The sequence below is a fragment of the Trachemys scripta genome, chromosome 3 (assembly GCF_013100865.1).
Source record: "Trachemys scripta elegans isolate TJP31775 chromosome 3, CAS_Tse_1.0, whole genome shotgun sequence".
Taxonomy (NCBI): Eukaryota; Metazoa; Chordata; order Testudines; family Emydidae; genus Trachemys; species Trachemys scripta.
Genome location: NC_048300.1, coordinates 177,614,319 through 177,686,407, shown reverse-complemented (window position 1 = coordinate 177,686,407; position 72,089 = coordinate 177,614,319). Strand labels below are relative to the sequence as shown.

The 72,089-nt window shown below is 41.1% G+C and overlaps 1 long non-coding RNA gene across 1 annotated transcript; it reads left to right on the top strand.

Moving 5' to 3' along the window:
- Nucleotides 1-45,598: 45,598 nt before the first annotated feature.
- LOC117874047 lies at nucleotides 45,599-69,937 on the top strand. The gene is made up of 3 exons (XR_004644881.1): nucleotides 45,599-45,761; nucleotides 68,813-68,886; nucleotides 69,847-69,937. It is a non-coding gene; the product is annotated as an uncharacterized LOC117874047 (long non-coding RNA).
- Nucleotides 69,938-72,089: the final 2,152 nt, after the last annotated feature.

Here is a 72,089-nt window from a genome sequence, read left to right as displayed (position 1 = left end):
TATCCACTAGTGTTGTTTTCGAAGCCGCAATGAAACCCAGAGGAGCAGCATTTTCAGACAATGTCAGACATTCTTTGTCAGACAATGTCTAACTTTTTATCTGGATGGAACTGAATCTTTCCGTTCCTTCCCGCCTCTGTTTGTTTCATATGTGGACCCAGTGCTCTTCACAGACAGTCTTCAGAATATGAAATAGCCCAGGTTACACCACCTCAAGGGGTATTAACTTATTGTACAAAACCTTAGGTGACATCAATGGCATTTCTAAATGAAATTCCTATATTGGATTTTTTCAGGGCAGCCATGTGGTCCTCTGTGCATACTTTTGCAAACCACTGTGCCACTATGGCTGCATCCAGATCAGAGGCAAACTGAAGTCCACCAATCTTTATCTCCTGTAAGTACTGCTTGTGAATCACCCACATGGAATATGTGTCTGCATCTACTTGAAGAAGAAAAAACGGTTACCTATCTATAACTGTTGTTCTTTGAATGAGATGCAGATGTGTATTCTATGATCTGCACTCTGTCCTTTCTGCATCGGAGCCTGTACTTCTGATGTTCAGTACCAACAAACTGATGAGTTGGTGTGGTGCCGTCCTTATATGGGCAAGAAGGGGCTGTGGTCACAGGGCATGAATGCCACTGCTACAGATACTGCTAAGCAAAGTTTTTTCCAGCTCTGGTGACTGAGGCACATCCTCCCATATGGAATACATGTCTACATTACATCTTGAAGAACAACAATTACAGGTAAGTATGCACTTTTAAGAAGTTATTTCTAGCAAGAAGGGCTTCCTAATTTTTGAACTTTCAGTTTGCTGAGCAAAATGTATGTTTGTTAAAGGAAAAATGGAGATTTATGTGGTGGTTGGAACTGACAGAACTACTCAAATACAATAATTTTCATTGAATAGTTGCTCTGGTTGAGCTTTTTGGATAAAACTGACTATCCTACATAAAATTAGTCATGTTTAATGTTTGTGCATATAAGAGAGTACTAGTCCATTCCTAACTGACAGCAATGTAGCCTGAAATCTTAGTTATCCCCAAAGCAACCTGGTTACCCATGCTGTCCCCACCAATGTGCCTTAATACTGACTAGAAGGAGCCAATTTTTAGGTGTGAGAGAGTAGTGCTATTTTCAGGCTCATCCAACTATGACTTTTGCAAAGATTAAGCAGTAATTAGTGCTGGGGGAGGTGTTTGCCATATGGACATCTGTCCAACTGAGACCACTACACTTATTTCATATAGACCTCTGAATACAGTGGGGTGGAAGCATCCTGTCAAAATTTATATCAAAGTGTTTAAGATACTGAAAGAGTCTGAAGGCTTTAGGAATTAATGGTAAAAATAAACATATCAATCACGAGACTTACTGCTAGTAAGGGTCTTCCATTGGATCTTTGATTACCTCCTGTCCATCAGGGTGAGTGTCCTGTCCCTGTTTCCATTCCCCTCCGTCCCCTCTCCACTGTTAACTGATTTATTGATTCCCTCCACCCCACCTCCCACTGAACTCAGACTCACCTCCCCCATAGAAACTGAGAAGTTAGAAAAGGAGTGGTGTTAGTGAGGACAAGAGAGTGAAACAAGTTATCATTTTGGTGAGTGGGAGAGTTGATTGCAGTGATCAAACTAGGAGTTGAGGGCAAGGAGACGGGCAGCCAATCGGACAGATCACACATTCATTTGAAAGTTGAAGTTGCTGAAGATGAGGCTGGGAGTTTGTGAGGGGAGGAAAAGGTACAATTATGAGTCAAAGTCTGAAAGGAAGGAAGTTGGGGAAGAGATGGGGTATATTAATAACTCCATAACAATTTATAGCATCAGGAATTGGACACTGCCAACAGTGGAATACTCTATAGGGGATGCAGTTTCACCTGTTATGGCAAATCCTAAATCCATAAATATTAGAAGCACAGGAGGAAATGGGTAAGTAATCTTAAAAGAAACAAGACCAGAAAGAATAGTGAAACCATTTATTCTGCTTAAGTGTGTGACTTTGATTTTCTGATTCCACCAAAGCAGAGAAATAAAGATCACCATTGTGTAGACATGCCCATAATATTCCAAATGTTTGGAATAAGACAGGATGTTCCTTCCTTAAAGTGATGTAAAGAAAATATTAGACTGAAAGTGGGAAGACAGTCCTACTTTGAATTCCTTCTGAAGCAGCATCTGCTGAAATTCAGTTTTCAATATGCCTGTGATGTGATGTGTGGTGGTTCTGTGCTTAGTAAATTCAACAAGGCAGTTTGAAACCAGGACTGCTCAGCTAAAGGATGTTCAAAGAGGATAATTTATAAAACCTAACATGCAGGCACATTAAAGGGTTTAATTGAAGTTTAAATAATTAAGCATCTCTGGGTACATTAAAAGAGAAATAAAAGCTAGAGATGCTTTGCATGACAATGGATTTAGCATTCACCCAAAGGTGCCAAAATGGAAGATAATCTGGGAAAAAGAGTCCCAAAATAATGGTGCAAAAACAAGCAAATGTCATGGAAAAACCTACAAATGATGTCTTTTATTGCTTTTATTACAGTGCTTCCCATAACTTCAATTTCATTATTTTTTCTTTTATTTACAGTAATAAAAAGTGTGATAGCAGTAGGATTGTGAGGCAAGGATAAATAGGGCTATATTTGGGCCTAAAATGAGGGACAACCTAATAATGAAGGAAAAATGAGAGAGAAATCTAATATGAATATCATTTCTCAGACCAAATACCATAAACCTGTTTCCCAGCTATGCTTCTGTGGCTTCCAGATCAGTTTCTTGGATTTATTGCAGGCCATTAACTGCTGTGTGGCAGAACAGTAAGAAAGTGACAAGATTAAAGTACCAGCTTAGGCAGTTGAAAAATAATTTAGGTTCCATATAACTGAGAGTCCATTGTTAAACTGTTCTCACCTGTTTATTCTCATAGTAAACTTAGTTAGTGAATTTATAATTGGAGGCCTGGTGATCATTCAACTGAGTGCTTACCAACTGTCAGCAAGAGGTTAAAAATTTGAAAAATATTTGTTTCTTAATTGGTGCACAATACACTCTTTTTTAAAAATTTAAACATTATTTTGTGTCATTTCCCTTATGCAATTGTAGAAAATCTAGATGAATAGATAGTACAGAAGGAGGTGAGATATCTAGTGCTGCTTAAGTTGGCTATTTTGTATTTTTATATCATCTTTGTGTACTTTTATATATTTGGGCGTTCATACAAATTGGTTTCTCCACTAAAAATTCAGTCAAAGTTCTTAGTCTTACAACAAATGACTCCATATTCCCTCTTCTACAACAATTATTTCCCTAGAATTTCCATTATATATAACTTTTAGGCAGGATAATAATTTGCTGAGGTTTTTTAAAAAAATTAAATTTGGGTTCTTAAGCATAGAGACATATCTTCCATTACCTCCTGTAAAGTCATTAAACAGATTAGATTTAAAAGCCCCACACTACAGTCTCAGAGCTCTAGATTGAATAAATGGTGGGGTAGCTTTCTTCTGTGATGAATCATCATCATCCTAGCTTACTTCAAATAATTGATTATTGATTTAATTATGGTTTTATAAACTTAAAGCAGTAATAAGTTTTCTTCTAGCCTTGCATTTAGAGTCTAAAATGTCTTGAAATAAATCCAGTTTTTATCAAACATTGTTCCATAGAAATTTATTAACAGCTTTAAAATTTAATACAAATTTCAAATTGTGTACAAGAGTTTATATTTCTGATCTTTTGCACTAAGGTGTACAAAATGAAGTTTATGTAACCCATTACTTGGAGGGCTCAATCACAGAGTTATTGTTCCGTCATGACGCAAGTAAGCCCACGTTCAACTTGTATATTAAAATTGTCCCAGTTCAACTTTAATTTAAGTTGTTCTATTTTCTTTTCTTAAAGGAAATTGGCTACACATGAAATTTCCCTGATTTGCAGTTGGAGACAAAAGCCTTGCATTTATTTATCCATGGAATAGGTACAACACTATACCATCTCTAGGCCAAGAGGGTAATGTAGTCCTTAGCATTTTTTTAGATTTCCATTGAAGGCCTTTGTTGTAAGAATATCAGAGTTGGATATTTAACCATTAGGGACTGTTAACCTCTTTCATATAAAATGCCAACCAGCCACAATATACTGATGTGACCTAGGAGTTGGAGCTAGCAAGAGATGTTAAGAGTAACAAGGAGAGTTTCTTCAGGTATGTTAGCAACAAGAAGAAAGTCAAGGAAAGTGTGGGCCCCTTACTGAATGAGGGAGGCAACCTAGTGACAGGGGATGTGGAAAAAGCTAATGTACTCAATGCTTTTTTTTGCTTCTGTCTTCACGAGCAAGGTTGGCTCCCAGACTGCTGCACTGTGCAGCACAGCATGGGGAGGAAGTGACCAGCCCTCTGTGGAGAAAGAAGTGGTTTGGGACTATTTAGAAAAACTGGATGAGCACAAGTCCATGGAACCGGATGCACTGCATCCGAGGGTGCTAAAGGAGTTGGTGGATGTGATTGCAGGGCCATTGGCCATTATCTTTGAAAACTCATGGCGATCAGGGGAGGTCCCAGATGACTGGAAAAAGGCTAATGTAGTGCCCATCTTTAAAAAAGGGAACAAGGAGGATCTGGGGAACTACAGACCAGTCAGCCTCACCTCAATCCCTGGAAAAATCATGGAGCAGGTCCTCAAGGAATCAATTCTGAAGCACTTAGAGGAGAGGAAAGTGATCAGGAATAGTCAGCATAGATTCACCAAGGGCAAGTCATACCTGACTAACCTAATTGCCTTCTATGAGGAGATAACTGGGTGTGTGGATGAGGGGAAAACAGTGGACGTGTTATTCCTTGACTTTAGCAAAGCTTTTGATATGGTCTCCCACAGTATTCTTGCCAGCAAGTTAAAGAAGCATGGACTGTATGAATGAACTATAAGTTGGATAGAAAGCTGGCTAGATAGTTGGGCTCAATGGGTAGTGATCAATGGCTTCCTGTCTAGTTGACAGCCAGTCTCAAGTGGAGTGCCGCAAGGCTCAGTCCTGGGGTCAGTTTTGTTCAATATCTTTGTGAATGATGTGGACGAGGCGTGGATTGCACCCTCATCAAGTTTGCAGATGACACTAAACTGGAAGGAGTGGTAGATATGCTGGAGGGTAGGGATAGGATACAGGGAGACCTAGACAAATTTGTATAGACAAGCCCTGAGAAGACAGGGCATTCTCTGCATTACTTTAGCAGGGACAAACAAACATAGACTTGTCTCTTAGAAAGCTAAGACATTTTCTAGGAAAGTCAGGATAGGACCAAAGTCTACTGTTCATTTATTTCATATCAAACTGTAGGGGTAGAATCTAAAAGCTTTATACATATATATGTTTGTTTGTCCCTGCTAAAGTAATGCAGAAAATGCCCTGTCTTCTCAGGGCTTGTCTATACAAATTTGGTGCAAGCTGGGGTGTAGTCATGTACTGAGTGTCTATGCTGACGCACACTAAAAATTCTGTCATGATGCTTTAATCTACTCCACTTTCTAAGTTGTTATGAAGGTGTTATCAAATACACGCAGGAGTTTTGTTCAGTCTAGTATAATTGCCAAATATAGAAAAGCATTATAATATATATTATTTATTTCATTGTTTTTAAAAGTATAATTTCTTTTCTTTCTTTGTATTTGTAAACAACTTGTCCTGACTATTTTTCACTAGCTGGTCTGCAGAGTAAACCAACTTTTCACATACTTATCCACTATCTTGTTATACCTGCAGGTGCCTTCTGTTCAAAGGTAAATTGCAATTTCACACTAGTGCCCTCTTTGAGGTCTGCGGGAAAAGGGATGAATACAGGTTTTGGATTAAAAGATGAAAAATATCAGCCCTGCAGCCCAGCTGGTTCCATGCTCAAAGGAGTTGGTACTGCTAAGGATGGTGGAGAGAAGAGTCCATGCTCCAGTCAGTGGAGGCAGAGACCGCCAAAGCAGGGACTGTGACACTGGAATGAGGGAGTAAAATGGGGCCCAACTAGTGCCACCAATGGACCCAGAACTGTGCAGGGGAGACTCCCTTACTCTCTGGGCACTCAGATCCAGGTGATGCTTCCCTCCACATGTGGGCTGCCGAGAGGGGCCAACCAGAGACTCCAGCCAGTAGGAGCAGAAGCAGCCAAAGCAGGGACCTTAGGACCCGTTCAGAGAAATTTCTGCAGTTTTGACTGGACTTTCTCTGCCCTTTGCTGACTAGCTGTTTGCTTTAGCCCTCCTGCTCCTCCTCCCTCAGATTCTTCACCTGAGCTTCACTCCACATTTCTCTTGGTATCCTTTTCTCCCTTGCCCTGTCCCCCTCACTCCCTTCCATTTTCTTTCCATTTAGCTGATCCTCTCTAATTAAAGCCTCACTACAGCTCTGTACACTGCCCCCACCCCGACCTGAGCGCTAGCTTTGTAGCTTCCATTGGCTGGGAACCGCGACCAATGGGAGCTGCAGGGGTGGTGCCTGGGGGTGGGGGCAGCACTGAGAGCTACTTCTGTGCCTCCACCTAGGAGCAGTCGGGACAAGTCGCCGCTTGTGGGGAGCTGCCTGAGGTGAGCGCCCCCTGGATCTGGCACCCCCCACCTCCTCCCATGCCCCAACCCACTGCCCTGAGCCCTCTCCCACACCCAAAATCCCTCCCAGAGCCCATGCTCCACATCGCCTCCCACACCCCAACCCCCTGCCGGCCCCATGCCAACCAGACTATAAACCAGAATTTCAATGAAAATCAGAAATGCCAGTTTATAAAGCTTTCTGGTTGGTGAAGTGCCAGATAAAACAGCTTTTACTGTATAATTATATAATGGAACTAACTTGACATTTGCTGTGATCCCATTGTTTCTGCTTGTGTGTTATACCTCTTTCCTCAGCCTGCATCTGTCTGGTCTGTTTAGATTGTAAGCTCTTTGGGACAGGAACATAAGAACAGCCATATTGGGTCAGACCAAAGGTCCATCTAGACCAGTATCCTTCTTCTGACAGTGGCCAATACCAGGTGCTCCAGAGGGAATGAACAGAACAGGTAATCATCAAGTGATCCATCCCCTGTCACCCATTCCCAGCTTCTGGCAAACAGAGGTTAGTGACACTATCCCTGCCCATCCTGGCTAATAGCCATTGATGGACTGATCCTCCATGAACTTATCTAGGTCTTTTTTTAACTGTCTTCTGCTCTGTGTTTGTACAGTGCCTAGCACTATGGGGCCCCACTCTTGGTTGGCCCTTAGGCCCTAACATTATACACATTAAATAATTATTATGAAATATTTCTCTTACCCTTTAACATTTGCAGTATATCCCAGTATGGAATATATATGGACACTCTGTGAGTGTATTAAAGCAGCTGCATTGCAAGGAAGTCGATAACTAGGCCTATGTGTATGCAATGTAGCTTACATATAATCTCACTTTGGGATCCTCCAGTATGCCAAGTGCCCAATAAGCATAAGATACCATTTTTTATTATGTCTCCATGCGCATGCCATCCTCATTTACAGCTAGAAAGGATAAACTGAAAGGGAGAAAATTAAAGAAAAAACATCTTTGGCTTTAATATTACTTGCTACACGTCACACACATCTTGATGCTTAAATATTAATAAAGCCAATTCTCCATGTATAAATTATTAAAGCCTTAAAACCCAGTCAGAACCACGAAATGTCAGTTTTGGACACAAGGCGAGCTCTGAATTTCAAGTTCTGTCAGGCTTGGAGCATTGGAGCTTTGGTGTATTTCATCTCAGTCAATTTTAGCTTCAGTGTTTCTTGAAAAATTCATTGGTGTTACCTGCCTACTGTAAAACATAGTATTTGTCTTGCTCCCAACTGGGTAGGATAAAGCTGAAAGGTACCTGTCTTCTTGTAACGGCATCAGTACCCACCTCTTGCAGGCGCCCCCTTTCTGGTCAGGTGTGAGCCTGCTTTTCTTTCAGTTCTTACTATGGGGTGGCATCCACCTCTTGTGAGTGCTCCCCTAGTCAATGGTTGTTCGGCAGGTCTTCAGCAACTCAGCCCTCTGGCTGAGTCATATGCATTGTCTCTCCTTCTGGGGTATACAGTTTCTAGTTCTTGCTCACAACCCTGGTATGGGGCTGTAGCACTAAGGCTTCCTCTTCGGAGGCACTGCTTTCTTTAACAGCTCAACAGAGGTCCATCTTGGTACTCTCAATTGGTATCCTTTCAGCAGCCTTCCCTAGGCTCAGTCTTCAACCAGATCAGCAGGGCCCATCACGGTATCCTTGCCTGGCTAGGTTCTGGGCTCAGTCCCCTGGGCTCAGCCTGCCTGCTGTGAGCTGTCCACGGTCCTGCTGCTGTTCCAGTCAGCCAGGCACCAGGCAGCAATTGACTGATCTTCCTCTGCTGTTCCCTTTTATGTGGTCCTTCTGGCCCCTGATTGGCTGCCCCAGCAGCCTTTCTGATTGGTTGATTCTCTGCAGGCACTCTAGGTTGCCTGGAAGGCTCCTCCTCTGCTCTTTTCTGGGGTGGGATGAGGCAGGGCTGCGAGGCCTCCAGCAGGGGGCCTCTGGACCTAGTCCACTCTGTCACACTGCTAAATACAAAAAGGCTATTTTTATGAGCAGCTGAGGTTTTCATTTAAGTAGAACCATCACACTGGATCACTAGCTTCCAAAATAATAATCCAGAATAATTCTGACTGTTGTGGCTTTGATATAGAACAAATCTTGCAGTTCCCAATTCGCCTGAGATTTCCCTCTGTGCCTCTGAGCCTCAGAAAATGGTGGAATCAGCCATAGTCTATGCATTCTGATTACTCACTTAGCTCCTTGCAGCATTTTGTGTGCCCTTTATATATTCTGGGATAGCCAAGCAGGGAATCTATTTCCCAATAACACACATCTGAGCCTCCCCCAATCCTTTTTGTATATAATACCAAGTAACCACTTGTAAGCTCCTTTCTGATTTTCTAGCCCTTTGTATTGCTTTGCAAAAGCTTGCTCTCCAAAAACAATTTTTTTTGGACATCTTGTCTTACTATGTTTTCTCACAGCTGTGTTCTTCAAGCGTTACCTCTGTCTGCAAAACTTTGTTCTTTGTATTTCCCACAGTCTATATTATTAACTCACAGGGGGAGCTGATCAAATTTGGTTTGAAGATTCTGAGCTGAGGAGTCATCTGGAGTCTGTGTCTTTCTTTCTCTCTCTCTTTCCTGCTGCTGGAGGTGAAAGCTAGGGCAGGGAAAAAATACTTCCCAGGATGCATTATTTTTACTTTTCAGCCTTATTTGCTTTTGTGTCAGCAAGACTAATTCTCTGGAATTGCTCATGAAGACCATGAAAGGAAAACCAAGAATGCCTCTGAACAATAGAAAACTACCTTGTCTCAAAGAAAACATGTTCAAGCTGTTACGGTACCATTCTGTTCTTTGTCATTAGTAGTTAGGGCTTGTCTACACAAGGAAGTTATACTGCGAATTAGGATATATCACAACCCCTAATATGTAACATGGTAGGAAAGTTGCACACCTTGTCCCGATAAGGTGAATTCTCAGTTGGACCTTGGAAATCCTAAACCAGAATTATGCAGCCACTCCCGTGGGAGGAGTTTCTCTTCGGAAGAGGTTGCAGTCTTGGTGGCAGTATTGCCACTGATGGTTACATCACTTTTGTAATTCTTTGCGCCTGGGTGCATTGTTGGCAGATGATCCCAGGGCCTCAGGATTAAAAAGGTAAAAGTGCTACTATGCTAACTCAGAGCCTATAGCAGATTCTTAAGCCTCTAGGTACTGCAGCCACGAGAGGGGAACATAGAAACACTGTATATTGAATATGTCTTCACTAGTCAACAATTCCAGCCAAAGTTTAGGGTGAATCAAACCCATGAATAGAGCTGATTAAAAATGAAACAGTATTTCTGTGAACAGTTCCTTTAGTTCTTATAATCAAAAATCATTTTTATTTTTTGCCATCTTTCGCCTAGGAAATAGTCACCAGAATTTGTATGTGGAGCCAGCTAGCTGTATCTGGATCGATAGCTAAAAGTGATCTGCAGTCTTGTCATGAAATCAGTGATCTTTCAGCTAGACTGATGGAGCTCTCTCAACCAGCATGTAAATCCCTGAATGAATAATGTCAAAGGCCTGCATGAGGCTTATGCACCACTTACCTATCCTGAGGACTTACATGGCATGTAAATGGTTATTAGGACCCTGTGCTGGCCTCCTGCATAGGAATGAACTTCATTCCAAGGGCTGATTCTGTCACACTTTCTCAAGTTGAGTAGCAGTGTACTCATGCAAGGAGTTCCATTGACTTCAAAGGGACTGCTCATGTCAGTCAGGCCATACTCAGCATGTGTAAGGGTGGCAAAATCAGACTCTTAGAGATAAATAATAGTGTGCATAGGTGAAATTTTCGATGGGAATCATAACTTTTGCATTTGTTGAGTTTATTTCAACTATGGAGCCATAAGTTTGCATGAATGTAGCTTTTTGTGTGTGTTTTCCTTTGCCGGGTGTTCCCTTGCACTTTTATGGGCAGAACGACCCTATATACAGAAGAGACTGGTTTGCAATAGGTCCAATGTATTTCCCCTCCAAGCATGTTTAAGCTGTTTCACGGGAACTTTGTGTGCATGAGGATTTAGACACTGGGAAGAAGCCTATTGTGTGACAGTTTGGTGAAGGTTACACAGCTCACTCCCATTGCCCTGCTACTGCAGACTGTACAGTCAAATCCTTGGGATTGGATCTTCAGCTGGTCCAAATCAGTGATTTATGTTGATTGAGGATCTGGCCCTGTGTTTCTGTTGCATGCTGATTAGCAGGGAGTTGAATACTAATAGCCTTTTCTTTGTTCATATTGTAGTGTCATTGCCTATCAAACACTATAGTCCACAATAGAGCCTTTTTATCATTTCTTTGTAGACTGGAAATAACTGTGTCTTAATATTGTCTGTAGAGACCAAGAATAAATTTTCATATTACTTACAGTGCACATGAATTTAATAGTGCCATTTTAATCTCTTGACTTAAAGTTTTTACTGCTTCACTGGAGCAAGGAGAGAATAAAATGAAGAAATAAAGAATGAAGAAAGGAAGAAATACAATGTAAAAGTAAGACAATAAAGAGGACAGAGCAGAGGTTACATGGAATGAGACAGATCTGCTTATTCAAAGAATTATAACTTATTTGTTGGCATGCCTGTTAGTGTTCACTGGCTTATCATGGCACCCTCATTGCCATTTCCACTTGCATTTCTCAGAACGTTTTGTGCAGCCTGACAAAATAACTAAACACACAAATGTTCTCAGGCTGATGACACACGACAGCCAAAGCAGTAGACTCCTGCACTGGAAATACCTGGGAGTTCTAAAAGCGGTAAGTATAAAGTGATAGTGTAATGGAAAAAACACGAATTTATAACTGCCATCATATGCTTTTAAATACAAATTCCACTAAGGTATAGCCCAAACTATAATACATTTGCTTGCCATTGAACCTCTTAAATAAATAAGTCATGGTATACAATAAGGAATGGAGGTAAAATGATAGTAGAGTGTTATGCTAAAATGAAAATGTCTTTTTCCTCTAACATGATTATTGTCTTGAAGGACAATTTTCAAGATATGAAAAAGGAATAGTATAGATTAGTCCTGAGAAACTCACATGCACTGTAAATGATAATGTTTGTCATTTTAAGAGCATAACGGAATCCTTACGTATAACCAAAATATCCTTGAGGCGCATAATGCTGTATTCTACTTTCTCTACATAGCACAGAGGCAATTGCCTGTAGCAGATTATATGTTAGTAAGCAGTAATTATCCATGAACTGGACCCGTTAGTGAAGTTATGGCATCATTTGACATTGGAACACAATAAACTAGCTTTGTAGAAAGCATAACTAATATTGTGAAAATATGAATTTTTAAACTTCATAGCAGTACAGCCAGGACAAAACCAAAGAATTGTAATATATTTGTTGAACACAATGAAAAGCATAGCTTTTTTGAGTCATTTATTAATTACAAATTTCTGCCTTGAATCATACAAATCCTCCTGTCTTTGTTCTAGGTCCAGCATTTCTGACATTTCTTACACCTAATTAATTGCAACATGCATTTTCCTCCTTAACCAATGATGCATAATTTATTATGTCATGCTTATAAAACCACTTTAGGTGTGTTTATTGAAATATATTCAAAGTACCTTGCTATAAGATATATTATTCAGGCTTCAACGATACACACTTACATGGACTTCAGATAGAAATGTTTGAAAGCTGAATTGCCCTGTTAATTGTCTTTGTAATTGGTATTTGTAGGCCTCAAATGCAAATCATAAAGAGAAAAGGTTTTTAAAGAACACAATATTAATGAAAAGAGTCTGTGTAAAAGTGGCATCACTTACTCACCGATCTGTTCCTTGGGGTGCATTCAGAGACACAGATCTTCTGACTTTGTGACAAAAAATACATTTTTGTACCGTTCTTCACTCATTAGTACTGTTGACCCAACACAGCTAAGAAAGGGTGGGTTGGGTTCTATTCTGGCCTCACACATAAACAGAATTATTAGCTACATACTAATGCCAGGGCCACTCTCTCGTATTATAGCTGTTCCACTTTGCATGAACTACTTCAATGTTCATTGGAGCAGGGCCTGGAACCTGGGTCTCCCAGGTCATTGCCTGAACCACTGGGCTATAGAATCATTCTCACTCTCTCTGGCCCAGTGAATATGTAAGTATTTCATATAAAGTGGAATGGCTTCTGTCATTCTGTCTGGAGTGGCTCACAACTTTGAATGCCTACCTCAGGACAGACTGTCAGAAAACGGGCAGACACGTCAACCTGGTGGTATGTTCTATAATTAGATTTCACCAAGCCAGTTAACAAATGTGAACTCCTGGTTCACTATACCAGTCTTACCATGGAGTCACAGACAGTCCCCTTAGGCTCTCCAGCCTATTTTGCCATCCAGACAAACTGGACTTTGTGATGAAAGGTCACTTAAACCCAAAATCACACCACATCAGGTTTCTCCCAGTCTCAAGAGACCAGTCATTTACCCCAGATCAATTGGTACTCCAGCTTTTACACCAAAGACAACTTTGGCAGACAATTCTATAGTGAACTAACTAAAAGTTTATTAGCTAAGAAAAAAGAATGAGCGTTATTGAGAGGTTAAAACAGGTAAAATATATGTACAGGTGAATCACCGCTTGTAACTCCCAAAGGTGGCAGTGATGTAATAAACTGCTAGTTTCCCCAAAATCTTTCAGGGAACCCAGATTGTCTTTGGGGATTTCCACTTTGCATTTGGCACACTTCCCTGTATGAGTCCAAACCAGAGGTGGGCAAACTACGGCCCGGGGCCCACATCCAGTCCGCGGCCCTTGAGCTCCCGGCCGGGGAGGCTAGCCTCTGGCCCCTCCCCTGCCTGTCCCCCCTCCTGCGCAGCCTCAGCTCGCCATGCTGCCAGCGCTCTGGGCAGCGGGACTGCGAGTTCCTGCCAGGCAGCACGGCTGTGAGAGCTGCTGGGCGTAGTGTATTTAATCGCTCCCTGTAGGAATGTGCTACTTATGGAGCACCAGGACTCGCAAGCGCATTGCCCACGTTCTGGATGAGACTTTCGAAGAGATTACTGAGGCCACATAAATGCGCTATTCCGCATCTAGGCATGTATGCAGCCCTAACCCTCCTCTCCCAAAGAGTCCGCACCGAAAAAATTCCTTCCTGAAAAAAAAGCTGCTTACTGGGAACCTGCTCTTCTGTTTGTCCAAGTTCCGGCCGCTGCGACTGGCTACCTTCCTCCTGGCTCGAGAAGAGCTCCTGGCTGCATGGCTCCAGGGATTCCGGGGTGTCTCCCCCCGCCCCAGCACCCTCACTCCCGCTTTCCTCCTCCTTCTCCTCCCGCTCTGTCCATGGTGTTGCTCGGAGTGGAGGTGGGGTATCGCATCCAGCTCTTTGTAGAATCGGCAGGTCGTGGGGGGAGCACCCAAGCGACCATTTGTCTCGCGGGCTTTGCAGTAGGCACTCTGCAGCTCCTTCACTTTAATCCTGCACTGCAGTGCGTCCCAGTCATGGCCCCTTTCCATCATGTCCCTTGATATCTGCCTGAAGGTACCGTAATTCCTATGGCTTCAGCGCAGCTGGGACTGGACAGCTTCCTCCCCCCAAACACTGATGAGGTCCAGCAATTCGCTCCATACTGGGTCTCGCTTGGCGCATGGAGACATGGTCACCTGGAAAGATTCGCTACTAGCACTCCATGCTTGGCTGAGCAAACAGGAAGGGGATTTTTAAAATTCCTGGGGAATATAAAGGGTGGGTCTGATGGTTGGTCACCTGAGGCCAGGCCAGTAGAGTTTGAACTGATGACCAGAGTGGCTAGAACAGGCATTGTGGGATACTGCCAAATACTTCTGGAGGCCAATCAGAGAGCATTGGGCGGCCACACTGGCACCACAGCGCAGCAGCGGCTGCACAATAAACTTTATTCCTCACGGGGAGGTGGAGTACCAGCAGCGCTGTAGCCGGGGAGACACAGCGCGGTACGTGCCTTGCCAGTGTGGACGGGGAGTGAGGTACAGCGCTCTGGGCAGCTTTATTGCATTGTAACTTGCAAGTGTAGCCAAGGCCTAAATGCCTTAAAAAAAACTCTCCCCAAGACCTTGCAATGCTGAGCAGAGCAACACCTATATACTTGTAAAATTCTGGGCCTTCATTTCCCATCTGTAACATCAGGGCCGGCTCCAGGCACCAGCCCACCAAGCATGTGCTTGGGGCGGCGCCTGGAGGGGGGCGGCGCGGCGGGGCGCTCCTGCCCGAGAGCGGGGCCGCGACTGGGCTCGCCGCCCTCCCCGCGGCGCTCCGGCCGCCGGGGGCTCTCCGCCCTCCCCACGGCACTCTGGCCGCCGGGGAGAGTGGAGAGCCGTGGCGGGCTCTCCGCCCTGCTCCCGGCGCTCTGGCCACGGGGGAGACTGGAGAGCCCCGGTTGGGCTCCCCGCCCTGCTCCTGGCGCTCTGGCAGCCGGAGAGAGTGGAGAGCCCCGGCTGGGCTCTCCGCCCTCCTCCCGGTGCTCTGGCCGCCGGGGGCTCTCCGCCTTCCCCTGGTGCTCTGGCCTCCGGAGAGAGCAGCCCTCCTCCTGGCGCTCTGGCCGCCGGGGAGAGCGGAGAGCCCCGGTCGGGCTCCCTGCCCTGCTCCCGGGGCTCTGGCCACCGAGGAGAGTGGAGAGCCCCGGCTGGGCTCTCCGCCCTCCCCTCGGCACTCTGGCTGCCGGGGAGAGCGGAGAGCCGTGGCGGGCTCTCCGCCCTGCTCCCGGCGCTCTGGCCACCGGGGAGAGTGGAGAGCCCCAGCTGGGCTCTCCGCCCTCCTCCTGGCTCTCTGGCCGCCGGGGGCTCTCCACCTTCCCCCCGGCGCTCTGGTCACTGGGGAGAGCGGGGAGCCCCGGCTGGGCTCTCCGCCTTCCCCCAGCGCTCTGGCCTCCGGAGAGAGCGGCCCTCCTCCCGGCGCTTTGGCTGCCGGGGAGAGTGGAGAGCCCCAGCCGGGCTCTCCGCCCTGCTCCCAGCGCTCTGGCCGCCGGGGAGAGTGGAAAGCCCCGGCCGGGCTCCCCGCCCTCCTCCCGGCGCTCTGGCCACCAGGGAGAGCAGAACCACGGCAGGCTCGCCGCCCTCTCCCCCGGCGCTCCGGCCGGTTGGGGATTGCTCGGCGTCCTCCCCTGCCGCGCTGGCGGGAGGTGGGCGGCGGGTGGCTTTTTTGTCTAGGGCGGCAAAAAAGCCAGAGCCGGCCCTGGTAACATGGAGATAATACTGCCCTTCCACTTAGGGGTGCTGTGAGGATAAATTCCCAAATACTGAGGGCCATGTAAATACCATGGATAATTAGACAGCAGCTCCCTCTGTAATAAACCAAGGCCCCCATCCCACAGTGAACCCTATGCAATTTGACCCCTGTAACTTCTTTCTGAAGTCACTGCGGCTTCACATGGAAGCAGGTGTCTGCCTGTACAGAGTTCATTGCAGGACTGAGGCCTGAGTGAGATGTGAGTCAGGCATCTCCCCGATCTCAGCTATTGCAGTGAGATATAGGGGGAGAGTTGATCTCATAGGTGGGCAGATCCAAGCCATATGAAAAGTTAACATCCTGAATGCTCTACCTATTGCTGCCATTTCTTTGAAGTAATCTTGGCTGAATAGAAGTGCACTGTTGAATTGGGGCTCATCAGGAACCCATGAGCTAGCTGATTCCCTTGCCTTATGTAGGAAAATGATGTTTAATAGGGGTATCACCTTGTCAGGAGCCTTGCTTTATCTCCTCTAATCTAGCTGTTTAAATAAGAAATTTCTCCAATCATTTTGACACTTATTTTAAATTCTCCAACATGCAAGCAGTAGTCTTTTTTTAATAGAAGGAGTTTTCACTGCAATTATAATTGTTAAACATGCTTCCAAATTCTTGTAATTGTCAGTAGTCAGGCCCTTAATAGCATGTTTCTTAACACCTGTTTCTTGAGGCCAAATTATTTCAAATGTAGTTCCATTTTCTTAATCAGAAACTTTTCCTCCACTATCTAGTTCATTGACCTCACTTCCTATTTGAATTGAAGAAGGCTCAAACTTAATTTCGGGCAATGAACAAGCAAATCTTGTTCTTTCTAATTCTGCCCTATTCTCACATTCTGCCAACAATTATTTTATATATAGTTATAATATAATTCCCAGAAGCCATTTTCCTGCTCGCTTCTCAAGCAAATGAATTTACTAATATAATTCTATAAATGCCGATTCAAAATTACTTAGCTCAAATCTCTGCTCATGTGCCAAACTTCTCTGATTGATTGGTCTTTTTAATTTCTTTTTATTGTAATTATTTGTTATTTCAGTGCCAGATAGTTTAAAGGAAACTATCAATTTTCTGACTTCCAAGAATATTTGTGCTGTCACTAGCACCCTAATCAGAAAAGCTCTACTTTTGTTTTGCTGAGCCCTCAGCTGCCAGAAATGATTTTTTTAGTCCTTTCTGTCCTTTCCAGAATATGCCAGAGCTCCAGGAGATTAAGTATATCAAATAAATATGAGTGAAAGTTTAACTTTAACCTAAGCTTCGAAGCTGTATGGGATTGCTCTTTTTCTATTCTCTTTTATGCTATGAAAAAGCTTTCCAGACATGGAAAGAATTTACATGAGATAAGTATGTCAAGTGTTCCCTTTTACATGCCACAAATTTCAACTTTCAACATTATTAGAAAACTGAAATATAAAGATAATAAGATTAGCAGGTTAACTTCTCATTTCTAATTAATGCACTTCTCCAAAGCTACATATTCAATAACAAATTATTTTCCTTTTACAAGGCCGGCAGGTATATGAATACAGAAGGGATATTGTTCGCTTCACCTCTATTCCAAATAAAATTCTTCAGCATATTAATAAACTTTTCCCATCAAGAAGGCCTTCTAGATACAATGTCATTAAATCTCATTCTCTTTCAGGACTGAAAGTGTAGGCTCCTACTGTACTGAAAGCCTGATTCAGTGTTTCAGATTTAGGTTATCTGTTTAGTCTCTTCCTGTCCACTCCTCTGTAGTTGTATCCCTGTGGCCCTTTCTTCTCTGATGCTCTTTAATACAATTCCAGAACTACTTCTGTGGAACACACTGGTCCTCTGGAGGCTAGGATTATGATCTGAGTCAGCATGCAGCACTCCTACCTGCAGGAGTGCTGGAACAAATTGTATAGTGGGGGTGCTAAGAGCCATTGAACCAAATGTAAGCCCTGGATATGATGGAAACCACTTCAAGCCAGGAAACCACTTAAACATAGCACCCCTAGTTGTAGTACCAATGCCTGTCTGTCTTCCTCAGATCCAGGGTTTGCCTGGTTGGTTTTTGCCTGGCTGATTTTTGCAACCTATTTTTCCTACTAAATGTTCTAGGCAATTGCAGGCAGTTTCCCTCCATTGAAAAATGGAGATATGTGTTGCTTTCTTCTGCAGGAAGAGTTCTTTATTCCTCCCCAGTTTCATGTTTTTTTGGATGGTGGGTTACTCTTAGCTCTGCAGCTTTCTCAAGATAGTTCCAGCGTTCTCTGGCAAAGACATGCTGAACTGTGATACTCAGACTTCCTCAGACACAGTAATTTGCATTTTCCACCCACAATTAAATCTGCTTGATTGTGATTAGGAGGTCTAAGCACCAACTACTCCTACTGGTCAATTGACATATTGCTTTTTATTCTTCTAATTATTACAACAACAAGAAAGAAACAAAAAACGAAATTGTAAAACATAAGACACCTACAATTGTGTGTCTTTCTTAATGTCCTGTCCTCTCTCCGACCTGATCTGACTGTAGGAGTGTTTAAATGAACTGACTGTGATCCTTTCTGGGAGTGAGTAAACTATTAACTCTGTTAATAAAATTATGACATGAATATCTATAGTCTTAATCAGCACAATAGTTTCCACTTCTACCATATCTTTTTTTTATTGGAGGATCTCAAGGCAACTTATAAATATTACAGCTCGCAACTCGCAATATTAATACTCGCAACAACCTTTTGGGGTAAGTCAATGTATAGAGAATTGTTGCACATACACTAAAATGCAGAAGTACAACACAATAGCTATTCAAAACCAAACTAAACAAACAAAAAGTCAGACTCTTTACCCAAATAATAAAATCTATAGATTGGCCCCTGAAGTAACTGCTTACCAGGTGCTTTGGTTGTTACCAAATACTCTGAAAGCATTAAAAAAAAAAAAAAAAAAAAAAAAAGGAGTGACTCTGCCAAAGGTGGTGATGTTTTCTTCTTCTTACTTTAGCAATTGCTAATCATTTGTTTTATCAGTGTGTTTGGGCTGTGCTAAGCTAGGGTAGGCTATATTGCCCAGCATAACTGTCTGAGGTAATGTGGCCTTCCACACAAGCGTGTTTGTTCGCTGGTCCTGCTTAGCTCACACTAAATGCAGAACATTCTGGGGACATTTTGTGCCATAGGAAACACAATTTCAAAGGTGAAATAGACCACCTACTCTCACTCAACTTTGATTGAATCTATTCCATCCAAAGAGAGAGTCAGTCAGCCTTTCTCCCTTTTTATCATTCTCTGGTGAGGCCTCCCTACAGTTCCCTGTCTGGATCTTTTTGGGCCAAATGTTGGGTCTCTGGCAAACAGCTTGTGCAGGTCGAATAATAACTTACCTAGGAATTGTGCCAGTTGCCACCCATATTAGGAGGAGTGCTAGGAATTGTTTAATACTTCTTTGCCTATGACATAAACCTGTTGTTCTAGTAATTTTTCTTTCCTTGAGACCTCCAAGAGATAACCATATGTTGAAAGCAGTAGGGTAGAAGAGATTTTGGAGGGACATTGATGTTTGTTTGATAATGTGCAGTTCTATTTGACTAGTTAGAAAACTGGCTTCAGCACCACTTTACCTGTGTTGTTTTTTATTGCACCTCAGTATGCTCTGCTGATAGACAACGTTCTCATTCTGCTGTATAGAATGTTTGCCAGGGATAAGAACAGCTGGGAACATTAACCTTGTGGACCTTATTTTGTGAAACAATCACACACTTTATTATGCCAAAACAGCCTATTTCTCCTCCAGATTGTGGTATTTTATATTAAAACTTTGCAAATTAGCTGCTCTGATATTAGCAGTGCACTCCATTTTCTTGCATATTAATATAAACAAAGGACCAGACCGAGTAATGTTTCATGGAACAAGAACAGAAAATAACGATGATTACTTTAAATAGTAATTTTAAAACAATGAATAAAAATCTTTGCAAGTGTTTGCTTTGAATCTGAAGCAAGACTGGATTTACCTGAACTCATCTCTGAATAAAACAAATGCCAAAAAGCCAACCCCAATCTACAATATTTGTTAACTGTGTGAATACTCAGTGCTCACAATTTTTCACTTTTAAGTATTTTATTAAATTATATGACAATAACTTTAATCAAGTGGGATGATAGACTTTTTAACAATTTAAATTAGAAAAGAAAAAGATGGAGAACAGGCTACAGCAGTAAGAGACAGAATAGTGTTTAATAAGTGAATAAAAAAATGAGAATACAATAAATATTTTAATGTCATCTGAACAGAATTTCCAGCAAGAGAGTTACTGTCATCCATTTATTTGTTCATTTGGATTTTATTGCTCTAGGCAATATTACAATAACTCTTAAGATACTAATACTAAATAATGATATATTTGCAAATCCATCTGCTTGTACAAAGCAACAGAGGGTCCTGTGGCACATCTGCTTGTACTCCTCTCTACTTTGTCCAATACCTGGATATTCTTTATATAACAGAATGCAATATGCCAGCCTTTCCAACCCTTTCTACAGAGTAGTATTCCTTCCTTTTGAAACATAGGAACATATATTTGTCATACTGGATGCAGTCCAGTGCCCTGTCTCTGACAGTGGCTATTACCAGGTGCTTTTGAGGACAGTGCAAGAAAGCCCCAAATATACAATTATGCAAGAACCTGCTCAGATGGGACATTTCTTTCTAACACTATCAGTGGGAGGTTAGTTTATAACCTGAAGTATGAGGGTTTATATGTCTTATATGTGTATTTTTCCTATTCAGTTGTACTAGGGCTGTTTTCATTATCCATGTAAATGGCTGTTTTTAAAATCTTACTAATGGCCTTAATGATAATGTGATCCTCACTGCCACAAGCTAATTATGTGCTCTGTTTATCTGAAAAAAAGAAAAGAAAAAAATTCTTTTAATCAGCTTTAAATGTTTTGCCTTTAAGGCCTCTTGTTCTCATAGGAAGAGTAACAGGGTAAATTGGAGCACCCATTTTACCTTCTCTGTACGCTTCATTATGTTTATATCTCCATGATGTTGCCTCCTATTTATTTCCTCTCTAAATCAAAAGAGCCTGGGATAAGATCTTGGCCCCATTGTAGCCAATGGGAGTTTGGCTGTTGACTTCATGGGGATCAGGATTTCACCCTTTAATCTTTTCAATCTCTGTTCTTTCTGCTATATCTTTTTTTCAGTCCCTCTGAACTTTCTCACAGTCTTCTATGATCTTGACAAACATGAATAATTGTGACCTGTGTAGATTTTACCACCACATTGCCCACCTCCTTTTCCGGATCATTAACACATTTGTTCAACAACACATGTTCTAGTACAGAACCTTGTGCCCTCCCACTGGTAACCTTTTGGCTATGTTGACTGTTGATCATTTATTCCCACTCTTTGTTTTCTGTCTTGTAACCAGTTTCTAATTCACAACAATTCTTTCCCCATAACTCCAGGAATACAGTGAAGAACTTTGGCAATGGCTTAATCACAGAAATGTAGGGCTGGAAGGGACCTTCAGAAGTCAAGTTCAACCCCCTGCGCTGAGGCAGGACCAAGCATGTTGAGATCATCCCTGACACAAGTCTGCTAATCTGCTCTTAACAAATTCCAGTGATGAGGATTCCATAACCTCCCTCGGAATCCTATTCTAGAACGTAACTACCATTATAGTTAGAAAGCTTTTCCTAATATCTAATCTAAATCTTCCTTGCTGCAGAATAAGACTATTACTTTTTGTTCTATCTTCAGTGGGCATGGAGAACTTTTTGGCACCCTCACCCTAGACTCAGGAGTCCAATCCTTTGGAACCCTAACCTTGTCCAGAGAACATTTACCAGCTCAAGGTCTAGCCCTAGCCTGGGGAGCCATAGCAGCCTATCTCTGTTCCTGGTAGCCCTACCCTTTGGAACCCTATCTGTAGCCTTGGGAACCCTGCCCTTTGGAATCCTAACACAAGACTAGGTAACCTTATCCGCTCATGGCCTATTTCTATCCTGGTGCACCCTACCCTTTGAAACCTTAACCATAGTCTGGGTAACCCTACCAGCTCCAGGCCTATCTTTGGCTCTGTAGCCTTATCCTTGGGAACCCGAACTCTAGCCTGGGGAACCTTACAATTCACCACCATCCTGTTTATAATAGCCCTTTACATACTGAAGACTACTATTGGACCCCTCTTCAGTCTTCTTTTCTTAAATTAAACATGCTCCATTTTTTAACCTTTCCTCAGAGATCAGGTTTTATAAAACTTTTATCATTTTTCTTGCTGTCCTCTGGACTCCCTCTAATTTGTCCACAGCTTTCCTAAAGTGTGGTTTTCAGAATTGGACACAATACTCCAGCTTAGGCCTTACCAGCGCCAAGTAGAGCAAGACAACGATCTTCCATGACTTGCATATCACACACCTATTAATACACCCCAGAATGAAATTTGCTTTTTTTGCAATGGCATCACATTGTTTACTCAGACTCAATTTATGATCCACTATAATCCCCAGATTTCTTTTAGCAGTCATACCACCTAGGCAGGTGGTCCCCATTTTGTAGTTGTGCATTTGACTATTCTTTCTTAAATGCAATATTTTGCATACTTAGTATTTGACTTTGTTCAATTGACTTTGTTTTGAATTCTAATCCTGTCCTCTAAAGTGCTTGCAACCATCCCAGCTTGTGTCAGCTGCAACTTTTATAAGCATACTTTCTACTCCATTATCCAAGTCATTAATGAAGATATAGAATAGTACTGGACCTAGAACTGGCCCTTGTGCAACCCTACTAGATGCATCCAACCAATTTGACAGCAAACCTTTTATAACTACTCTGAGTACAATCTTTCAAGCAGTTGTTCACTCACCTTATAGTAATTTCATTTAGGCCACATATCTCTAGTTTGCCTATGAGAATGTCATGTGCCTTACTAAGTGAAAGTTTAAATAAGTAATATCTGAAAGTTCAAATACTATCTACTTTACCCACTCTTTGGTAGGCACATGCAGAAAATTGTATAATATTACAGAGACATGATTTTCCATTACAGAATCCATGCTGGGTTTGTCCCTATTATATCGTGTTCAGTTAGGAGTCTTTCTATTTTTTAATGATCATTTCCATCTATTTTTCTGGTACTGAAATATGGCTCAGTGGGATATAATGCTGAAGACCACCAATCTACCATCTTTTAAAAGGAATAGTAGAACTCAAATCTCGGCCTTTATTTAAGATATTTTTTCTAGTGTCTGTAGCCATGAACTACTGTTAGATTCTTCCCTTATGCTTCTGCTTATGACCACCAGAAGTCTTCCCCCTCCTAAAAAAACTGCTCTTCTACTCCGCCCTGTATTGAAAGGCAGAGTTTATTTAGATTGTATGCTCTTTAGGGCAGGGACCATATTTTGGTCTGTGTTTGTAGAGTACCTAGCACAATGGGTCTTGGCCCATGACTGTGGCTGTGTGACCCAGGAGCCTCTTGTTGCTTCTGACAGAGGGCACACTCTGGCTTCATTCCCTGGCAGTTCAGTCTTGGCCACTGCTGCTCTGGGACCCACTTTACAGGCAGCTCCTTGCCATGGACTAGGGACCATGAAAAAAGACCCATCTCTGGACTGCCCACTTCTCCCTGACTCTCCCACAACCTGTTCATACTCCCTAATATGGATACTTGCTTTGATTTGTGCTCAATCCCGGGATAGGGGAGGGATGCTGCCACTCAGTCAGCTGATCCCTCCTTTCATGAATGATAGGGAGGGTTCAAACAGGACTATGTTAATGTGAACTAGATACCTTTTTCATTTGCGCTAGCAGGGTCTACACGGGGCAGTTATAGTGCAAGACTTCAGTGCAGCAGTGTAGCAGCTCACATTTCTGTAGTCGCACTGTGGGGCTGTGTAGACAAGTGCTTAGTTCCATTTTTGAAAGAGATTTAGGCACTTAAGGGCTAGACTCACAAAGATGCCAAACTGCCTAATCATATAGGTGTAGTTAAAGAGATACAGCCCCCTAGTGGGGATGCAGTTATACCATATAATAGTGCTTATAGTGCTATAGCTTCTTCCCATATGGGAAGAAGAATAAGCTATATTGCTATAAGTACTTTTATACCAGTATAACTGCATCCTCTCTAGGGTGAATACAGTATAGAAATAATATAACTATTTCAGTAAAAATAAATCACACCATTAACAGAAGTAGTTGCACCAGTACAAAACTTGTATGTAAGTCAGTAACTTTCAGGCTTAAGCCACATCAATTTTCAATGAGACTGAAGTCTTGTCTACACGATGAGTTAATGCATCCCACTGGGGGTGTGATTTCTGAAGTGTACTAACATGTTACACATTAATTGTGGTTGTTTCAAACTGCACTACATCAAAGCACACAAGGGAACCCTGAGTGTGCACCAGCAGGGTCTATACAGACCACATGATGAGCAACACATTAATGCATTCTAAAAAATTCACACCCCGTAGTGCACATTGCTGCTCCGTGCAGACAAGCCCATAAGCGCTTAAGAGCTCATTTTAGAAATTCTGACTTCGGCTCCTAAAATTCATGGATATATTTGAAAATGTTACCCAGAGTGCTTGTTTTTCTTTCCCTGTTAGAGATTATAATAAGAAGTATTATTAAATACAGCTGTGAGTGAAAAATTTTCAGGAAGTTATACACACCTGGAATCTTTTTCATTTAAAATCTCCCACGTTTTAAAAGCATAATGTCTGGCATGTTCTTTCTTTCTCTCTCTCATGCTTTCTTTTTTGCTGTTTCATTTCCTTATCCATTTCCCGTTCATCTTGACTGAAACTGTGATAAGACATTTAGTTTTGGCAATGAACCATAGCTCCCAAGTGCAGTGATCTGAAAGATGGAGATTTCTCAAAAAAGAAGTGTATTAATATGAAGCAAGAGATTTGTGTAACGTAATCTTTTTATGATGAAGAAACAGGCAACAAAAATTAAATAGTTTACACAGGACTGAAGAAGCCTTTTTCTAATGTGGGTGACTTGGCAGATTTGGATTAACTATTACTGCCAACAATTGTAATTGTAAGCTATTTTATGGAATCCACCATATTCTACTGCAAATGCTTTGACAAATTAAATGTATAAATAAACTCATTCTGACTGTTCCAATACCTTGTCCTCTATGGTAAATAAAGAACCTGCTTTGCATATCAGTGACAACATTATACATTGAGTGGATACTGATGTAATGCTATATGATTTAACCTAAAATTGCAAGAGAGGAAAACATTATGATAAGCAACATTTCATAGATAGGTTTATGAATTGTCAAATGCTTTAGAAGGTAGCAATTTCACAACTGTATTGGCTCCAGCAACAGAAATTGGACATAAATGTTTCCAGAGGCTGGAAATGTAAATTTTAAAAATTTAATTAAGAAGCACATTTTGTCCCAGCCTCAGTAATTCCTGCACTAGTAATTATAAACTAATCATAGAGATTTGGTTTATTCTACTTATTAAAAAAATCATTAATACATTAACTACAATTGTAATCCTGTGGCTGAGAACATTTCTAAATGGTTGGTCAATTTTGGTGCATTACTTCATGATAATTACACATATAATGTTCATGCTTGGCTGGATGCCGTACAAGAAACAATACAGAAATTACAAATCTATTTTCTTAAGTTCTGTGTAACCATCCTAACGAATCTGTTGACATTGCCTAATAGTGCAGTAATCTAGCCTTTTGTTTTGCTTTGTTTTTTCTTATTGTCCTTGACTGAAGGACTGAATTCCCCATTACATGTTAGGTTATCATTAGATGCTATTGAGTCAAAGTAAGCACTAGGACAGAACATCTGATATTATGTTTTTGTTCTCCATCTAGTTGTACCCAGTTACTTGTAATAGCTGACAGGCTAGCAAGGGGAAAATGCTGTTCTATACTCAACAATCACTTTGGAGCTTGGTATGGCTTTATTATTATTTTATTTTAGTAATTCTCAGTGCTATGAATTTTTTCATTAATATACTTTGTTATAAGAAGAAGGAACACTGGAGCCTTTAAGCAAAGTAGTGAAATGAATGGGTATTTTGAAGATATACAAGCTAATGCAATCCATTGAAGCCACCCACAGAGTTTATTAGAAAATAAAAACCTTTGTTCCTCTCGTTAAGAAGAAAATATCAATTAGTACCAGACTGGTGGTGTTAATTGAAATGCCTGTGCAGAATAACTGCTATTTTTATGTAGTAGTGATTAGTCTTACCCTGATATTAATTTGTTTGGTTAATGAGGATTGTGGTTTATTTTCATTGCTGGACTTGGTACAGGCTAGTGCTGAGGGCAAGGACAACTCTTTATGTGCTATTGATGTGCATGGTGCTGTACTGGTGTAAAAATTCGTAGTCCCTGTCTCAAAGATGCAACAGTTTGAGTAAAACAATATACAGACTACCCTCGCCCATCCCCCCAAAAAAAGATAAGGGGAAAGAGTAAGATAAGACACACACACACAGTGATCTAAACTGCATTGTTCCAGTGAGTCACACTTCTTTATGGTTCTGCATATATTAATATAATTAGTACAATACAATTTGTGGAACTCATTTGGTTCATTTGAAATTTTTTGATGGATTTTTTTCAGTTTTTTGATTACAAGAAAGTGAAAATAAAAACAGTTTTGGGGGAGAAAAGAGACAAAGTGAGAGAAAAAGAGAAGGTTGGATGACGGAGATCTCCAAAATATGAAAACAATATTTTTTGTGGTTTTTTTGGGTTGAAAAACTGGAAAATGTTGATCAAATATTTTAGTCAAAAATCTTGTTTTAGTCAAACATATTTTGATAATATTTGATTAGCTAAACTGTATTATTATTTTAATTACATTGTGATAGCACCAGAAATTAATAGCTTATTATATGTAAAATGTGGCTGATTCCTTTTCTTCCTTTTTTCTGTTCTATTTTCGAGTACTGAGTCACAATTTTTGGAGAAGTTTTAAATGGATGATTTAACATTTATATTATGATAGCACCTAAGAGACCCGATCCGGTTGGGTGCCATTGTGCTAAACACTCTACAAACACATGTAGATCAGGGGATAGAGATGGTGGGAAGTGGAGGAGAACTAATGGGAGCAGTACGAGTGACCATGAAGAGGAGGTGGAGATGGTGTTTGGGGACGGAGGGCAGGAGAGCAAGGCCAAGGAGCAGGGCATCATGAGCAGGTGAATCTGGTAAGTAAGCAGCGAAGCGAGTGAGTGGAAGTGGTGGTGAGACACAAGATAGTATTGATTGTGAAAGTCATATCACATCAGATCTGTCTAAAAGCAATCCCGACCCAGTCCCAAAGCATCATTAATTCAATCCATGCAGTGCTGACTCTGCCGTGTAGAGGAAGGAAGTCAGTGGTAATGAAGATGGTCAGTTAGGAAGTGTGCAGAGCTGGAATGTGGCTATGAATGTTGTGAGCCTTCTCTGGTGGCTGGAGCTCCTACTCAGCAATCTGGAGTGTTGGGAATGGGGTGAAGCTGCAGGGACCAGATGTGCCTGAGCAGCGCCCTAGTGATTCAGAGGAGAGAAGACAGGTTCTGTTCCCATCTCCTTCTGACTGGATAGGGGTGGTGAGTAGTGCCCGGTGATGAAGCTTTTGATAAGTTATCTTGAATGCTGGTGTTGCTGCTGCTTAGCCACAAGGATTGCTGACGAGGAGGCCAGGCCACTAGGATCCAATATTTGTATAAGGTCGCATAATGGGGGTTTGGGGCCGCGGGTATGACATGGAGAAATCCAGTGGAAGATGGGATGCCAGTGCTTAAACGGGCTAGGTTCCAAGTCCAGCCAAAAATGAGCTACTGTGGCTGCACTTTTCAGTAACCTACCTTATCTCTCAAATCCAGAAACCTGGAAATTATCTCAGTCCTACCACCTTCTTTCTCCTCCATCTTCCATGTCTGTACACCTCCCTACTGCCACATCTGGCACATTGCCTCAACTAACCATTACCTTACTGAAGTCATAAACACATCCCAGCATGTCAGGGGTTTATGTAGCTATGTAATAGCCATGACCGTTTTCACTTTCCTGCCTTCCAGCCACAGCATCCTCCAGAAGCTTAGCCAAGCCCATGGGACACTGGCTGGCGTGTTAAAGCATGTCAGGGCAGCCAGTATACTAAGGTATCAACATTTGATGATATTTTTGGCACTTTCTCTGTCTGTTCCCCATGATAACAATAAGGGGCTGACATTTCATTTCTGCTTTATCACCTATCCAGACTGCTCATTCTGACCTAGTTATTTTCTCTCTTTACTATGAAGTTTGCTAATAAAGTTTGATTTTTATACAGATCATTGGATTAGAAATGGTTGCTTAATTCCAAGGTCATTGGCTGACTGTCCTAGCAGTCCAGATGCTCTATGCATGCCCCAAGTCTACACAAAGCCATTAGAGATTTTACTTAAGCAAAATGACTGTGTGTGCATAGTAGCTGATGTCTGAGTAACTAGTCACAACAATTTCCCCCTTGCATTAGCTGAAGTACATTACTGAATTAAATGTGGCAACTGATGAGTTATTCTAATTAGTATTCTAATTAATATTTTGTTTTATAAACAAAATTGTACCTGCTGTTCATTCTGAACAACCCTACTTTTAGCAACTGTAAAGTGAAATATGCTGACGAACTCCACTCTCATACAGTCAGTGGCTGTTGCCTGGATGGGAAAAAGAGGCAGGCATTGAAATGAAGGTGCATCAGTGATCTAATAGAAGAAGCTAAAAGTTAGAAAAGCTGGCATTACAGGCCTTTGCTAAGACTATGGGGAAACATGTAGCTATCTTTCACATATGGTAGATTGTGCTAAAGCCATAAGTGTCATAGACCCTTTAAGAACAAGATGGCCTGGGAGATAATTAGAAAGTGAAAGGACCCATTTATTTACTCATCTTTCAAATAGTTTCTCTGCTATTGAGATTGTTAACAGGGAAGCATTTCTTAGCTGAATGCTACTTCATCTTCTTAAAATGAAATTTTAAATTAGTTCCTGACACAAAGAAAAAGTGCTAGTATGTCAAATGATTTGTGCCAATTCACTGGTAGAGGGGACAGGAATATGTGCAGTGATTACCATTAAAGAGTCAACATTTGTCAACCTATTCTAATTGAAAAATAGCTATTTTATCTCATATCCAAGGGTAGGGACCTTTTGGTAAATGGAGACTAGATTAGCAGCCAAAATCAATTTCCCTCTGCCTCCATGTGCAGTTTACTATTTCTGCCTGGCTTATTTACCTTCCTCTCTCCTATCACAAGATGACTCCAGCACTCAGTAGCACTTCATGGCTGGCTGAAACATTTCAACCTTTTACTTTCAGGGGTACTATCGAATCCAATTTATATATAAAAATGGAGAGAAATGTGACCCGCCAGCCAGATAAATTTTGTTGAATGTTGTTGTTAGACAGAAGTTGATATGAGTGGAATGGTGAAATTCAAAGAACAAGACGTGTCCTATCAATAAATTACTCAGGGAGAGATTTTCAAAGCTATAATGAATAGCTAGGCACCCAACTGCTATTGAAAGTTAATGATTGTTGGGTACTAAACTCCCATTTATATCTTTGAAAATCTCCCTCTGCAATATTAATAGTGTGTGAACTTAATGATTTAGGTTTTGTTTGGTTACATCCCCAAACTTAACTTTATATGTGAATTACCTGAACCTCTTGTGCCTTATATGCATGAGGGAGTAACTCAGTCTCCATGTCCATTCTGTGATTGGCCCTTCTGTTCAGACTGACAGCAAGAGTATCACTTGTGATGATGTTTTGCTTGCTGGGTTCACATGTCTCCTGGGATATAGACTAAGAACAACAACAAGCTGCCACAGAATCATAGATTTCTAGATTCCAAGAGAAGGGACCATTGTGATCATCTAGTCTGACGTCCTGTATAACTCAAGCTGTAGAACTTCCCCAAAGTAATTTTTAAAGCATATCTTTCAGAAGAAAAAAATCCAGTCTTGATATAAAAGTTGTCAGTGATGGAGAATCCACTACTACCATCGGTAAATTGGTCCAAAATAACCTCTCTACTCTACACTAGCCACCAAATATTTTTCAGAGTCATTGCTTCCCAGGATAGAGTCCCCCATCCTAAAAGTATAGCCTACATTCTTTGTTCCTAGATGTACACAATTACATTTAGCCATATCAAAATGCATATTGTTTGTTTGAACCCAGCTTACCAAGAGATCTGAACTGCTTTTTGTCAGTGAACTGTTCTCTTTATTATTTACCACTCCCCCAATTTTTGTCATCTATAAATTTTATCAGTGATGATTTTATGTTTGCTTCCAGATCTTTAATAAAAATGTTAAATAGTGTAAGTCCAAGGACTTAATTAGAAAGACACCCATTTGATGATGATCCCCTGTTTACAATTACTTTTTCAGACCTATCAGTTAACCAGATTTTAATCCATTTAATGTGTTCCATGTTAATTTGATATCATTCTAGTGTTTTAATAAAAATGTCATGTAGTACCAAATGAAATGCCTTACAGAAATCTAAGTATATTACATCAAGACAATTACCTTTATCAATAACCCTTGCAATCTCATAAAAAATATATGAAATTAATTTGACAGGATCTCTTTTCCAGAAACCCATTAAGATTGGCATAAATTATATTACCCTCCTTTAATTCTTTATTAATCGAGTCCCATGTCAACCGCTCCATTATCTTGCCTGGGATCGATGTCAAATTGACATGCCTATAATTACTTGGGTGATCTTGTTTACCCTTTTTAAATATTGGTACAACATTAGCTTTCTTTGAATTTCCCTAGTATTCCAAGACTTCAGCTAGCTTCTCAGCCAGCTCTTTTAAAAGACTTGGATGCAAGTTATCTGGACTTGCTGATTTTAAAATATCTTACTTTAATAGCTGATTTTAATATCCTCTTGAGATACTAACAGAATAGAAAGTATGTTATCATATGAAATGACTATATCATATGTTTTTTTTCAAAATACAGACCAGAAATATGTATTGAACACATCTTTCTGCATTATTATTGATAATACTACCATTTCCATCTAGAAATAGACCAATACCATTGTTAGGATTCTTTTTGTTAATATTCTTCATAAACTCCTCTTATTGACCTTGTAGTGGGGTGGTTACCCACTCCTGGCCTGAAAGGGTTAAAAACAGCCCTGGGAGAGGGCTGTGGCAGGGGAAAAGCTGGGTTGATTGGGGGAAGCAGCCTCTGCTGGGGCCCTCGCCCCAATCAGGGTCCAGCTGGCCCTATAAAGGCAGTGAAGCAGGAGCTGACACAGTCTCTCTCTGGCTGTAGAGGGAGACAAGCTTGGCTGCAGGGAACTAGAGAAGGTACCTGAGCTGGAGCAGGGTTGGGGAAGGCCCAGGGAGTTGGGGCACTCTGGCCTGGAAACCCCCAGGCTGTGGCCTAGTATAAGGTCAAATAGGTACTGTGGTTGTACAGGACAGCCCAAGGCTAGGCTGAGGCAGCAGGTCCAAACCCCTCCTTGCCTGTGATGAGTGGCTTATACTGCAGTCTGCCCCAGAGAGCGGGGGCTAGTTGGTGATTGGCAGTAGCCTATGACTGAGGCAAGGTGAGGATAGGGGGTGGGGGGTTCCCCGGGGAGGGGAGACCCAGTGAGATGGCAGAGTACTGCAGGGGGCAGCATCCCAGTCTGAAAGGGGCACCGGGGTCCAAGAGGGACTCGGGAACCAGCGGGAAGCGGGACACCGGCCTTCAGAGGGCGCTCCTGCGTCGAAGAGCTAATTCCCAAGACGATTGACAGGAGGCTCCGCAGGGGTGAGTCCTTCACCGTTACAGTCCTTAATACTGTTGGCCACTGATTTCTCCTTGTATCCCTTTGCTTCTTATGAGTTTTCTACAATTACTATCAACTTCTTCTTTTTCCATTTGTTTTATATATATATCTATATAAAATGTATGTTATAGCTACCATTTACTTCCCTTCTAAGCCAGTAACCAATATGACCTTCTTCCTCAATTGTGGCTTTTAGGGCATTTATTGGGGGTGTTCTTAAACTATTTCCAATTATCATTCACATTTTTCTGATTAAATTCTTCCTCCCAGCTGAACTGGCTCAGAATTGTATTCAGCTTTATGAAATTGGCCCTAAGAGAGCACAAAGTGTATATAACTGATCTGGGCTTTATTCTGTTTGTACATTATAGATGTGATCAAGTTATGTACCTAAGTCACCATTAACTTTTAGTTCTCTGATCAGTTCTTTTTTTATCTGTCAAGATAGGTCTAATACAGAATTTCTCTGTGTTGGATGTAACTCCTTTTGAAATTGCAATTTATAATATTTAGAAATTCTTTGGATGTTTTGTACTGGAGAGCTCAGACTGCTAGTACTATGTCACTCAAACTGAAGCTGTCCATGATCACCCAGCTTTTTTTCTGACATATTATAGATAGGTGCTTAAGGAGCCAGCTATCCTGTTCCTTAATGTGATTTGGAGGTCTGTAGCAGATGCCAACTAGTAGTCCATCTTGCGCTTTTATCTTTTAGGACATTGATCCATAAGTATTCAGAATCATTTTCTTCCATGTTATCAGTGACTTGGAAACAGGCAATGCCTAGAGTGACACTCCCCCTCCCTTTTTCTCCACTCCTACATAGCTTATAACTATTGATTTTAACATTCTACTCATGGGAATCATCCCACCAAGATTCAGTAATACTAACTAGTTCGAATTTATGTTCATGAATGAGCAATTCCAATTCCTCTTGTTTGATTATCCAGATTCCTAGCATTGGTGCATAGACACCAAAGATTTTCTTCTCTTTTTGTCCTTTGGTTTCCTGATTAATTTTATTCTCAATATCTTGATTTTGTGCTAACTGAGTGCTCATAGCTTCCCTCTTTTTACCCTCCCCTTTTGTTATTAGTTTAATGCACAAACAGTGTCAACATAGTAATGATTTTGGTAGGCACCAATAAGTGAAATAAAGACTGTATTGTAATGCATACACAGACAACAGCTGAATTAAGAATGCACGTGTAATCTTAAGTCTGGCATTTCCTAACTCCTAAATCCTTGATTTTGTAACCTTAGCGTTCTTTTAATTTTCTTGTTTGTGATTTCCATTTTTGTAAAGAAAAGCAGATTGTAACAATAGACATTCTTTCATGTGGCACCATAGTACATCAGACACCCACTTAAGTTATCAACAGAGTTGGAACCTCTAGATTAACAGCACAGGCCTCTGTTACTTGAACTAACAGATACCAACAGTAGGTTGTTATCTTCTACATGGACCATCCAATGAAGGAGGACCTGTTTTGCCAGTGGATTTCACAGATATTTGCTGACCGCATAGGAATGGTGCTAAATCACAGAGCCTTCTGCTCCTATTATCCCCAAGTCTGTCCCCTTCTGCCACTTTCACTTACAGCCTGTCCCTGTCATAGTGTTCCTCATCTCTTCTTTTCCCAGTTTCCATCCTCCCAGGATCTTCATTATATTCCCAGTCTTCCACTCTGGGCTCCCAGTCCAAGTCCCAGACTTCTTTCCCATCCTGGGCTCCTGATCCCAGTATCCCTGAGCTACTTGCCCCCCGTCTCCTTGCTTAGCCAGTCCCAGTCTCTCCTCTACACCAAGGCTCCCAATCTATTCCTTAAGTTGGTGCCCATCTCCCCCAGGTCCAGCTTTTGTCTTCTCTGTATTATAATCAAGCTGTTCCTCCTCCACTCTGCCTGGGCACCAGCAGGAGAAACATTAAGAGCTGACAGTATCCCTGCTTTTCGTTCCTGTGCCTGGCCCCAAAGTGGCCCACAACAGCTGGAAGGACCAATTCCAAGGAAAGTCCTGCTCAGAACAAGAAGTGTGCTCATTGCAATTTGAATCTTTGGAGAATTTGATGAGAAAACTCCAAGAAGTCTCTACTGACCATGTGCAAACTAAGATTTTTTTTCAAAGGCTTATAACTTGACCAATTTTAAGCAAATTTTCATGGATACAAAAAGAACATCCCTGACATCAGGGTGACCCACCTATGAAATTTCCAGTCCATGCTCCTATGCCTGGAGGTGCTGGAACGTCTCAAAGAAAAGGTCACCTGAATTTTGCATATCAATGTATTTTCACGTAATCTTAAATTCAGAAAAAGCTAAACTGTTTTTGATGAAACTAAAAAAACACCCAAAACAAACAAAAAGCCTGAGGAAAACACCCAGCATGGAAGATTTTATACTGAATAATTAAAATTTGGCAAAGATATAATACATTTAAAACAGGGTCTTACAACAGGAAGTGTGGGGCAATTAGATCTGCATATAATACCTTAGGTAAGTAAAGTCAAAGGAAGGACATAATGGGTTACACATATTTGAAGGGTGTAAACACCAAAAATGAAAATGAATGATTTCATCCGATGCATGAGGATATAAGTAAGACTAATGAGATGAATATAAGAAATAGAATGTTTAGGTTGATTGTCTGGGAAATATTTTCTGACAGTGAGATTTATTAGAATGTGAAATTGTCTCACTAGGGAAGTAGTTGAAGCCTAATTACTTGAGGTATTTAAAACTAGAATAGCCAAAACCCTAAAAATGTACGGTTTGAATTTATCCTGCAAAAGCAGGAATATGGATGGATGATCTAAGAATTCCTTTTCTTTAAATTCCACGAATCTATGATCAAATGCTATTTAACCTACAAATATGATCAGTGCCTTACATGGAAGATTTGGCATTATTGATGATGGAGACCAACACAAATGAGAGAAGGAAGTGATAAGAAAAAAAGCTATGAAAAGAAAAATCTTAACAAGTTGCTAATGAATCACGTTGTGCACTTTCCTCCAATGGAGTCTTCTTTCCAACAGCTGGCCTATGGTGCACTGACAGCAGATTGATTTACAGTGTCACATCTAGAGACAGGTGTTTGACTTTTGTTAGCCGGGTGCCAGGATCATGTGAGAGGATGGCTGCGATGAGGAAAGCCACGCACAGCTACCGCACAGATTTAAGGGGGAGGGAGTTAGTAGTTCACTTAATCTTCCCTGTTCATCATCAGTCAGTTATGTGCAAGATTCAGAGGCAGATGTGAAATCTGGGAAGTTTTCCAACTTCATTTTTGTGAACATCAGGTGTCCTCAACATTAGCTGTACTAAACAGAGTCCTCTTTATAACAATTGTGTCACCAGCACTGAAGAAGTGCTGTGCTGAGTACAAATATGGATGGCTGACATTTGGGCCAAACCAAGCAATTTTAGATAAAATTACTCTTAGCTAACAGTTGAGCTGGGTTTCACACTTTCTCCGTGCTTTCTCATCACCACAGCATCTGAGTACCTATAGAACGAGCATCTTTATTTTCCTTTTGTCCCAAAAATATTCATACACGGCTATGTAAAATCCTTGTGAATATTTCTGTTTTACTGGACAATGAATCACCCACTCCAATTTATCTGTTTGATCAGTGAGACTCAGATTGGATTGCATAAGAATCATACTTTGTTTGCTGCTGCTGGTAAACTGGCTGGTTGCTCTTTATTGGGTGTCTTTTGATGTTCATCATATTCAAGGAAGAGGTTATCCTTTATGGAATGTGCCTACCTGAGGAAGAGGAGTTGGGAAGAGTAAGAAGAAGATAATCTATTCTATTTTGTTGGCTGTCCTCAATTTTAGCCTTGCTCACTGTGACTGATTCCAGTGAGAGTTTGAACTGGCCTATTGAAATTTATGATTCTTGCTACAAAGAGTGCTTGACTGTGGAATGGACTCCTCTTTGTTTGCAGTGGCCCAGATTTCTCCACCTTCAGAAAATGCTGCTGGGCTCATCTATTTTCTTGTGTTTTGATTATAGCTGAGAGGCATGAAATGGACACAGTCTTCAGTGGAGTTTTGTTGCTTCCTTTGTGCTATTTTGTCCCACTGGTTGATGAGTATTCTGTGTCTAGAAGTTTCTGGGAGGGGATGTGTGATTTGGCTTGAGCTACCTTGTTTAATTATTAATTTTTATTACTTGTGTTTTTATTTTAAATGAGATGGTTTCACCTCGCGGTCCCAGTGAGGGACTTGTGTTATATGTTAAAATAAAGCAGAAATGTAAAGAAAAAATATTGATTGATATTTTTAAAGCAAGATTTGATGGTAGGGCTCTCAAAGTTTCAGCGTAACTGCACCTGTATTCTCCCTCTCTGGTCCACCAAGGGCACCCATCTTAAGCTCTTGACTCCCAGGCATCATCTCTCTTGGGTGATGAGCCACATCTCTCTCCCTCCTGAGTTGGGTTTTAAGGCTGCACAGTTCCCTGAGTTCCACTGCAATATCCCCAGCTAACCAGTCTGCCTAAACAGGCCAGTGCCTGCACTTTGCTTTCTCTCCGAAGGTTATGATCACTGTATTGCCTGCAGTTACAAGTTACCACACAGATCCTTCTGAGCAAGCCCCTTTATTCTTAACATAAAAGCATTACAGAGAAAACATATTAGAACAATAGAAGAACCCACACACATGCTTTAAAAGCTTACCAGAGATCACGCCCAACTCCAACCTAGGGCTCTGGTAGGTTTCTGTCTGTCAAAACCCACAACTGGGATTTCCCTATGGTCATAAGTTCATTTCTGTCTTAGATCCAGAACCCAAACAACAACAACTAGGCAGAGCAGCCATTTCTTTATACAGCTCCGGCCTTTGATCTTGGCCTTCTGTAACAGCTAATCAGCCGAAAAGACCCTCTCCACAAGGCATAGCTTCTAAAGGCTGGGTTTTTACATTAACCTCTTCCTAAAGATTCCTTAGGAACTCCTCTTAGCATTTATTCTCCCCCAAATCCATGCTTTTCTGACACATTTTCAATATAGCCTTTTGAACTCTCAGGTCTTACATTTGTCAGATCTTCCCCTACAGAGGTTACATATAATCCTGGTCCACAGTAATACACAAACTTAATTCAATAAGGTCTTTCAGAATATTGTAGGGAATTGCCATGTATGTCACAAGGGCCAGATCCACAGCCCATTAAAATCAATAGAATCTTTCTACTGACTTCCATGGGTGTTAGATCAGTCTCCTAAGGAGGACAAACAGAGTTTTATCCCTCCTGACTCCAATTATATACAGTGGAGACTGAGATGCTTAAACCTCGTATAACTCTTTGAAAGCACTTTCCTAGGACTAGAGAAAATTACCTACAAGAGGGTTAGATGCTAGTATATATCCTCCAACTTTTGAGGCAAAAAAATAAATTCAACACACCTCTTTTCTCAGGTTCTACTTTTTCTCTTTATTGTAGTTCCATTGAAAGGTTACAGCATAGTTTGTGCCATGCAAAATCGCACCCTTATACTATAGTAATGGTGAATCCTTAACACATCTCATCCTGACAGATTCAGTTTATGAACAGGCAGTGCTGAATTTGTAATGAAAGAGGTGCTAGAGCTCAAGCAATTAGATGTGGGGGCTCAAGCAATTTTTTTTACTTTCATAGCGAATGTGGCAAGTTCAGAGGTTCTGGGGCTATGAACTGCCAAGCCTAGAGGTGCTGGGGCTTGGCCCTGGAAAAAAAATAAGGTCTATGAACAGGGAAGCACAACTTTTACAGGATTGTTAGTGGGAGATACTTTGTTTTGTTGCTTGCTGTCTTCATCCTCTGCTGAGGAACCAATAAATTGGCACCAACCAATATTGCTGTAGCAGTCCAACTGTTTTGTTGATGCCTGTACATAGAGTGATATGAAGTTCCTGCTTGGCTCAGTGGCCCAGTTTTCAGGTTTTGTTCCTTTCTCCTGCTTTTTGGTTATCTCCTTCCAAGAAAGAGTTAAATGGCTATTATTCATGCTCATGATTGGCCTTTGCTGAACTTGTTGCAGTGATCAGATTATGCATTTACTGTGGTCTTCCCACCCTTGTTCAACAATTATCCATGAACAAATTGATTGGTTATTATAAATGAAAATGTTACGTGAAATTATATTCTGGATAGTTACAACAAACCCATTTCAATTTTTGCTTGCTCAAAAAAGTAGTCGCTGTGATTATTGCGATTATATGCTTTCTCTTTCCATAATTTTTTGTGCAAACAAAATGATCTTGTACCAATGTTGGTGGAAAGTGAATGAAAGAAGTAATGGCTACACATGATGTGAATTCATGGACTTTTATTCTAACAGTTCACAAATACATTTTTTTCAATAGTTGCTCAGCTCCATTCATGATACACAATGACCCTATTAAAATATATATATTAAAATATATAGCTCCTAAACTAATTAAACACAGCCTCTGCTGCTTCTGTCAAACAAATGGGTTACCTTGCTCTCGGTGTGAACTAAGCAGCCATGAAAAGAACTTCTGATTGCACTACTAGATTCACACAAGAACTATGACAAAGTTATACCATTGTGGTATCCACATGGTTATATGCTTCTGAAGCTTGGTAAACATTGGAAACCTCCATCAGAGATAATTGCAAAGAATAGTTGGTGTCAGCTGGCGAGATAAAGTAACTAATGATGACGAGTTACAAAGGACTGGCAAGAAGACTTTAGAGACAGTGATTTGAGAAAGAAGGCTGAAGTGGTTTGGATGTGTTGTACTGATGTCAAAAACTGTATTCCTAGATAAGCCCTTGACTGGATACCACTTGGTGGAAGACAGAAAAGAGGAAGACAACAGATGAGATATAAGAAAACCACTGAGAAGATGTTGTTATGGAAACAGAATATAATGGAGCAAGAAATATGGCATTAGACAGATGGGTGGAAAGACAGGGTTGCCTCATGAGTCACAATGCATGAGAGCATTTAATAAATAGATAATAATCTGACCACCAAAAACTTCAGGAGGAGCACCATGACTCACAACTTTGCTCCTACGGCACAATTGAGCTGTTCACTACAAGGTAAAGCTAATTTGTGCAGGAGATAAAACTTTCTCAGGGACCAGCTCAAGACCGTATAATGAACTCCAAGAGGAACTAACAACTGCCTCAAAGCTCATCACCTTCTGCTTTAAGCAGGGGCAGCCCATCCATATAGGTGAACTAGGCAGTCGCCTAGGATGCCAAGTTAAATGGAGTGCGAAATTCGAGGAAAAAATTCAAATTAAAAAAAAAAATGAAAAAGATGAAAAAAAATACAAATAAAATAATGAAGCTGTCATTATTATAACGAAGATGTCATTATGTCATAATTCCTGTGCATATACAGAGGGAATATGAATTATAATTCATTTCTCTACATATCTGAGAATTTATTAATATGTCAAATCTTTTATTTACTGCAAAAATAATATTTTAGTGAATTTTTTTTTCAATTTGTGACATAGGGTCAAGATGACCCACTCCGCAATTTTGATAAGCAATAATTCAGCCACAATTAAACACATCCACCAGTGGCAAGAGCTGCAATGCTAGTGACACCTAACTTGAATATATATCAAGGTTGCATAGCCGGAAATTCATGTAGAGCAGAGAGATTGTGAGTTGATACATGTCAAACTGTCATTTTAACACATGTCACAGGTAAATGGTTAAGAATCGAGTGAATACTGTGGAAAATTATGTTTCTTGGTGCTAAAGAATAACATATAAGGGGGAAGGGATAGCTCAGTGGTTTGAGCATTGGCCTACTAAACCCAGGGTTGTGAGTTCAGTCCTTGAGGGGGCCACTTAGGGATCTGGGGCAAAATCAGTACTTGGTCCTGCTAGTGAAGGCAGGGGGCTGGACTTGATGACCTTTCAAGGTCCCTTCTAGTTCTAGGAAATAGGATATCTCCATTAATTTAAAAAAATATTTAATTTATTTTATTTAAAAAACGTCTTTCAGCATTATAAATCCAAAATGCGAGTATCTTTAAGTGTTATTAAACCTTAGCGTTCTTATTGGCTGTATAATCATGGACTTTTCTTTGCTATAACTGGCTCACTTGTAATAAATAAGGTCCATAAAAGAAAAGTAACAGTGTTAACGCTTAATAGACTACAAAAGTGATGACGTCACACCCCAAGAGGGTAACTATGAGGAAGGGGGTTACTTTCCAAACAACCGGTGTCCGGTTATAACATCAAAAAGGGTCATTTTGTTTCTGTGTAAACACTGTAACTAACTGTTTTAATAGGTAAGTGAGCGTATGTTACTAATCGTTGAACCTTTAAGTGGTGAAAAGATGTGTTGGGATGGCTGCAATGTGGTTTAAATCGCCAACCATGTGATGGGTGTGTCAGCCATCCTAAACGCTATAATGCTTGCAGTTGGGAGCACAGTACATAACAATATTCAAATGCCCCATGGCAGAAAGGGGAAAAAAGAAAATCTTCAGGAGCTGAGTATCGTAAACGAAAGGCTGAGAAGGAAAAGGACCAAGCAAAACAGCAGGGATCCTTCCTGAAATATGTTCTCTTTAATCCAAATAAAGATGGAAGCAGTTCACAGCATGCAGATGAAGGAATTTTATTTGGAGAGGAGGTTAGCTCACATTCGCATGGAAGCAGTCTGGAACATCAAGATGAAGGTATACTACTTCGAGATGAGGGTAGCTCAGATCCACAAAAAAGCAGTTTGGAAACTCAAGATGATGGAAACTTACATCTAGATGAAGGCAGCTCACAGTATCAGACTGATATGGAAGTGGAGAAAATTTATTCACCTTCAGAGAGACATGCAGAAATTGAAGTAAATGAAGTAGAAGGAAGAAAGGATGAGGAAGTTACAAACAAGTTACAGTATGGGGACCCAGCTTCATGGCCCTGATGTGATGAGTGTGCAGCAAATTCTTGTGGAACATGAACCAGAACAAGTTCATGAATTTCCCTTCCCTAAGGATGGAAATAAAAGAAAATTATCTGCCCGGCATTACAAGAGGAAACTCATTAATGGGGAAGAAATTCATCAAAACTTGTTACAGTATTTAGTGTCAAAGGACTCTGTTTTGCTTTTGCTGCAAGTTGTTTAGAAATCATGCAATTGGTACATCACTTACTGAAAATGGTTCGAAGGACTGGAAAAACATATCTTCAATTCTCTCTTCACATGAAAGAAGTACAGAACCATTGGAATGTTTTCAAAATGGGAAAGAACTTGAATTACGATTGAAAAAAGGAAAAACTATCAATTGAAGAAAATGTACATGTGATCAAAGAAAAAGAAGAATATCGGCAACAAATATTGGATGGTCTGATTGCTTTCATGAGAGTTCTCAGTGGGCAAAATTTAGTATTCTGTGGCCATGGTAGAAATGAAAAATTATACACTACAGGTAATGGAAACTTTTAAAAATTTCTTGACTATCTAGCGTTGTTTGATCCAGTCATGAAGGAGCATCTACGTAAAATAATTGATCATGAAACACAGGATCATTACTTAGGAAAAAATATGCAGAATGAACTGATTCAAATCCTAGCAAATGCCATTAAAAATAAAATTGTAGAAGCTGCCCATTCTGCAAAATACTTCTCAATAATACTGGACTGTACACCAGATGTGAGTCATGTTGAACAAATGACGATCATTCATTTTGTGGATATGGAAAAGTCTGCAGATGACGAGAATGCTGAAGTGCCCATAAAGGAACATTTTTGGGGTTTTGTACCACTGAAAGAGATGACTGGAGCATTTATGACTGAAACTATTCCACAAGAGCTTGAAACAATATCATTATTTGTTGAAAACTTACGTGGCCAAGGCTATGATAATGGGAGTAATATGAAGGGTAAAGACAATGGTGTGCAAGGAAGAATGATGGAAATCAATCCTAGGACCTTTTTCGTTCCTTGCAGTGTGCTTTCTCTGAATTTGGTTGTCAATGATGTTGCTAGATGCTGTTTGGAGGCAAACAGTTTCTTTGACCTGGTGCAACATGTTTATGTGTTTTTTCTCAGGCTCAACAGGCCATTGGGAGATTCTGACTCGCCACGTGAATTCTCTAACTGTGAAACCACTTAGTCAGACAAGATGGGAGAGTCGCACTGATGCCTTGAAGCCTCTTCGCTATAAACTTGGAAACATTTATGATGCCCGAATTGAAATTTCTGATAATACTATCTTTATTGGATCATCTGGCAATACGGAACATTCAGATGCAGAAGCTCTTGTAAATGGCCTTTCCAAGTTCAAATTTGTGACTTCACTCATTTTGTGGTATAATATCCTTTTCGAAATTAACCTCACTAGTAAGCAGCTTTAGGAAAAGAACTTGAACATACATTCTGCTATTCAAAAACTGCAGCAAACTAAAAATATTATGGAGGAATTCAGAAGTGATGAAGGGTTCGAAAGAACACCGGTAGATTCTCTTTGAGCTTGTTGAAGAAACAGACTTTCTGACAGAATTTGAACCAGAGCCAGTTCACATTCGGCAAAAGAAACAGCAGTTTTTGTATGAAGGATGAGACACACCAATTCAGAACCCAAAACAAAGGTTCAAAGTGAATTTCTACTTTGCAGTCCTTGATACTGCTATTCACTCGGTTGACAAAAGCTAGAGTCAGTATTTGGCTTTCCATATGATATCCACAGCTTGCAAAAGAAAACAGCAAAACAGATAAAAGAATTTTGTATAAAACTGGAGTCGGCATTGACTCATGAAAATTCAAAAGACATTGATGCTACAGATTTGTGTAGTGAGCTTCAGGCTTTTTCAAGACGACTTAAGAAACATGCCACTCCTGAAGAAGTACTGAAGTTTGTTTGTGAAAATAAACTGTTTTTTTCCAAACATTTTTATAGCTCTATGCATTCTTTTAACTTTGTCAGTTTCCACAGCTAGTGGGGAGCATAGCTTCTCTATGTTAAAATTGATAAAAACATATCTGCGTTCAACAACGGTGCAAGAGAGACTTGTTGGACTTGCCACAATGCCAATAGAGCATGAAATATCTGGAAAACTGGATCTAAAAGAACTAGTGACTGAATTTTCAAAACTTAAAGCAAGAATAGTCATGTTTTAAGAGCACAGTGTGTTTTTTATTTGGAGTGTTTTGTAAATACAAGTTAAAGTTCATTCTCACTCGCTTCTACAAATCTCGTGTTATTAAGGTTACAGTTAGCCTAGCTCTTACTAACAAACTGTCATGCATTACATCCCCTTCCTGTCAGTTCTTTCTCTGCTTCCACAACAGTTTTCTATATTGGATGTGGTGGTAATGGCAATTAAAGCAGGATAGCATAATGGATGATTTTGGATTTGTAATAAAAATTATAATTAACATTTTTAATGCATTTTTATTTGAAATCGGACTGAAATATCATCTAGCTGTTGTGTACAAATCTATTCTGAAAATTTTGTGTCTCTATTTTATCTTATCTCAGAAACATTGGTTGGACAGATGGATGGATGGACAAACTGAATAATTAAGTCTCTGTTTAAAAAAAAAAAGCTTAAAAAACATTAAAAGGGAAAAAAGGGGCAAAATGTTTCCCAGTTTACCAAAAACCTCAGCCTAGATTTGTCCTTCCAGGTGGGGACGCCGATTGCATGGTTTGCCTTGGACGCCAGTTGCTGGCAGCTAGTCTAGGGCCGCCCCTGGCTTCAAGTGCAAGGCATGTTTCTTTGACCTTGTCTTTTCTAATATAAGTGCATAGCAATGTGTATATGGAATTTATAAAAACAAACAAAAACTCAAACACCACAGTACAATTTTCCTCTGGGGAGAATATGAAAGAAGGAATGACCCACGCATGATAAATGATGGGCATGTCACCTTAATGTACTACTTAAAACCACACAAATTTCATGGTGACGAGGGCAGAATAAGAACCTGTACAGAAAAGAATATCTGTGGGCCCAATAAGCACTTGCCAGTCTTTACTGTCAAATATCAGGGGGTAGCTGTGTTAGTCTGTATCCACAAAAACAACAAGGAGTCCGGTGGCACCATAAGACTAACAGATGTATTTGGGCATAAACTTTTGTGGGTAAAAAAACCACTTCTGATGCATCTGAAGAAGTGGGGTTTTTTACCCACGAAAGCTTATGCCCAAATAAATCTGTTAGTCTTTAAGGTGCCACCAGACTCCTGATAGTCTTTACTGTATTTATCTTCATAGCAATCCTGTGATGCTGGGAGGTACAACTACAGCTACAGAAGGGGAAATGAGGCCTGGAGAAAGTAATTGACTGACCTGTGGTCACAATGAAAGTCTGTGGTAGAGCTGGGAATTGAACTTCAGTATCCCTAGTCAGCCCATCAACTACTTAACCATCCTTCCGGAGGATGTTTTGCCTTCATTACTATGTATGTGGCTTTGAATTAGAAACCTAAAATACAAACGTATGTAATAACAGGGATAAAATATGAACACTTGTGAAATATCATAGTACAAATCATACAACAAAATGACAGATTTGTTACTGTACTAATCACCAGGGCACAATAATTAAGCTTTTATGATCATGGCAGAAATGTTACACTAAAAACACTTTCTAGTCTTCGTCTCTCAGTATTTTTATTAGATATGATTTATTATTAACCAAAATGCCTTTTTGCAAGACAGATTCACATTCTTTTCATCTTCTAAAAATTAATTTAAATAGAAATCAAAATAAAAGTACTTTTGTATTAAAAAAATGAAGTGAAAAAATCATTATATTGCTGGTTCTATGTTATCTTTGCTTTTTGTTATTCCTTTTACTTTAACGAGGATTTTGCAAATATTTCAGAATAAAACTCCCTGGGAGCCTGGAGCAAAAATTAAATGTTAACATTTGTATGTTTATGCTTCTAAGTGGGGACCCAAAAACAGATATAATAATAATTCTCATATGATTATCCTTTTAAAAGCGATTTCTTTTTTAATTAGTTACAAGCACACAATTTATTTTTTGTTTTGCTTTTTAAAAAAACTGACTTTTTCATTAAATTATGTTAGGTATAAGAATTTCAGAAGCACATTTTAATGACATGATTTGTAGCAATTATAATGACTGATTTGAAACAATAAAACAAACCTTGCATTATTATATAACAGTGCATTACTCTCCAAGCCAGGAAAGAGAATAACCTGAATCTTTAGAGAACAGGCAGGTTGAACAGACAGAAATGGATGTACTCTGTAATTTTAAGCAGCTGAAAAACAAGGTTAGATCTTTGGGAGTTTGTTTCCTTTAAATTTTTGTCCCAAACTCCATTTCTTTGTGGAAGCTGAAGGAGACAAGGAAAGGAAGTTCAGTCAATAAATCTACCCAATTTCAGCTTTTCTTTGTCCTTATTTATCCACATTAGTTAGTGAAGGTATCTATTTGCCCCTTTTTATTTTAAAAGGAAGAAATTCAAGACATTTATGGTCCAATTTTCTTAAGTGCAGACCCACCCCCCCCCACCAATCTCACTGACAGCAATGAGTGATGCTCATACAGCATCTTTGAAAAGCAGATAGTTGCTTTATGATTTTACGTTCTCTAGTACTTTTGTGAGTGACTAGAGCAGGGGATTGGCAGTTGGAGACTCAATTCCTTGGCTCTTTGTTCTTAACTCTGCCACTCACTTTGTGACTTGGTACAATTCACTTTCCTTCTCAGTGCCCTAGTTTTTCCACCTGCAAAAATAGTTATAATCATGGAAGTTTTGTTGGCTTAATTAATTAAGGTGATTTGAGAGGAAAGGCTCTGTGCAATTGCAAAGTTTATTATTATAATTATCCTGAAAGCAAATATTGCGTTAATGAGTCGGAGGTAACTACATCTTTTTCACTAGGAGTCAGTACACACCAGTTGCAATAGTCTGAATACTTGGTTATTCATTCTTGAGTTTAGTAATGATCTCTCTCTCTCTCTCTCTTCAGTGGCTGTGTTCATCTAACCTGGAGATTGGTCCCAACTTCCCATTGCCTGTGCAAGCCTTCCCAATCTATAAAATCAGAGGGAAGAAGACTCACCATTTTCAGGGCAGCATAAATTCTTGTGGTTACCTTCCTCAACGCCTGCTTTGAATGGAGATTTATCCTTATTTTGCAGGTATCTTTAATTTATGATGTGATTGGTGCTTTCCACTACTAACAAAATGAACGTAAGGCAAACACAATGAAAATGAAGTTAGGCTGGTGGTTGGAAGTGGAGTGGTGTCCATTGTGGTACACAAAACGGATGGTTTAAAGTTTACCTAAAGGGACACCTGAGTGTTCCCCTTCACATAGGGATGTGTTGGGGATATCCAGAGGCAGGGCAGAAGTGTGAGGCTTTTCATGGATCCCTGGTTTGGTGAAACCATCCTTAGAGTATCATTCTAGCCACCATGAATTAAACCAGCTCTGTGTCTGTTCTCTCTTGTATAAGGGAGCTGGCCCATTACTGGGAAAGACATAAAGATGACTCAGAGCCACCTTCACCCCACCTTGTCAGGTGAGCATGAGGACAAAGCTGTGTGTGTGCAATGGCATGATCTGTATATACACAGGTTACTTGTTCATAGACTTTGGGTGAAACTGCATGTTTCGGGAGTCAATTAGGTGTCCAGACATGAAAAAGTGACCCATAGCACAAACTTGCCTCTCTGCCTGCCAAGACCCAAATATGAGATGCAAAGTGTGAGCAAGATCCAAAGTGCCGGGGACAAATTATTCACTCTTCATGCAGGAACATAAAAATGGCCATACTGGGTTGGACCAGTGGTCCTTCTAGCCCAGTATTTTGTCTTCCAACTCTGACCAGTGCCAGACACTTTAGAGGGAATGAACAGGACAGGGCAATTATTGAGTGATCCATCCCCTACCTGGCTCTGCATGGCTCCCTGGTAGCAGCAATATATCCCTGCTGCTCCTAGGTGGAGGAACAGACAGGAGGGGTTTGGAGTGTGGGAGGGGATGGAGGGCATAGGCGCCAACTTTCTCCAGCACTGGTGGGTGCCCGTGTCCCCCCTTTCCCCTCCCGTGGCCCCACCCCATTCCAACACCATCTCCAAAGTCCCCGCCCTAACTCCGCCCCCTCCCTGCCCCAATTGGATCCCTTCCCCAAATCCCTGCCCCGGCCCCGCCTCTTCCCTCAGCCTGCCGCGTTCCCCCCTCCTTCCCTGCCCCGTGAATTAGCTGTTTCGTGGCACAAGAGCTGGGAGAGGGAGAAGCAGGATGCAACGGTGTGCTCACGGAGGAGGCGGAGGTAAGCTGGAGCAGGGGGGTTGGGCAGGGCAGGGAGCTGCCGGTGGGTGCTGAGCACCCACCAATTTTTTTTTCCGTCGGTGCTCCAGCCCCGGAGCACCCATGGAGTCGGCACCTATGGTGTGGGTTGGGGGTTGGCACATGGGAGAGGGCACAGGGTGCCAGATCCGGGCAGCGCTCATCTCAGGCAGCTCTCCGCAAGCAGCGACCTGTCCCAGCTGCTCTTAGGTGGAGGCATGGCAGGCAGCTCTGCACAAAAACAGATATAAAGTGACGTCTCCTTGTGATGGAGAGCTCTCTATGCCTGGCTTCTCACCCAGGCCAAGAGACACTCCGTTATGCCAGACTTTGAGCAAGTCTGCTGCCTCCAAGACACTGGAGCCCTATACCTCCAGGGCATCTAAGAGGAAGACACGGGACTCCTTTCATAAGCTCTCAAAGGAATGTGTCCCTGGCTCACAAAGTAGAAAATCTACCTCTAAGAAGTTGAAGTCATTGATAACCTCAGCTACCCTGGTGTTACCAGCTCTCCAATCAGGTACTTGCAAGACTGCTGGTTCCTCGGGTACCCAGAGTACGGCTAGACTGAAAGACGGCAAAGCCTTGGGCCCAGAGAGATTATTGGTACTGTTAATGGACCAAGGGGGAAAAAAAGAGCTCTTCCTCTGCTTCCTTGGTACCAAAGAAGCCTGCTCTGGCTCTGGCCGCACTTCCCTTGGAGTGCACAAGATCTTTGGTACCACCCATCGGAGTGCCTGAGACCTAGAGCACTGTCAACGCCCCCAGCCACAATCACCTCAGTGTAGATTACAGGCTTTTGGTACTGATAACACTTTTGGTACCAGAGGAGTTCCATTTCCCCCAGGACCTGGCTGTACCTGAGATGCCCAATTCTCCGTTGCTTGGTTCCAATGCATTGTCAGTACTGAGATTGTCGGTACATCAAGATCATCTGAAGTTTGCCCATTAGCAATGGTTTCACCTCAGATTTCTTCAGGTGCTCCACCATTCCAGAGTGAGCTTGAGGAAGAGGATTCTGATGAAGACTTTGGCTCAGTGTCTCAAGTGTCAATTCAGGGTTCTCCCCTTCATTCCTATAGAGGCCCCTTTCCAGAAGCCTCCACTGAAACTGCAACCGCTCAGGGACTACAATTGCCACTAATGCCTTGCTGGTATGAACACCCTTAGATGCCTCCTTTTTATGCCTTATGTACCTTCTCCCTGGCCATATTGGGGCCCTCGGGCTGCTCATCACCAACGATTTTCCACCCGCTTATAGAGAGCGGCAACCTTCATCACCTGCTCCCCTCCAAGAGACCTGACCCTAAAAAGGAATCCTTTGAGAGCAGGAAGCTAGAGGCAATGAAGAGGTCTCTCCTAGGGCCAACATCTCCTCTTCATCTCTGGATGAAGGAGTCATGCATCCTCCACCATCCTTGGCGGATGACACAGTTAATGAACATGGAAGGCAGCAGCATGCTAAAGCCACACCTCTTGAAAAATACCATTAGAGTCTAGACTTATTGGGGAGAAAATCTTATTCCTCCACCTCCTTACAATTTAGAATTGCCAGTTACCCAACATTAATGGCAAAATACAATCACATGAATTATACCAAGCTGAACTCTATTGTGGACCACCTGCTGACAGAGAAGAAGGAACATTTCTAGGCAATTATTGTGGAGGGCCAACTACTTGCCAGAACAGACCTACAAGTCTCCCTTGATGCCTCTGATACAGCCACCCGTTTAATCGCTACAGCAGTAGTTATGAGAAGGGCTTCCTGGCTCCTACTCTCTGGATTCCCAAAAAAGGTCCAGAATGCAGTAGAGGACCTTCCTTTTGGTGGGTCCAAGTTGTTCACAGATAGCACAGATGAGTCTCTGTGAACATTAAAGGACTGTAAGGCAACCTTATGTTTTCTTGGTATTTACACACCCACCTTCAAGAGAAACCTCAGCAAGTCCCAGATGGCTCAGAGATCCTGACCTGTCCAATTCCTTTCCTCCCAGAGGTCATATGAACTGCATCAAAAGAGGCAAAGATTACAGAGAAGGAAACTGTCCACTTCTCAGACTCCCACATCACACCCATCCACCTCCAAGCAGCAATTTTGATGGGTTGTTTGAGGGTTTGAATTGCCATCCTCATTCTCTTCATCTGGACTGATTCACAAGCCTTCCTCCCTTTGGCGACCACCTTCACCACTAAAGGTGGACTTGGGTGTCGATCACTACAGACAAGTCAGTTTTGGAGATCATCTCCACAGGATACCATCCACTTTACTACACTTTCACCAACAACCCTCCCTTCCACATCCCTCTTCAGGGACCCCTCTGTCTGCAGCAGCCAGAACCCCCTGGGCCTGCTGCCGAGCCTCCCCGCCCAATGGCTCGCTCCACAAAGTGGTATGAGCCTCTGGGGAGAGGAAGTGGGGCCGTAGCAGAGCCACAGTGACTGAGGGCTCCTCTCTGCCCCTGTCACTGGCAGGAGCCCTCAGCTGGCTGCCGGCTGGGTGACAGAAGTTGGTGGGGAAGGGGGGGAGGAGGGAGGGAGAAGGCAGCCCTGGGCCCACTGGCTGAGAGGGGCTGGGACGGGTGGAAAGGAACCAGCGCCGCCGCTTGGCCGCAGCACACAAGTGGAGTGCCGGGTTGCGCCAGCGCACAGTGCCCGCTTTGGCAGGCCACCCCAGCTGCCCACCCCAAAGGCTGGCTCTGATTGGCGTCTCAGCAGCTTATCTCCCGGGGGTTCAGAATATGACTGCATATGCACTCAGCAGGCACTTCTTCCAAGACCACGAGTGGGAAATAGATTACACCATCAGTGGGGCACTCCTGAGATAGACTTGTTCACCACAGAGTTAAACAAGAAATGTACCTGCTTCTGCTCGAGAAGCAGACTGGGTCACTAATCCCTGGGGGACGCTTTTCACCTTCATTGGTCATCAACTCTCCTGTATGCATTCCTGCTGACTCCCCTAACAGCCAAAGTTATGATCAAAATAAAGAAAGACAAAGCCAGAGTCATCCTAATAATTCCTATGTTTCCTGGACAAACATGGTTTCCTTACCTGACGGAGCTAGCCGTTTGCTCTCCGATCACTCTCCATGCCACTCTTCATCTCTTCTCCCAGGACGATTTTTCACTCAGTCTCACAGTGATTCATTTCAAGACATGGTTGGTCGATGGCTGACAGGATTAGAGGCCATCTGCTCAGAGGACATAAAAAGACTACTTTTACACAGGAGGAAACAACCTACTCACTACACTTACTCTCAAAAATAGATGAGGTTTGTCAGTTAGTGTGACCATGTTCCACTGATGACCTCATCACATGGACTACATCCTAACTCTAAAAACCTCAGGGCTATTAATGAGCTCCATTAGAGTCCACCAGCAGCCATCATGGCTTTCCATCTCCCTGATAGAGGGTTATTCTGTCTCTGCCCACACAACCACAGAAAGATTCCTTAGAGTGCTTGGAAACCTCTATCTACTGCTCCAAAGCCCTACTCTGGTATGGGACCTCAATCTGGTCCTTAAATCCCGCACAAGACCATGGTTTGAACCAATGGCTACCGGCTCCATTGGTTAATGAAAACAGCATTCTTGATTGCCATCACATCAGCGCAATCGGTTGGAGAAATAGGGGCCCTGATGGCACACCGCCCTTTCACAATATTTTTAAGGCTAATGTCATGGTGCGGCCACACACCAAATTCTTACCTAATGTTTCTTCCGAGTCTCATATCAATCAGCCCCTTCCCTGCATCTAGATAACCAGAAGGCACTGCTGCACACCCTTGACATCAGGAGAGCCCTGGCCTTGTATGTGGATGGGGCAAAGTTCTTTAGAAAGACCCACAGGTTGTTTGTCTCACTAGTAGATAGAGCAAAAGGGTCTGCAGTCTCTAACCAGAGGCTTTCCAAATGGATATCAGCCTGCATTACTCTTGCTACGAATCTCTCAATATTCAACCATCTTTGAATATATGCACTCATTCTACAAGGTCCATTGCCACTTCTATGGCCTTCCTCAAGAACATGTCCATTACTGAAATCTGTAAAGCCACTACTTGGGTGTCTATACATATGTTTACCGAACACTAAGCTATAAATCACGATTCTGCTTCTGATACTGTGTTCAGCTCATTTGTACTTTCCTCCCTACTGGACTTGGCTCTGAAGCCACTCCGCCTAAGAGGGAATTGCTTGTTAGACCACATCTACACTACCATTTATGTCAGCAAAACTTATGTTGCTCTGGGGTGTGAAAAAACACCCCCCTGAGTGACGTAAATTTCACTGGCATAAGTGATAGTATTCACAACACTATGTCAATATAGCTATTGCCTTTCATTGCAGGTGGTTTAATTATGTCAATGGGAGAGCTCTCTCCCATTGGCATAGAGTGGCTACACGAGAGATCTTACAGTGGCACAGCTGCATCGGTACAGCTGTGCTGCTGTTAGGTCTCTAGTGTAGACATAGCCTTAGTCACCTAGAGTGGAGCACCCACAGGGACACTACTTGAAGAAGAAATGGTTACTCACCCTGTGCAGTAACTGTGGTTCTTCAAGTTGTGTCCCCCTATGGGTGCTCCACTGCCCGCCCTCCTTCTCTTCTACTTCGGAGTTCTCTGCTATGGAACTTCACGGTAAAGAAGGAACTGAGGGCGGTTCACCCATGCAGTGCTATATAACAATGGCATGTGCCATGAGACTGACTAACACGCATGTGCAGGCCGAATGAACACTTCCATGAGAAATCCCTGATCAAAGGTGCAGGGGGCGGTAGTGCACCAAGAGTGGAGCACCCATAGAGGGACACATCTCAAAGAATCACACTTACTGCACAGGGTGAGTAACAATTTCTTTAGTGGTAACAGCTAATTTAAACATTATCATTTTGCATTACTTTGCACTTATTGATATTTAATTTCATCTGTCATTTTGTCACCCAGTCAGATCGTAAGGAGACTTACAATGCCTTCCTTTTAGTGTAAATTATTCTTGCTAGCGCCTCTGTTTCATGTTTTTTTATTTCTGATGTAAATAATTTGCTCCACTGAAAGGAAGGGGGAGAACCAAATATATATGGACTGTAGGTAACTTTGGTACTAAAATGACATTCCTTGAAATGAGGGAGAGTTGAGACAGGGCCACCTGGGGGTGGGCGGAAGGGGCAGTTTGCTCCAGGTCACCCATTTGAGAAGGACCCCCAAACCTGTGGAATATGAATGAGTGGTGTTGCGATCTGCCACGTGAGGTCAGTGTGTCACTCTGGTTTGGCTGGTAAACCTGAATTGGCAATGTGACTCCATGGACCAGGTTGAAATGCCACTCACTCAAATTTGGCTCTGCTGCCCCTCCATCATGCCAGAGGGGTGGCCAGGCCAGACCTCAGGGTACTGTGATCTTGTATGCCACATTGCAATGCTTGGAGCAGCAAGCCGGACTGAGGCCTGCAGGACAGGAGCTGCCACTGCAGGGTGAATATGAAGTGGGCTTTCTAATCGCCCCTCAGCTGCAGGGTGGGAAGGGTAGAGGTCCACAAAAACTTTTGTGCGGCAACAGTGTAAGTGCTGGACTATTCTCACAAATGGATTTTTTTATTTATTTCTCCCACATACTTTTGAAATATCAATATGCTTGTTATTTTAAATGTGTTTTTCTGCATTTAGAGTAATCAGAAGAACAAGCAAAACAGAATCCAAGCGTACTCATTTCTGTTAGTGCCTGTCTTCCAAAACAAAATATGTTGGGATGTCTGGTAGTTACATTCATGCTATAAAAATCAGAACACTCTTGATAGCTGCCTTTTCTATGCTAATAAAAATAATTACAATAATACTGTACTTTACACATCTCTAACACCTATTCTGGGATCTCAAAGCAATTACAAACGTGCATGAAATTATTTATTGCAACACTCATGTGAAGTAGGAAACTGAAAGCTAGGAGGAACAGAGATGTGCTTTGTGCAAGGTCACACAGCAAGTCCTGCCTCTGAGCAGTTTGAGGTTTGCCCATCACAGTGTCATGATAGAAGTTGCACATGTTGTTGTGAGTGACATATTCTTTAAGGTTGTCTCTGTAGGTTGGGGTCATTAAAATGTTCCCTTTCTGCCCTGCGGCCCTGTGCATGTGCCAGCACATTTTAGAACTAAAGCAAAGACTTGGTCCTTGACTCCTTTACACCCTTGACACCTTTATACCCCAATTCATAGGGTAATTAATTGGGTAATGAGGGAATTCACCCCATTGTGGAGAATCACTTTAAGTACTACTTAAACCCTTTTTAGGGCCTCAATGGGATACATGTGACACATAGTCCTTGTGCAGGCACTCTGTATATGAGTGCATTTTGCCTATAGTCCTTAGATAAAGGCTAGTGGCTAGATAACAACTAAAACTCTACTAGCTAGTCAGTGAGAAAGTATTTTCCAGCATCTCTACGAAAGCTGACTGTTCTACCCTCTTCTTGGTTGGAGGCTAGCTATCCAGACAGCCGAGTACTGGAGGGGCTTTACGGTAAAAATATGAAGAGAAAATTAGGGGCCTTCATTCAGAAATATCGGGTGGATCTAAATGATACAATGGCTCAGTGCCTGAGAAGCGGACCATTGGGCCTCCCTGGCAAATACAGAATGAAGATAAATCATACTGTTGTTTAGAAGCACATTACTGATCCAATACCACCAGTTTTTCTTCTAGAGACAGATAAGATGAATCACTGCAATGAACAGGAATCATTCATATTGCCACATGCACATCCACATGGATAAGATTTAAACTGTCATTTAATTTGTTCTCCATTAAAGTTCATGTACTTTCACAGCCATGGTGAAAGCCTTTGGGAGTTGGGGAAGGTTTGAGAATGCAGTCTGTTCCTTTTTTTTTGTTTTTGTTCTGCCTCATTTATAGACTTAGCACAAAAGGCAGGAATTACATTGCTTTGCAGTAATTCCTGCACATCAGGCTAGTTAGGACTATTTCATGGCAGTGAGCTCTGTTTTACCCAATAACACTCCACTGATATGCACAGAGCAAAAATCTTCCAAGACCTATGTAGTTTATGTAATCCAATCCTCATATACACACAGATTGAAATGTTGCATTACATTTTTAATAAGTGATTCCTAGAAAAGCTGCTTCAGAAACATTTTAATAAAATGACAAGTATTATTTATCCAAAGGCTGCCTGCTTGTACTGATTCTCTCTTAACAATGTAGGACTAGATTTAACATAATCACTTTTTTTGTGGTATAGCTAGAAGATGTCATTGAATTTCCAATATCCTGTTATCTTCCTTAGGCCCTTTCCCATACTTAGCAACAAGAAAATCTGAATGCAGTTATTCCTCTAAAATCATGAGCGGTGTGGCTTAGTGAATAGCATGGTAGTCGTTTACCCCTGGGAACTTTCAGCTAGCATTTGACTTACAGTGCCAAGTAATATGATTTGAAGATGCCTGTGATGGGAGTAACGTGGCTAGGTGGGCCAATTAACCATCTAGGCTGTACCTGAAGGAGGAGCCAGGAGGGTTAATTAGAGATGAAACTCATCGGGACAGGAACTAGAATGGCCTGTATAAAGCCTAGCAGCTGAGAGTTGAAGGGGGCTGCCTGTGAGAGAGGCAGGCTGCAGTCACTCTCAGGCTAAGTCTACACTACCCGCCTGAATCGGCGGGTAGAAATTGACCTCTCGGGGATCGATTTATCGCGTCCCAACGGGACGCGACAATCGATCCCCAAATCGACGCTCTTACTCCACCAGCGGAGGTGGGAGTAAGCGCCGTCGACGGGAAGCCACAGAGGTCGATTTTGCCGCCGTCCCTACAGCAGGGTAAGTCAGCTGCGATATGTCAAATTCAGCTACGCTATTCGTGTAGCTGAATTTGCGTATCTTAAATCGACCCCCCCCTGTAGGGAAGACCTGCCCTCAGGGTGAGAGAAGTGGAGTGAACTTCTGGAACAGCCTTCCAAGGGGAGCAGTGGGGGCAAAAGACATATCTGGCTTCAAGACTAAGCTTGATAAGCTTATGGAGGGGATAGTATGATGGGATAGCCTAATTTTGGCAATGAATTGATCTTTGACCATTAGAGGTAAATATGCCCAATGGCCTGTGATGGAATGTTAAATGGGGTGAGATCTGAGTTACTACAGAGAATTCTTTCCTGGGTGTCTGGCTGGTGAGTCTTGCCCACATGCTCAGGGTTTAGCTGATCACCATATTTGGGGTCGGGAAGGAATTTTACTCCAGGGCAGATTGGCAGAGGCCCTGGGAGTTTTTCACCTTCCTCTGCAGCGTGGGGCATGGGTCATTTGCTGGAGGATTCTCTGGACCTTGAAGTCTTTAAACCATGATTTGATGACTTCAATAGCTCAGACATAGGTTAGGGGTTTGATACAGGAGTGGGTGGGTAAGATTCTGTGGCCTCCGTTGTGCAGGAGGTCAGACTAGATGATCATAATGGTCCCTTCTGACCTTAAAGTCTATGATTCTATGAAGGCAAGGTAGGAAGTAGCCCAGGGATACAGCAGTAAGGTTTAGGGTGCAAACTTTGACTGCTTGTTGTAGGGTCCCTGGGCTGAAAACCAGTGTAGAGAACAAGCCTGTGTTCCTATACTAGCTGCTGGGGAAGTGGCATCATTAAGGGGCAGTGAGTCCTGAGAAACTTTGATATATGCAACCCTGCCCTCGGAAAGGGAAAACTACAGTGACTTGGCAAGAGGGCCCAGCCATGAAGCAGGAGCAGTCAAATCACAGAGAGAGAGCACCCTGAGTTGCAGAGAGAGAGAGCGGTGGCAGGGCACGTGGACACGAGGCAGAAAGGGGCATTGAACCTGAGAAGAGCCAATCCCCAGAGCAACCAGAAAGAGGCGCCCTTTTGGTGAGTGGTACCCCATGACAATACCTTACATACTTCCCAGGATAAACCATATTTTGAGGGCTTTAGGAGTGTATAGGGCTTGGGCTGGACTCCCGAACTGGGTGAATTTCACCCTGCAGTTTACAGGGCCTGCTCAGGGTCCTAAGTACCCATAGGGGAAAATCCTAACTCCTTTGGCAGTAGTGTGGTGCAGTTCCAATGTGTAAGAGAGGTAGGATTCTGGGGGAGTAGAGTGGTGATGGAGCTCAGCTCCATGGGGACACCTGTGTGAACCAGGTGGAGTAGGGCAGAGAGATCCCCAAGTCACAGAGAATACGCGTTATTGGGCTGGAGAAGCCCCTGGAAAAGCACCACAGCTTCAGTGGGAGGTGAGAATTCTTCCCATCCCTCCCCTGTGCATATGTTCAGTATTAGAATCATAGAATATCAGAGTTGGAAAGGACCTCAGGAGGTCATCTAGTCCAACCCCCAGCTCAAAGCAGGACCAATTCCCAACTAAATAATCCCAGCCAGGGCATTGTCAAGCCTGACCTTAAAAACCTCTAAGGAAGGAGATTCCACCACCTCCCTAGGTAACCCATTCCAGTGCATCACCACTCTCCTAGTGAAAAAGTTTTTCCTAATATCCAACCTAAACCTCCCCAACTGCAACTTGAGACCATTACTCCTTGTTCTGTCATCAGGTACCACTGAGAACAGTCTAGATCCATCTTCTTTGGAAACCCCTTTCAGGTAGTTGAAAGCAGCTATCAAATCCCCACTCATTCTTCTCTTCTGCAGACTAAACAATCCCAGTTCCCTCAGCCTCTCCTTATAAGTCATGTGCTCCAGCCCCCTAATCATTTTTGTTGCCCTCTGCTGGACTCTTTCCAATTTTTCCACATCCTCCTTGTAGTGTGGGGCCCCAAACTGGACACAGTACTCCAGATGAGGCCTCACCAATGTCGAATAGAGGGGAACGATCACGTCCCTTGATCTGCTGGCAATGCCCCTACTTATACGGCCGAAAATGCTGTTAGCCTTCTTGGCAACAAGGGCACACTGTTGACTCATATCCAGCTTCTCGTCCACTGTAACCCCTAGGTCCTTTTCTGCAGAACTGCTTCCTAGCCATTCGGTCCCTAGTCTGTAATAGTGCATGGGATTCTTCCATCCTAAGTGCAGGACTCTGCACTTGTCCTTGTTGAACCTCATCAGGTTTCTTTTGGCCCAATCCTCTAATTTGTCTAGGTCCCTCTATATCCTGTCCCTACCCTGCAGCGTATCTACCACTCCTCCCATTGTAGTGTCATCTGCAAACTTGCTGAGAGTGCACTCCACGCCATCCTCCAGATCATTAATGAAGATATTGAACTGGTTGCCAGCTAGACATGGAGCCGTTGATCACTACCCGGTGAGCCCGACGATCTAGCCAGCTTTCTATCCACCTTATAATCCATTCATCCAGCCCATACTTCTTTAACTTGCTGGCAAGAATACTGTGGGAGACTGTATCAAAAGCTTTGCTAAAGTCCAGGAATAACACATCCACTGCTTTCCCCTCATCCACAGATCCAGTTATCTCCTCATAGAAGGCAATTAGGTTCACCCAGACTTGGTGAACCCAGGTCACCCAGACTGCTCCTTAATGTAGGTTAATTAATTATGGTACTTTGGGTGAAGTTCACCCAACACAAGGCCCTATGAACCTTGTGTTGGGTGAACCTCACCCAAAGTACCATAATTACCAGGTTGTGTTCCATGGAAGCCTGAAGATGAGCCAGTGTCAGGACGAGTTTGCCCCCATGCTGGGCCTCAGCTAGAATCACACTATTGGGGAAAACTGGCAGCTTTTCTTGATCTATAGACAGGATTTCTGTTTACACTGTCATTAATCATAGTAAGTAATCCCCAAAAAGCGACAACGAATCCTGTGGCACCTTATAGACTAACAGACGTATTGGAGCATAAGCTTTTGTGGGTGAATACCCACTTCGTCAGACGCAGACACATGTCTGACAAAGTGGGTATTCACCCATGAAAGCTTGTGCTCCAATAACTCTGTTAGTCTATAAGGTGCCACAGGACTCTTTGTGGCTTTTTACAGATCCAGACTAACACAGCTACCCCTCTGATACTTAATCCCCAAAAGTGTATCCTCTCAGAGTTTAAAGGTGTTTGAAAAAAACTGTCCTGTGCAATTTCTTATACTGATATAGATACTGAAAAAGAAAACTCACAGGAGCATTATTAGCTATTTCTCTTAATTACTTTTTGGTTCACATTAGCTTTCTTTATTTCTCACCTGCTTATGAAAAGGAAATGAAAAATGATCTGTGCAATTTTTGACAGTGAAGTGCTACTATGAGAAGCATATGGAGTATCCTGACAGCTGCTGTATATGAATTAGTCTTAATCTCATCAGCAACTGTGCTGTTCAAGTTTAATTCAGACTTTATATGCAGTGAAGCTTCTGTTTTGAAAGCTACTACACAGCCTTTTAGTAGTTTACAGCTGACGCTGTGGATGTGGTTTATAACCAATATAACTATGGATGTGGTTTATAACCAATGATAATGAATTCTGACTACCCTAGGATGACTATTTTGTCCTGGGTAAAATATTTGCATACTATTTTCTGTGCTTCTTTTTATGACTTTTACCCACAGCAATGAATATTTTTATTCGTACAATCTGAGTTCACAGCTGCAATGGTGGGCAAAAAATAAAATCCCCCCCTGTGTAAAATGAATGTTCCCTAAACTATTTATGAAAAAGATAAAAAGGTTAGAAAAAAATCTTCTTTTCTCTTTTTTTTCCCTGCCGCTTTTACAAATTGATGATTTTTATCCAGCACCGTAGTTCCAGGGGGTGGCTGTATGTGGCAATGGCTTATCAAAGATACATACGGATGCTTAAATTAATTAGGAGAAAGCATACATACAGGAATTCACTACTCGAAGACAACAGGAGATATGAAAAGAAATGCAAGGCACAGCCTTTTCCATGTTTAAAAAGGTAGTCTTATAAAAGTACGAAATTATTTACTTTTTTTGAAGTGCCTTTTAAACAAAACCAGGATGATCCAAGATTCCCTTATTGGAGATAAAGGGGAGAACTTGCATGTTCTAAGTAAGCAATCAAGACATGGGACAGTTCTTGGGAATTTGTGACTGCCTGGGAGGAAGGAATGGTTTAAAGTCTTAACTCCAGCTAGATATTAATCCTCAGGAAATACCAGGAGTTGAAGTTGTCATTGATAATATGAGATAAAAAAATGCCAAAGAAAAAAAGCAAGGGTTTGATCCTGAAAACATGTAAGTAGCTTTACTTTCATGAATATTTCCACAGAAGTTCAACGGGACTACGCAAATGAGCAAAGTTATTCACATGATTTAGTATTTACAGGATTGAGCCCTAATTGTATAGATTTATGCTTGTTTGTTAAAATAAGTTGACCATTTTCAACTGGAATAGGCAAGATATTTCAACTCAAGTCCCACTTATATCTTTAAAATAGAGTGAATAGGCCTTGTGCAGTTTGAAATTCACCCCTATGCAGAGGGGCTGCGCAAGGCTTATGTATGACAAGCTCTGTTTTGAGGACTAAAGTGAGTGCCCATAGCTCTGCATAGTAGTGAATTTCACTTGGATATTGGCTTACTAGATTGCTTAAATCATTCTTCAGATTCCCATTCAGTTTGTAACAACTACTTGTAAAAGGTATTTATAATGGACTTGTGTGCTAGCAGTTCATTTTATGCATCTGTAGTAGTCCTCAGTGAGTTAGATGGCCTAGTGGTTAGCACACTTAGTGCCACCTCCAAGTTGCAGTCCAGGCTATCTTTTAATCAGGAGTGCAGTGAGGTGGGCAGGCAACTTGAGCGCTTCCTATAGTAGAGGCAGTGGTAGGGGAGTCCGGTCCCACCCACTCCACCGGGCTCTGAGTCAGGCCTTAGGAAGGTCAACAGTGTCTGGCCCCTGAAGGTGCCCTCCAAGTTACACTCCCCAAGTCACTTCCTAGCATCTGCTTTTCTCTCCCAGCTTCCACTCCAATATAAAGTGAAAAGAAAATGAGAAGGCAACCAAACCATTAGTCCCAACTGGACTCAGTGTACAGTCCTATTCCCTCAGGGAGGCTTTTCTGGTGCCTCTGTCAGTAGCTTCAGGGTAGGTCTGTCCTCTTCTCCAGCCTCCTCGCTTTTGAGCTGGGTTGCTCTCTTTTTAACCCTTTCTCCAGTTGGAGCATGATTTGTAGAGAGGTGTCAGCTACCTGTGCCTAATATGGTCCTTTAACCCCATCCAGTCCAGTGTAGGGTTTATATACCCCATCACAGCATCATAATGAATAATACTTAGCACTTACCTTGTAGCATAGCAGCACTTACACAACATACTTTACACAAATTAATGCGACGTTTTGATATGTAGCAAGTGATTTCTGTGCATACACTACTTTTAATTTGTAAAGCAGTTTGGGATGAAAGGCCCTAGTAAAGGGGTGGTGGTTATATTTTTTGTATTATATTGGGTATTCATTTTTCCTTACACATCAACCTAAAATATTGGGAATATACTGTTTTTATACCTCTAAAATATTACTTCTAGGCTAGAGAGTATTTTTTCTTCTGTCTACCCAAAGATTTATAAATCATATTCAGGATGATAAATTACAGTTTAAAAAATATTGTCCAAATCTTGTTTTCCTTACTTAGGTGAATAATCCGACTGAAGGGAATGGGACTACTTACCTGAATAGGCTGAGCAGAAATGGCCTTTCTACCTTTAAGGGGAGAGGAAAGTACATTGCACTTATTTTTCAGAGAGAAATACTGTGTATATTACAATACCAAAGACTGAATAAAGCAATGCAAATTTTGTGTTAGGCATTACAGAGATGATAGCCAGAACTGTTTCATTTATTTTCAGCTAATAGTTCAATATGTTTAACAAGTAACCACTGTATTGTACTAAACAAAATCTGTATTTTTGAAGCTATCAGATCAATTTCTTAAATAATTTGCAGTTTCTTTTTAAGTATTATTCTAGATAACACAAAAGACCTAGGACTTTTGTTAAACTTACAAGTAAAAGGAAACACCTATTAATTTCTCCATGAAAAGAAAATGTTTCTATATTATTTATATAGAGAGTAGGCTGTCGATTAATCGCAGTTAACCCATGTGATTAACTCAAAAAAATTAATCATGGTTAAAAAAAGTAATTACGATTAATCGCACTGTTAAACAATAATTGACTACCAATTGAAATTTATTAACTATTTTGGATATTTTTCTACATTTTCAAATATATTGATTTCAATTACAACACAAAAGACAAAGTGTACAGTGCTCACTTTATATTATTATTTTTATTACAAATATTTGTAAAAATGATAAACAAAATAAATAGTATTTTTCAATTCACCTCACACAAGTACCATAGTGCAATCTCTTTATCATGAATGTGTAATTTACAGATGTAGATTTTTTTGTTACATAACTGCACTCAAAAACAAAACAATGTAAAACTTTAGAGCCTACAAGTCCATCTGTCCTACTTCATGTTCAGTCAATCACTAAGACAAACAAGTTTGTTTACATTTATGGAAGATAATGCAGCCCACTTCTTATTTACAATGTTTCCTGTAAGTGAGAACAGTCATTTGCATGACATTTTTGTAGCCGGCATTGCAAGATATTTACGTGCCAAATTTGCTAAACATTTGCATGCTCCTTCGTGCTTCAGCCACCATTCCAGAGGACATGCTTCCATGCTGATGACGCTCATTAAAAAAATAATGCATTAATTAAATCTGTGACTGAACTCCTTGGGGGAGAATTGTATGTCTCCTCTTTGTTTTACCCACATTTTGCCATATATTTCATGTTATAGCACTCTTGGATGATGACCCAGCCCATGTTGTTCGTTTTAAGAACACTTTCACTGCAAATTTAACAAAGCGCAAAGAAGGTACCAATGTGAAATTTCTAAAGATAACTACAGCACTCGACCCAGGGTTTAAGAATCTGAAATGCCTTCCAAAATCTGAGAGGGACAAGGTTTGGAGCATGCTTTCAGAAGACTTAAAAGAGCAACACTCTAATGTGGAAACTACAGAATCCGAGCCACCAAAAACAGAAAATCAACATTCTGCTAGTGGCATCTGACTCAGATGATGAAAAAGAACATGCGTCAGTCCACACTTCTTCGGATCGTTATTGAGCAGAACCCGTCATCAGCATGGACACATGTCCTCTGGAATGGTGGTTGAAGCATGAAGGAACATATGAATCTTTAACGCATCTGGCACGCAAATATCTTGACGCCAGCTACAACAGTGCCTTGCGAATGCCTGTTGTCACTTTCAGGTGACATTGTAAACAAGAAGCAGGAAGCATTATCTCTTGCAAATGTAAACAATTTGTCTGACTGATTGGCTGAACAGGAAGTAGGACTGAATGGACTTGTAGACTCTAAAATTTTACTGTTTTATTTTTGAATTCAGTTATTTTTTGTACATAATTCCACATTTGTAAGTTCAACTTTCATGATACAAGTACTGTAGTGCAATCTCTTTATTAGGTTAATTGAAAAATACTATTTATTTTGTTTTTTACAGTGCAAATATTTGTAATAAAAATAATATAAAGTGAGCAATTGTATTATGTGTTGCAATTGAAATCAATATATTTGAAAATGTAGAAAACATCCAAAAATATTTAAATACATGGTATTCTAATTTTTTAATAGCGTGATTAATCTCACGATTAATTTTTTTAATCGCTTGATAGCCCTAATAGTGAGTAAGAATTGTGCATGATGCATTACCGATATGTAAGAATATAAGGTCTTCTCTGCCTCAAGGAGATTAATTCTAGGAACCATGGGCCTGATCCAGATCCCCAGTGAAGATTTTTGTGGGTGTTAGATTGGGAGCCAAAATTCTCATTAGGATTTTTCCGTACATAAGAGATTATCTGTGGCCCAAAGTTTCTGTGAGAACATTTTCTTCAGGGTGGTGGACTATAGACCCTATAGATTCATAGACTTTAAGACCAGACAGGACCATCATGATCATCTAATTTGACCTCCTACATGAGTTACTGAAGTCCTCAAATCATGATCTAAAGACTTCACATTACAGAGAATTCACCATTTACACTAGTTTAAACCTGCAAGTATCCTGTGCCCCGTGCTGAAGAGGAAGGTGAACCCCCCCCCCCCCCCCCCAGGGTCTATGCCAATCTGACCAAGGGAAAAACTCCTTCCTAATCCCAAATATAGCAGTCTGTTGAATCCTGCCGAAATGCTCAGGGTTCAACAGCCACACACCTGGGAAAGAATTCTCGATAGTAACTTAGAAACCTCCCCATCTAGTGTCCCATCACCAGCTTTTGGGGATATTTGCTACTAGCAGTCGCAGATCGGCTACATGCCATTGTAGGAAGTTTCATTAAACCATTCCCTTCAAATTTACCAGGCTCAGTCTTGAAACCAGTTAGGTCTTTTTCCCCCACTGCTCCTCCTGTAAGGCTGTTCCAGAACTTCACTCTTCTGGTAAGAAAATTTCGTCTAATTTCAAGTCTGAACTTTTTGATGATCAGTTTGTGTCAACATTGTCACATAACTTAAATAACTCCAATTGTGAGGAATCAGGGGGCATGGCCCTCTTAACCCACATGCCCTGAGACCTCTAAGGAAGGCCTGCAGATCTCAGGGAACCCATGAAGTTATTTACATAGATCCCCAGTGTTTCCTTCACTACTCCCTAGTCTGCTCTTGCCCCATCCATAACAACATGGTTGTCTCTGGATGAAACATCCCCATCAGATACTTCACTAAACAATTCCACAGTGACTTTGGAAGCAGCATAATACAATATTGGCATCATCAGAACTATCTTACACTACAAATTCTTGATATCTCTCAGGTTATCTTTCAAATGATATCACAAATAGCTCACTGCAGTTTAGCTTCTTTAAATAGTGCAATTCTAAGAAAAGTCCCTTTTTTCTGTTTTATGGCTATAGTTTCTCAGATAAAATTCCTCCCCCGAAATGTCATAGATACAAAATGTTCAGAGAAAAAACCTAGATGAACCATAGCAATTTAAAAGCACTACTCCCTTTATTCAACCTCATCAGTGCCTATCAATCATAATATATATGGGCAACTATCAGGAAGCTATAACAACACTATTATTCTCTTGAGTAGTGCCCTGGCATCAAACTACGCTATCAGTCCATATACACATGAGTCACTGGGATCATTCACTTGAGTAAGATCTGGAGGATATAACCCTTTATTATTATTTTTGTATTCATTTAATATTTATATTATAGTAGTACGTAGGGGTCCCAATCAGGATTAGGGCTATATTATGCTAGCCATTGTATAACACATAAGAAAACATTGGGTGAAATCCAGGCCCAGCTTGAAGTCAATGGAAGTTTTGCCAATGACTTCAAGAGAGTCAGGGTTTCACCCACAGTCCCTGCCTCAATGAGTGTACAGATAAAGAAATATGTGTAGCAAATCCTAGAAGATCTAATGAGGCTATGTTAAGGATATTTGGGCTGCCTCATATTTGAATAGCGTTGGCTCAGTGTTAGTCAGGATATAAGCATTTTTTTAAATGTTGCACTCTCTCATAAAAGCATGAGTCTACTGGTATCTTAGTTTTGGCCTTTATAACAGGTTCCCAATGGAAATACTTTGAAATAATTTTGCATTAATTACATAAATGATAACAAGCTCTCATTCTGTAGCAGAGTCCCCTGGGTAATCTTGCATCACAATGTCTTATAGCTAGTGCTGAATGAATAGTTTGGAAAACAATGCAACTCTATAAAAACATGAGGCATTTAGGGGTTAGTTTATTTTTAATATGCCTGCAAAACTGTTGAAGATTTTCTTAAAAGATGTAAATAACTATTTTTCACTTTAGCAAACCTCTTCTCTCCCCTGTCAGTGTAGATGGGGAAAAAAGAGGTCATAACACGGGCATTCTGGCTGGCCTCAGAAAATCCCCCCACACGCTATAATCTTGTGGGTGAAGTAGTTTTATTCTAATACATGACACATGATGAATTTATAGAGACCAGTAGAGCCTTCACAGATTAGCAGCTGCATAGTCCACAATTTTCATGACTAGTTCCATAAGTTAGAATTGAATTACCCATTGTGTATATAATTATGGCTGAATTCCACCAGAAACTCAATTTCCCTTTATTTGCATATTATACCTTAATTAATTTTCTTTACCAATAAATATTTAATTATAGTACAATAATGTCTTAATTAAAACTAAATTAAAATTTTGGACAGTTAATTTGAACCATTACCAGCCTCTCTATTAGCTTATAGCAATTTCTAGTCAGCTGCAAATTGTCATAATTTTTTCTAAAAAGACCTTAGCCATGGTTTGATTTATTAATAAAATCATTATCATTTCATTAAATTTTGTCTTTCTCAATGCAGAATGATTTTCAGCTGATTGGCATGCAGGAGGAATATCCTTTTCAGTTTATCATCATAATTGATTGACAGACCTGAAGGCATGCAAAGTGCTATTCCTTTTGATGTTAGTCTCTCTAAAACTTTAGGAATGGAGACAGGACTGGGACTGTTGAACCCCTATAAAAAAACCCATCAGTTAAGAAAACATCCTGCATGAATATTTAAAAACACATGACAAATAGAAATTGGATGGAATATTCTAGCAAACTTCAAATAGATGGCTGGAGGCATAGAGACAGCTCATCTATTTTACTTATGTCTGGATCAGTGGGTACCTGCTCTCCTGGAGCTTATCATGCAGCCCATACATAGGTAAGACTCTCTTTGGCTGCAGTGTGTGAGACCTGCAGAATCAAGACATTGAATATCATCTGTACATGGAATAATGCCCTTGAAAACTCTGTTCTGGGGAACAGTATCCCAACCACTGATCATTCTTATGCTTTGATGGGAGGAAAACCTCTGGAAAGGACATAAACATATTGTGACACTCACACATATTGCATAACTCTGTTACCAGAGCCAAATTAATTGAGTGCAGGCCCTGGGAATAAGGATTCAGACTCCTGAGCATTGTTGCGTAACATCTGTTGGGACACTATAAAACAATTTAGAAAAGACTCTCAAATGTTAAGCTTCCAAGCCATAACTCAAGCAAGCCCTGCTGATGATGTGGTTCAGACAGTATTAAGGGGCCAAACTATGCCACTTAAAGGGGGTAGTGGTCCCTAGCTGCTGGCTGGGAAGTCTGGGCAATATGATTCCATTAAAGCCATGCTGTCAGGGAGCCAGTGCCCTTTGGCCCTGTGTGTCCCCTCATCTATGTGTGATCCATTTGGTTTGTAGGCCAGAAACTCAGTTTTTTTACACGGAGAGGCAAATTGTTCCCCTGATGGAAAAACTCATAGGAAGCTCTCGAGGGGAATCTGACAGATTTTTCTGGCTCCTCCATGGGTTTTCCTAAAAGAGGCACAATCTGGCCACTAGGGGATTTAAACCACAGTCAGTCAAGTCAAATAGAGCATTTAAGTTCCATCTCATATACAATAAGTTATAGTCCATTTTCTTTTGGATACATTTATTTATTTGGACTTGTAAATATGACTCCTATCTCAAGCACTGGGCATATATGTCCATTAAAAATAACAAAACTCACAATAAACCAATTACAAAACAAGGACTCTCCTTCCCCAATAACCAACACCCACCTTCAGTCCCTGAACTTGGTCCTTGCAGAATGCCTGGGAATTCAACATATTTAGGCTCCATTACTCAAGCTGCTTGTGAGGATCGACAGATCTGTTTATCTCTCTTGGCTATTTTTGTAACTGTGGGGTGTGATATTACCCATGGCACAATCTGGACTGATGAACAGCTGTGTGCCCTCAGTTCTCCAACCCGGGGTGCCTTTTATACTGTTTTGCTGTGAGAGTTACCACTACTGGTCTTCTCACACACAGCCTCCAGCATGTAAGTTATTCCTAGTTATAGTATATAAGTGCTATAGCCAGCCACTCTTGAATTACAGTGCAAAGAAACACCAACAAATTCCCAGTCCCAGATTTCCCCCCGGAAATATACGTCTTGAACTGCCCAGCTCTCTCCTGGACAATACAAGCTGATATAAAGTCAATCATTTTATTAATAGAAAAGCTGGAGAATATAGCCCATTATTATTTACGTATTAATGTAATATTTACAATATGCACAAGTTCTGTTATCCCAAATGGAATTTCCCAAACACTTCAATCCAAACATACCAGTTTAGATAAAACAATAAAACATGTTTATTAACTATAAAAATATATGTTTTAAGTGATTACAAATAATGAGGAATAAAAGTCAATTGGTTACAAGAAAATAAAAATAAAATACAACTAATGCCTAACTTAAGATGAAGTGAATTCAGAGCAAAGACTCACTCACCGCATGTTTCAGTAGTCTTACTAGCTGAATCTCTTTCAGTCAGGATCCCTCCCCCCAGTCAAATGATTCTTTCTTTGTTTAGTGATGGTCTATTTGATTTTGCTGACCCATGCCTAATGCGTTGGCTAGCCTTTTGTCTCTGGAGAACTGGTTTGTGGCTGTTCCCTCTGATTTGGAACATGCCTAGTAATACTGTACAGAAGAATCCTATAACGTTACATGCTATGTTGCCACATATATTTTATCAGGACAATAATGATCAGCAAATTATGAGTTTTTGAATGATACTTCACAAGGCATACTTTGTACAAAATTTATCATAGTCCTGTAAAAGGGGTGAATATAGGGGTACAGATTGTCACCTGATATTTGCCAAAACTCTTCCAAAATCTACTAACTGGCCATCTATATTTGAACCCCAGTTCTATGATGATATGTGTTCTTAACTTCACCACAAGTTAGGAAAATATCTGATAACAACATGGTTTCTTTCCAGTTATTTCATAATATAAATAAAGTTTTGAGCTCCCAGTGAACCAACACAAAACATATGTCACCCGGGAGGAGGACAAAATTAATACATATCTACTCTTAAAATACATATTAGAAAAAACCTCAGCAGTTCAATTGAATGCCTGGGAATGAGCAATACAGACTATTAAAAATAATAGTTTTTCTTTTCCAGGAGAAAAGTGCTTCCTCAGAAGAAGGAAAAAGTCTTTAGCAATAATCCTCATGCAATAATCCAGGGTGCCAATCAATATTGTATCCAGCATAGTTCACAATCAATACACTGCAGTAAAAAAAAAAAAAAAAAGCGTGTGTGTGTGTATGTAAAGACCAAAAGGATGGAAAGTGTGATAACCTAGGGGTATAAACAAAGTTCATAATATTGGCTGCTGAATGGAGAAATGAAGCAGCTAGTTTAAAAAAGAAAGAAAACATTGCTTCTCCTCAGATAAAATATTGCTCCATTGCTAATATTTATGGATTGCACATACAGCGCAAAGCACAATGTAAAGATGTTTCTAAGGCCCGACCATTCCTCTAAGGCCCATATATCTCCTAATTGCAGTATTTCACCAGTGAAAAAAAATCCTGTACATTAAAGGAAAGGTAGAGGTTTAATTTGGCTCCTAAGGTTTTGTGACTACATAGGACTTCACGGTGTCTGAATTTCAGAGGCATCAGTGGATAGAACTCAGCACCTCCTTTTCCAGAATCTTAGGCCCCCCACCACTTGAGTTAGTCTGTTAATTGTAATAGTGTTAGGCTTTAGGTGCATGCACATGCATGCGTACACACACACACACACATGCGTGCATGCACACACTCTGAATTGCTATCCACTTTAGATATAATTTTCAGGCAATAGATTCTTCAATCTGCTCTTAATGCATTTCAGGATAACGATTTGTATAGCAAGATATAAAATGATTCCTTTGGGGGAGGAAGTAATTATTGAGTTCAAAGCTAAATTAATAGACTTTACAGCATCTTTTTAATCTTGGGCTAATTCTCTTATGAGAGAGCTCTCAATGGCAGTCACTGCCAGCTGCGTCCCATGAATTGCAATGTCTTTCTGCTGCAGAGCAAAGGAAAATACCCTTCAACTGTGACTTCTTCATACAGAAGAAGATCCATACTGCAACACCAAAATTACAGGTAAGAAAATTAATTTTCCTGTATACACCATCCAAAGGAATAGACTTTAACCACCTAAAAGAAAAGTTTTGGGGTTTGATTCTCTCCTGCAAATTTAATAAATCAATTTATCAGGAAGAAGAGCTGATGGGTGTCCACTATGGAACCAGCCAAAGAGAGAGAATGGTAGGGATAGGCTATTCTGCCAAGATTAAATTCACCCCTTTGAAGAAGATTAGCAAAGAAAACCAAGGCACCAGTGAATCGCACTGAAACTCTGACCCCCTGTGGAGGAATGACTTTCAAATCCCAGGTGAAAAAGGCAGAGCCAAAATGCATAAGACACAACTCTGGCATCATCTGGGTAATCAGTGCAAGCAGAGGGAAGCAGAGAAGCCAAAAAAATAAAAATAAAGAAAAAGCTTCACACCCTGGAATGCTCAGGAATGCTCTTCCAGGACTTTTATGGGGACTTTTATGGAAGAATGTTCAGTAATATTACTTATGAGTGATAGTTCCAGAAATACTGCATGTGTGTTCCAGCATTTCCTTGTTTAGGACTCCAACACTGCTCCAGAGGTGTTCAGCATAGGCACTTATGCTGGTGTGACTGCGATTAAAATTTGGTCATTGGAAAAGTGTTTGAAGGTGACAGATGTTATATAGATTTAAAAATGTTATTACAAGCAACTCTATTTAATTTGGACACATTGAGTTGAAACAAATGTGACAGAACATTCCTCAAGAAACTGATTTAGCCTAACGATAATGAATGGTAATCACGGCTGCTTAACTGAGACAGTATTGGCACACAATATTAGTTAGTGCCTAGATACCTTAGTGGTGAGTGACTAAGTGTGAAATGCTAGGCTCTTGTCTAAGGCCTCTGTCGGGGCAACTGCATCCCCAATTAAAATACCTTATCTTTACTGGCAGCTAGACAAATATTTCCAAATTATACAATTTACTTACTGTTTGCAGTTTTGCAGGCCAGGAGAGCTTTGAAGCCTATATCACATTCTACATTCTTTGAAGACTAGAACACATTCTACTGATTTCTTTTCTCCTCCTTTATACTTTTTAATAAAATCTAGAAATATGTTAACAAAACAGTTCTACTACAGATGTTTACCTCAAGTTGTAGCAAAAATTGCATGTTATTATACTGCACTTGTGAAATAACATATGACCATACAATTAACAATAATATTGTTATGCACATATATATGGTTAGATTTGAGTACAGAATAAAGTTTATAAAAGAAAACTTTCTTTTGAATTTTTGATCTCATCCCCTTTGTTTCTTTTTTTTGTTGCAGTCTCTCTAAATTTGTATCATTCATGTTCTGTTCTTACTTTCTTGTTTTTATTATTTATCTTTGCCCTCCTCCTTTTTTATAATTCTGTTTCTTAATATGTGACTCTATATATTTAAGCACTCTGTTCCCAAGATGTATTTAGAGGCGTACCTACTTATTTCACAAAAAGAACAGGAGTACTTGTGGCACCTTAGAGACTAACAAATTTATTTGATCATAAGCTTTCATGGGCTAAAACCCACTTCATCGGATGCATGCGGTGGAAAATACAGTAGGAAGATATATATATATACACACAGAGAACATGAAACAATGAGTGTTACCATACACTCTATAACGAGAGTGATCAGTTAAGGTGAGCTATTACCAGCAGGAGAGGAAAAAAAAACTTTTTGTAGTGGTAATCAAAATGGCCCATTTCCAGCAGTTGACAAGAAGGTGTGAGGAACCATAGGCAGGGCTGGCTCCAGGCACCAGCCCAGCAAGCAGGTGCTTGGGGCGGCCAATACCAAGGGGCAGCACTCCAGTCACTATTGGGGCAGCACGTCTGGCTCTTCGGCGGCAATTCGGGGCGGGTCCTTCACTCCCTCTCAGAGCGAAGGACCAGCTGCTGAATTGCCGCCGAAGACTGAAGCGGCGGCAGTAGAGCAGTTCGTGATCGCAGCTTTTTTATTTTTTTTCTTTTTGCTGCTTGGGGCAGCAAAAACCCTGGAGCCGGCCCTGACCATGGGAGAGGGGGGAATAAACATGGGGAAATAGTTTTACTTTGTGTAATGACCCATCCATTCCCAGTCTTTATTCAAGCCTAATTTAATGGTGTCCAATTTGCAAATTAATTCCAATTCAGCAGTCTCTTGTTGGAGTCTATTTTTGAAGTTTTTTTGTTGTAATATTGCGACTTTTAGGTCTGTAATGGAGTGACGAGGGAGATTGAAGTGTTCTCCAACTGGTTTTTGAATGTTATAATTCTTGACGTCTGATTTGTGTCCATTTATTCTTTTATGTAGCGACTGTCCGGTTTGGCCAATGTACATGGCAGAGGGGCAGTTTTACTCTCCCTACTTCTCCTTCCATTACTAGTGCAAAGCCAACATAGCAGTATAAAAGGGAACTGGATTCTATTCTGATTTGCACATAATCAATAAAATTGGTAATTAAGTTCTTCTTCAGAATCTTTATTCTTGGTGATGTATTGGCTAGTGAGAATCCAGTGAGTTTGTAGATTAGATTCAGTTTGCAGGACTGGTTGTTAAAAACATGATTTAATTAAATATTGTACAATTTGGAAATCATTGTGATGCATAGCAGTGATGCCATTTTTAGAGAATCACTTTTCAGCATAGAATGACACTTTTAGCAGAATTGAAACAAAATAGCATTTAGATCTGAGTGAAACTTTCGAAACTACAATATTCAAATAACTGAATATATTGAATATTTATTCTTCAAATGTCCATTGATAGCTGTCAATTCTATTGGTCATTCTATTAATTGAAGGTAGAAATATATAATTGTATCACTACCAAATATTCCTGATCTGGACTAAAACTTATCACTGAAGTCCTTGATCAAGGTGTACCTGCTCAATCTTTTCCACTGAGACTTTAAATGGCCCTTTACATAAAGTCCACAAAATAAAGGATGTATTGATTCTGTAGGATTTTAAGGTAGCTACCTTTGTTCTTGAAAGTTAATATTGCTTTCTCACTTTGTCCCTAACCTGTAATTAGATAAGCCTCTCCAAAGGTCTTGCTTAAATGAACAATTTATTTCCTTCACCTCTTCTGGGAGAAAAACTTGGTGTATTAAACAAAATGAAAGAGAGAGCTAATAAAACCAGAAAAACTCTCAGACAATTAGGAGTCAAACGCTTAAGCAAATTCTGTGCAACTATATTATGCCTTC